This window comes from Gracilinanus agilis, chromosome 3, assembly GCF_016433145.1.
Source record: "Gracilinanus agilis isolate LMUSP501 chromosome 3, AgileGrace, whole genome shotgun sequence".
NCBI classification, from domain to species: Eukaryota; Metazoa; Chordata; class Mammalia; order Didelphimorphia; family Didelphidae; genus Gracilinanus; species Gracilinanus agilis.
Genome location: NC_058132.1, coordinates 60,888,737 through 60,960,270, shown reverse-complemented (window position 1 = coordinate 60,960,270; position 71,534 = coordinate 60,888,737). Strand labels below are relative to the sequence as shown.

The 71,534-nt window shown below is 41.3% G+C and overlaps 2 protein-coding genes across 3 annotated transcripts; both read left to right on the top strand.

The window, feature by feature from the left end:
• Positions 1 to 14,643: 14,643 nt before the first annotated feature.
• On the top strand, positions 14,644 to 42,773 carry FUCA1 (alpha-L-fucosidase 1). Its single transcript, XM_044671334.1, has 9 exons — positions 14,644 to 14,876; positions 15,577 to 15,862; positions 29,715 to 29,849; positions 33,122 to 33,259; positions 33,973 to 34,078; positions 36,154 to 36,354; positions 37,199 to 37,389; positions 40,017 to 40,116; positions 41,558 to 42,773. The coding sequence occupies exons 1-9, from the start codon at positions 14,798 to 14,800 to the stop codon at positions 41,696 to 41,698; spliced, it is 1,377 nt and encodes a 458-aa protein (XP_044527269.1). The 5' UTR covers positions 14,644 to 14,797; the 3' UTR covers positions 41,699 to 42,773.
• Positions 42,774 to 51,834: 9,061 nt separating this feature from the next.
• Positions 51,835 to 68,464, top strand: HMGCL (3-hydroxy-3-methylglutaryl-CoA lyase). Of its 2 annotated transcripts, XM_044667854.1 has the most exons (9): positions 51,835 to 51,908; positions 54,316 to 54,399; positions 55,482 to 55,589; positions 56,790 to 56,885; positions 57,852 to 58,000; positions 59,029 to 59,092; positions 60,499 to 60,687; positions 64,215 to 64,340; positions 67,675 to 68,464. In XM_044667854.1, the coding sequence occupies exons 1-9, from the start codon at positions 51,846 to 51,848 to the stop codon at positions 67,777 to 67,779; spliced, it is 984 nt and encodes a 327-aa protein (XP_044523789.1). In that variant the 5' UTR covers positions 51,835 to 51,845; the 3' UTR covers positions 67,780 to 68,464. The 2 variants fall into 2 exon arrangements, with proteins under 2 accessions (XP_044523789.1, XP_044523791.1); XM_044667856.1 differs by lacking the exons at positions 57,852 to 58,000; positions 59,029 to 59,092.
• The last annotated feature ends 3,070 nt before the right edge of the window (positions 68,465 to 71,534 follow it).

The following is a 71,534-nucleotide window of genomic DNA, read 5'->3' as shown; positions in this document are numbered from 1 at the left end:
ACAAACAGCTCATGTTCATTCTTATCTCTTGCTCTCCTGCCTTCTCTAGATAGCCCCATGTCCTCCCATCATTCTGTAGGTGACTGTCCTTTCTTTCCTAGCTTGGGAGGAAGAAGAGGGAGAGATGCTTCTAATGATTTTTTTTAACATAACAAATATTGCTTTGCAGACTTTCAGCTGTCATGGGAAGGATGGTATTATGAGAATTACTGAAATATATAACCTCTCTAAATGGATTTATGTTAAAATCTACAACACTTTTTTTTTAAGCCTTACCTTCCTTCTTAGAATCAATACTGTATATTGGTTCTTTTTTTTTTTTAACCCTTAACTTCTGTGTATTGGCTCATAGGTGGAAGAGTGGTAAGGGTGGGCAATGGAGGTCAAGTGACTTGCCCAGGGTCACACAGCTGGGAAGTGTCTGAGGCTGGATTTGAACCTAGGACCTCCCTCTCTGGGCCTGGCTCTCAATCCACTGAGCCACCCAGTTGCCCTACAACATTCTTATATAACCTCTGTTTATGCATGTGAAACAACTAGAAAAGTTAGAAACAAAAATTATTTCCAGAAATAACATTTACTGGGAATTCTTTTTTTTCTCTTTATCAAGAATTAAAACAGATATAAATTAAATTCTTTAAGAAAGAAAATTGAACACAGATAAGTACTTAAAATGGTTCAAATTGGGACAGCTAAGTAGCACAGTGAATAGAGTGACAGGCCTGGAGTCCAGAGGACCTGGGTTCAAATTTGACCCCAGGGTAACTCAGTGAATTGAGTGTCAGGTCTAGAGATGGGAGGTCCAGGGTTCAAATCTGGCCTTAGACACTTCCTAGCTGTGTGGCCCTGGCCAAGTAATTTAAACCCCACTGCCTAACCTTTACTGTTCTTCTACCTTAGAATTAATACACAGTATTCATCCTAAAACAGAAGGTAAGAGTATAAAAAAAAAATGTGGCCTCAGACACTTCCTAGCTCTGTGATCCTGGGCAAGTCACTTAACCCCCATTGCCTAGCCCTTACCACTCTTCTGCCTTTCAGTTAGAGAACTGAGTGAGCTGAGATGGAAATGATGGGGGTCAGGCTGATGAACTGGAGTCTTGTCCAAGGAATTGATTGATGGCTTCAAACTGACTCCATTGTGAGGAAATAAGCTTTATTATAAGAGAATACAGTAACAGTGTAGCTAGTATAATAAGTAAGTAAGGTAAGGTAAGAGAGAAAAGGTCACAAGTGTAAGACTCAGAGTCAGAGTGAGAGTAAAAGGTGGATAAAGGTTTTCATGGAAGACTTTTAATCTTAATTAGTTACAAGAAATGTAGTATGTAAAATCTTGCAGCCATGTTTTGCATGTTTGCAAGCTAACAGTTGCCCAGTTTAGAATACAGAACTTGGCATGAAACAGAGGCTGGTGCCAGGCTTGACAATTGATGTGTGGGTATATAAGAAGGACCCCAGAAGTGAATTCTCCTTTTACCTTTTGGAGGGAAGGAGAGATATGGAACTTGGGTTTAGTTTTCCTTTAGGCAGGTAGGCTCAAACTATTATAGGTGGCCAAACACTAACAACTCATTTGGCAAAACCAATTATCCTTTAGGGAAAGAATATATATATCAACCAATAAGACAACAACATCTGGCCCAGGACTCATCAGCCCTGGGTCAGCAGCCAAGCATTATCAGAGTTAAGTCTGCTCACAAGGCATTTTTATCCTCTGCTCCACAAAAGACCTTTCAGCATTTCAAGACCAGTTAGCAGACTTAAGATCTTAGATTACCTTACCCTCTTTCCAATCCCACCTTACCACATGCAATTATCACCAAATAAATCCCTTAAACCTTTAAACCTAAGAACTTGAAGTCATTGCCTTACCTCCAATATAAGTCAAGTAAGAGCAACTGTCTGAATATTCCGAAGGCTACAGCTACCAACTCCATTAAGCTATTGGGTCCAGGAAGTACCATTTCTCCTTCCTGTTTGACCCCAACATTTCACCAATAGAATTACTCCTTTCTTAGGGCAGGGCCATAGAACCCTGAGCTTAAAGGGGCTTGGCTTTACTGGTGAGGGAGAGTTTCACCTATCACTCTGCCAGCTTGGATGCAAGATCCTTATTAGATCCACATCCTATACCCAAACCTAAAGCCTCAGGGGCTAGTCTAATTCCATTCTCCAGTCCTCTCATGCTCTGCAGCTAGCCCCTTATATTACAGTTTGATGAGTACAGTCATAGGCAAGAACCTACATTGATAATTACGAGCTATAAGATGGCTATAGTTAGGATGACCTTCATAATCAGTAGCTTCACTCTACTTCTTTGGACAGTGACACAGGGAGCCTTTGATTTTTGGCTTCATAAGGTCCCTCAATTTATATTGAAAATGCTGCAACTTTATGATTATTATCGTTGGTTTGCAGTGACTTTAGTGGAATTTATATATTTTCTACCCACTGTGGCTGCTATTGTTTGCTTCTTTCCAAGGTTTAAAGGCTTTTAGGAAAGTCTGTGGGCATCTCTGGGTGATGTTGAGAATGAATTGTATAAGTGCTGCTGCTGCTGCTACTACAAATGATACACTGACACAAGAAATTTTAGAACAGGTCAGGTTGTTGGTCCAGGTAATTAAGCAGATCCTCGAAGGCAAAGAATTAGATGAGCATACCATCCTCCAGTTGGAGATCATTGAATCTAGGCACATAGGTACAGGTGCAAGTGCAGTCTCTAGGTCAACTGAGGACAAGGCCACAGAGACTGAGACCACCATTTCTGTTCTTCCCATAATTGACAGGACAACTTTACAGCCAAAAGGTGGGATTTTTACATGTAAAATCCTACAAGGCCTTTACCCCGAATGATCTGGAGGTCCTCCAGCACTGCTTTCCCAAGTTCTACCTCAGTCCATTCAAGTCAATCAAGGAAATGAAAAGAGCCTTCACTCTTTTCAATCCCAGCTTTGCTGATGTCGAATTTTTGATAGGGGAATTCTTTTCACCCTCCAAAAAGGAAAAACTCCTTAATGAAACAAGGACCAACCCAAACCTAACAGCTTGGCCGACCATGCATCAGGATCTTGAATTAACATCCCACGCAAATATAAGATACCTGTTGCAATGCAGGACCGATTTGCTTGAGGCAATGTGTTTGCACACAAAACACTCAAATTCCTGGTCAAAATTTAAGAAACTGAGGCAGGGGGAAGACAAACACCCCAGCAATTTTCTAGATAAATTAATCGAATTATCAGAAACAGTCCTAGGTCTTAGAGACATCCAGGCACCTGAAACAGTAGATCATATTCGTAGGCAGTTTGTAAAAGGTGCACTCCTACCAATCCAGACCTATTTCAGGCAGAGCTGTCCCCATTGGGAAACTTTGTCCCTTGAAGACATTAGACAGCATGCTGCAGCAGTAATTCCACTGGTTTACACATGTCTTATTACTCAAAACCCATTTCCATATTAACCCATATAAACAAGTGATAAGTAATATGTTTTTCCTCTGAGTTTCTACTCCCACTGTTTTTTGTCTCAATGTGGATAGTGTTCTTTCTCATAAGTCCTTCAGAATTGTCCTGGATCATTGTGTTGCTGTTAGTAACAGAGTCTATCACATTTAATTGTCCCACATTGTTTCAGTTTCTGTATACAATGTTCTCCTGGTTCTGTTCATTTCACTCTGCATTTGTTCATCGAGGTTCTTCAAGTTCTTATAGAAATCAAGCACATCATCATTCCTTATAGCACAATAGTATTCCATCACCATCATATACCACAATTTGTTTAGCCATTCCCCAATTGATGGGCACACATCCCCTATTTTCCAATTTTTTAAGGTGGCTCCATTCTAATCAACAAGTTATAGTTTCCTTGTTCTTTTGATTATTTATAGTTTCTTGGCAGGGTTTGTGGGACATTTTAGCCCACATCAAAACAAAAAGCAAACACTCAGAATTATAGATGCCATAATGACAACTTAAATTTCAATGACTTGATTTGAGTCACAAATAATTTGCTTTGTTGTCACAAATGCAAAGTCATGAAATATGTCTTATTGTTGAGAGGGAATGAAATGATCATTTAGACAGCAAAACTCTGACTCTCATGTAGTTGGATGAATGGAGTAGTTTTATAGTTTAAAAACTCTGTTTTAAGCTCTTCAGTTTTTTATATTCACAACATATATATAAGACTATATAAAATACCCAGGTCCAGTGGCATATCCAGCTGCTAAGTCAGGCTTCCATTGTTCCTCCTTGGCAAAAAATGGCAACTAGGTGGCTCAGAGGATAGAACCAGGCTTAGAGCCTGGAGGTCTTGGGTTTAGATCTGATCTCAGGCACTTCCTAGCTTGTGACCCTGGGTAAATCATTTAACCCTCATTGTCTAGCCCTTACCTCTCTTCTTCCTTGGAACCAGTCATTACACAGTATTGTTTCTAAGATGAAAGAGAAGGGCTTTATTATACATATATGTGTGTGTGTGTGTGTGTGTGTGTGTGTGTGTGTGTGTATGTATTATAAAGCCCTTCTCTTTATATATATATGAAAACTGGAGTAAAAAGGAGAGCCCAGAAATCCAGAAGAGGAGAGTCTAACATATTGAATAGGAAATGACATTACGCCATGGCTGATAATATGAATGATTAAATTGGTCAAAGTTCCAAAGGTGATCCCTGGGTAGTGGCATTGACCCCATGAGTGGAAGCTACCTTTTCAGTCTGTCTGAGAAAATGACTTAACCCCCATTTGCCTAGCCCTTACCTCTCTTCTGCCTTGGAACCAATACATAATATTGATTCTAAGATGGAAGGTAAGTATTAAAAAAAAAAATCAGGCTTCCTGATTTCTGCCTAAACCAGTATGATCTCCATTACAATGGCTTAATAATTTCCATGTGCCCTTCTGTCTGTACCCAATGGAATAAATGGACTCAGACTGTCCAGGTTTTTCAATCTCAATAGGATAATAGGGAAGGATTAAAAGACTTCTAACCTAGCTGGGTTTTTTTTTTCCTTCCTCTTCCCAGGACCCATGAGGTCTCATAGCCACACAATTGCTGCTAAGCCATATTTTCCTATCCAAAGGTTCATGTTTGTATTACCATCTGAGTTTATTAGTCATGCATTTCCAAATCTGTCAGGATGTTTCACTCCACCTCAGGCTAGGGATAACTGACAAACTGACCCTCTCTTCTATGATTTATTCTTCAAGGGAGTAAGCCTCCCAAAGCTGATGGAAACTGGGACATTTATCTGCAAAACCTTGAATAGAAGAATCAATTCCAAAGTAACGAAGGCCATCTGTAACCTGTAACTTTCCTTCTTCCTCCCTGCCTTCCTCAAAGGGTTTGGGCTGGCTAGATTCCAGCAGCAGTCAAGGACCTACAGAACAACCAGAGCTCTCCTCCCACATTAGAGGGCACACAAATAATAGCTGAGAAATGAAAGTGCCAGAACAGGAACTGGAGTCTCTTGCTACAGGTTATTTCTATTCACTAAAAGGGAGAACCAAGAAAAATGAATTGAAAAGTAACCTTTCCAGGATATCAACTTTTTTTTTAAAAAATCAAATTAATCAATGGTCTATTTTATGGTTTGTTTTAAAAAAAAAAAAAAAAAAAGAGCAGCTGAGTAACTCAGTGAATCGAGAGTCAATCCATTAGAGATGGGAGGTGCAAATCTGACCTCAGACACTTCCTAGCTGTGTGACCCTAGGCAAGTCACTTATGAAATAAGTGAATTGTTTTACTTATAAAGATGATAAAATGGTAAAGTGCTGTTCTCTTTCTGTGTCATGCTGAGGGGCCAGAAATGGTAGGCCTCAGATCTGAATCTCTGATAAATGAAATCTGACTTGGTTTCTTTATAACAAAAGGGATTTCAAAACAGGGAAAGGAAGGGGGGTCAAGGGGAAGTTCTCTAAAGCTAAATTTCTTAATCTCATCCCTCCAAAACCTAATATATTCTCACAAATCTTTTTTTCTGTTCTTGAGGCTGACACCCTACTCTGTCTGCCTAATCCCCAAAAAGTCCCTAATCTAGCTTTCCTCACTATTGACCTTCCAAAATAGTCCTACTAAGGAAATATAATTCAGGTTGATTAGATTAGGTGATGATAGAATGGTAAATCACCCAAAAGGTCTTCAGCCCAGAGGCTGAAGTTTTCTCTTGAAACAGAGAGGTTTATCTTCTCAGACTGGCTTCTCAGTTAAATTTAGAAACTGTAATCAGGAACACAAGAGGCAGGAACAGATGAATCCAGTGGATAAAATCTCTAGGTAGACCAAACAGATGATAGGAGGAACTCAGAATCAGGGTCCAACTGCTTTTCCCTCAGAAAGTCGGTTAGTTTCCCGACAGGAAACAAACTCTCTCAGCTTTAGATAGACAGGAACCAAAGAGAGCCCCCTCCAGTAATCTGGTCCTCCTTATAAAAATCCCTGATATTCCTTAGAATGTTGTCCTTGGGTTCTGTTCATGAGCTATATGAGCCAATCTGGACTGCAAAAAGCAATCCTCTGCTTTGCACACATTTCCCTTCTTCTCTGTATTTCCACACTTAAGCCCCATTGCCTCCCTAAAGACAGATTAGTTATCACAGTTTCTCAAATTGCATCTCCAGCTTCCACCTGATTAATAGCCTCCAGACCTGATTGTCGACTGGTTTATAGATAATAGATTGATAGGGTCTCCAATCCCCAATCCTTGTCCTGTTTATCCTTTCCCTGATTATAGATAGAGTTCAACAAGTACCTTCCTGAGTGGTCCTTATATCACCACCCTTGGGGAGGGAGTTGAATGCAGATACCAAACGTCATCCAAGGCAAATCAACAGCCCAATAATAATCTATCCAACCCCAGGTTGGACCTGGAAAGGTTACCCATCTATTTAACTTCTTGAGGGTCCTTCTTGGGCAACTGTTAGAGAGAAAGGGATATATCAACATCATTGTACATCTATACATTCTCCATTGGTCCCTTTTTGTTTATAACTATACATATATATATGTATATATATATAATCTTTCATGTTCCTATTTATCAGTCCATTCTTTGAAGGTGGACATTCACAAGGTATTCCTCAAATATTAATTCTGTAACTATATATAATGTTCTCTTGGTTGTGAAGCCCACTGAGGAAAGCAGCCATGCTTGCCTGAAATTGCTGGCAAGGTCCCAATCTCTCGCACAAAAGCACTGCTGCTCTCAGTCAAAGGTTATCATTAAACTCAGCATCTCTCCTCGCTCTGAAGAGCAAAGAAGTCCTTGTAACATCACGACTAAAACTGCCAATCCTGTTTTTCCCTAAAGACAGATTAGTTATCACAGTTTCTCAAATTGCTTACGTCTGTAATAACAATCCTAGTAGGTCATGTGTGAAGTCGTTTTCATTAACATCACCTTATGGGAAAGTAATACCTCCCAAGAATGTTGTAATGCTTAATGTTTTACTCACTATAAAAGTTTTTCTCTTTGTCATAATAAATAAAGATCATGGTCCCAAGTCATGGTGCCATGATTCTTCTGCTGGGTCCTTCTCAGACATGCTGGCCATCAGATCCAATCACTCATGCCTCCCACATATGAGTCACCACACTTGATTCTACTCATTTCACTCTTAATTATTCCATATGTTTCTAAGTATTTTAAAAATTAACATGCTCATTGTTTCTTACTGTATGGTAGTATTCCATCACAATCATATGCCACAACTAGTTTAACCATTCCCCAATTGATAAATATCCCTTCAATTTCCAGTCCTTTGCCACTACAAAGAGAGCTACTATAAATATTTTGAAACAGAGAGGTTCTTTTCCTTTTTCCCTGATCTCCTTGGGAAATAAAACCAGCAATAGTATGGTTGGATCAATTCACAGCTCCACCAACAATATATTAGTGTCCCCATTTTTCCATATCCCCTCTGTCATTCTGCCCTTTTACCATTTTAGTCAATGTGATAGCTGTGAGATTATATCTCAGAATTGTTTTGATTTTTATTTCTCTAGTCAGCAGTGATTTAGAGATTTTTTTTTTATATACGTATCTCTGGCTTTGATTTCTTCATCCAAAAACTAGCCTCTGTTCATATCTTTTGACCATGTACTACTTGGGAATGATTGTTGTTCTTATAAATCTGACAAAGTTCTCTATGCATTTTAGATATATCTAATTTTTCTAAAATTCTACTCAGCTTCTTAATTTCTTATTTTGTGGTTTGATTTATCTACATCTGAGAGGAATACTTTGAAGTCTCCCATTAGTATTGTTTTACTGCCTATTCTGTCCTATAGCTCATTTAATTTTTTCTTTAAGAATTTGGATGCTATGTTTGGTACATATGACATATGTTATATGTTCAGTATTATAGGGGTTAAAATTAGGAACTTGACAAAGATAGGAGAGCAGTTTAACAAATTTTTGTTTTAATTGAGAAAAAACAGTAAAGATGGAAAGATAGGAAAGAGAGAGATCTTTAACTATCTACCCTAGTACTACCTAAAAACTACTTAAATCTTCTCATATCAATCTATAAACTACCTAAAAACTATTGTTTGAGAGTCTCACTAATAACTCTTCAGCCTAGCTATATATATATACATTCTAACTAACTCAATAAACAATGGAAAGCTACCAACCCACATAGTCTCCTTCAATTAGATTCCACAGCAGCCAACTGTCACCAGAAACTGCCAGCAGGACCCTGTCCTCAGAAAACCTTAGAGAGAAAAGGCCCCTTCTCACACTTTGTGCTTTCCTTTTTCTCTCCCTGTCCAGCTGTCATTCTTACCTCACTTCCTCTCTGAGAGCAGTTTCTATTTCCTTTAACTGTGGACTGGTCTCCATGGTAACAGAACCTCTTATCTTTGGGCCTGGCTCTCTGTCCACTGAACCAGCCAGCTCTTCCCCCAGTTAAATTAGAGCAAGGGATTAAGAATTCCCTTTTACATATCCCTCCTGTGATCCTTTGGGAGAAGCTAGTCTCCCAATGGATCATGCAAACACATATCTTATACTCATATCCTCTATTCAAAATTGCCTACAATATTATCCTTTCTAATAGGAAGCTGTAATAATATTAGGAACAGAGAGAAATAAAAGAGAAAGAAAGAAAGCAAAACCAATCTGGATTTTACAAATTATAAATAATACTATTACAGTGACAAATATATAGAATTACAAATAACACAATTCCAACAATACTCCACAGAAATAAGATCTTGAAGATATCAATCCAAATCCAACAAATATCACATAAAAAGTTTACAATTATTATAAAATATTATGTATAAAAATATACAATATGTATTAAAAATATACAATCCCCCCTTAGGCAGGTGTTGACCAACACTTATAATAACACTTATCATTTAGTTAGTTTAACTTTTCTCTATAGTCCTATAAAAGTATAATAAAAATAGCCATTTCTAAACAGAATACATGCCAGTACATAAAATACAAGTTCTATAATGTAATATAAATTATACCCTTACCCATTGACTATTACTCATTCTATTTAAAAATCAAAACAATTATTGATACTGGTATTACATGCTTCAAGTACAATAAAATCAAATATATCCTATTGAAAAAATATAAATTCAGGAGTTCCATGTTGGTGAAAATAGTGTCCAGTTGTCTTCAATGCATGTGACAGGATACCATCAATCAGTTTCAATGGAAAGTACTTATTTCACATGTGAACAGTGTAACCAAGAGGTCTTTTCTCCGATTTTTTTAATTTTGTTTTTTAATTTTGAATATTTTCCCATAGTTACATATTTCATATTCTTTCCCTCTCTCCCAAACCCCCCTAATACCCTTTAGCCAACACGCAATTTTACTGGGTTTTACATGTATCATTGATCAAGACCTAATTCCATATTATTGATAGTTGGACTAGAGTTATTGTTTAGTGTCTCCATCCCCAATAATATCCCCATCAGCCCATGTGTTCATGTAGTTGTTTTTCTTCTGTATTTCTCCTCCCACAGTTCTTCCTCTGAATGTGACTAATTTTCTTTCTCATAAGTCCCTTAGCCTTGCTCTGGATCCTTGCATTGCTGCTAGTAGCTTTTCTCTGATTTTTATAGCTGTTGGGGTGATTAACAGTACTTGAAATGGTGGTGCTCCTAAAGCTATCAGATCTAGCTAGGCCAAATAATAAGCAATTGGACATTGAACAGGTCCTAAAGTTTGAGTTAACACACCTGAAGCTATCCCTCTCCATTCGTGCAAGTGTAAAGTGAATGGTTTGTTGTAATCTGGGATGCCTAGAGCATGGGCAGACAGGATAGCCTGTTTTAATTTAGAAAGAGTTAATAGGTGTTCTGCATCTAATCTAAGTGGTTCAGTGACTAAGTCTTTTGTCAATGCTATAAGGGATTTAGTGATTTCCCCATAGCAAGGGATCCACTGCCTACAAAATCCTGTTGTTCCTAAAATTGCCCTCAACTGTTTCTTAGTGGAGGGAGTGCTCACTTTCCGAATATCTTCAACATGCTTAGAGGAAATGAAGCGGGCACCATCATTTAAAATAAACCCTAAATAAAGTACATGAAACATATAACTATGGGAAAACATTCAAAATAAAATTTAAAAATAAATAAAATTTAGAAATAAATAAATAAAATAAAATAAACCCTAAATACTCCACCTTGGGGAGATACTCCTGAACCTTTGCCTTTAAAATCTTGTGTCCTCTCTTTTATAGTTCCAAAAGGAGATGTTTACTATCTTCTTGGCATGCTGTGGCATTTTATGAGGCCAAGAGCAAATCATCTATAAAATGTGTAGCTGTTTGACACTGGGCAAGTCACTTAACCACAATTGCCTAGCCGTTATCACTTTTCTGCCTTGGAACTGATATTTAGTATTGATTCTAAGATAGAAAGTAAGGGTTAAAAAAATAGTATAAGACTTGTCTTTCAAGATTGTTTCTTGTAAATAACACATTGCCAAATTCTGATTTCTAATCCATTCTGCTCTCCTCTTCCATTTTATGGAATTAAGTTAATCTCAATCACATTCATAGTTATGACTATGTATTTCTCTCCATCCTATTCTCTTTTATACTTTATCTTTTTTACAGTTCCCCACTTTCAGCATTTATTTTGCTTCTAATTACTGCCTTTCTCTCAATCTCTTCCCTGTTGGGTTAGATGAATTTCTCAGTCCAATTTTGTATATGTATTCTTCCCTCCTTGAACCAGTTCAGATGTGAGTGAGGTTCAAGTGTTGTCTGTTCTCTCCCCTTTGTTTCCTAAGCATAAATTCTTACTTATGTACCCCATTTATATGAGATGATTTCCTCCATTCTTCCTCTCCCTTTCCTCTCTCCCAGTACATTCCTATTCCCCCTCTTCCATTCTTCTTTTGAGATTGTCCAAACAAAAGAGAACCACACTTAGGCCATCTATCCAACAGACTTCCTCTAAAAGCCCTAGTGATGATAAATTTCTTAAAGTTCATATGTATCATTGCCACAGACAAGAATGTAAACATTTTAATCTTGGTTAATCCTTTATTTCTCCCTCATATTTACCTTTTTATACTTCTCTTAATTATGTTTGAATGTCAAATTTTCTGTTGAGCTCTGGTTTCATCAGGAATGACTAAAAGTCCTTTCATTAAATATCTATTTTTCCCCAATAAAATGATGCTCATTTTGCTGAATAGGTTATTCTTGGCTATAATAATAAACTTTGCCATCCAAAGTATCATATTCCAAGCCCTCTGCACATTTATACTGGTGACTATTAAACCTTGTGTGATCCTAATTGTGGTTCTTCATTATTTGAATTATTTCTCTCTGTTTCCATATTTTTTCCTCAACCTGGGAGCTCTGGATTTGAGCTACAATATTCCTTGGAGTTTCCATTTTGAGGTTTCTTTTAAGAGGTGACAAGTGTGGAAAGTGTTATGTATGAATTTGGGAAAGGTGTTAGGTTAAAGGGATTTGGAAGGGAAGTTGTCAGGAACTTGCTAGGTAGGTAATATGGGTTGCAGGTAGGATGTAATAGTAAGATGCAGGATATAATATGAGGCTGAAGTCAGGGAGAATAACACTGAAGGTAACAAAGATTTTCAGGGAGAGGAGGAATTAATTTAATCAGGCAGAGAGCAGCAGGGCTTATAGACTAAGACTTAGACTAAAGACAAACTGAAGGAAATAGACTGATTGAAATTAACTACAGGCTTTAGTTAATTTCACAGGAAGGGACTTGTTTTGCAGTTACACCTTCCTTCAAGATGGATACCCCGGCTTCCCTTTAAGCCCAGAGTATGTTGATTCTATTCCTCTTCTTCCCTTTTCTTACTAATTAACTGACAAAGTAACTAACAGGCCTGGTTTAAACACAAAAGGGGTTTATTGTCTTCTCAGGTTAAATTATCAGGTAAAAGGACTAAAGGAATCCCTAACAGTTGTTTAAAGAAACCTCAGGTGGGGGAAGGGAAGCAGGAATGGAGGTTTGAGCAAGGTCCTGCCCTGACTCAACTCTAAAGGTGATATTGAAATCAAAAGGGATTAAGATGATGGCTACAACCCCTCTCTAGATAAAGTACTGGCAGACTTCACAGACTTGAACTAACTCTCTGATTCACTCACTCTCCTTATTCACTCCTATCAGACACTTAGGTAAGGGAAGGAAGGTAGGGAAATGAGGTAGGATATGGAGATTCAAAAGGGTTTATATAAATTAACAAATCTCAAAAAACACTCCAAAGCTAGGCTAGGTTTCAATCTCAAGCAGGAGAAAAGCAGCCCAGCTGACCCTGGCTCTCTCCACGAGGTCCCAGGTTCAACTGAAACTTTCTTCCAAGATTCTAAAACTCCTAACTGACATCAGAACTCAGCCAAAGCCTGTAAAACTGCTATGTCCCCCCTCTCTGTACTACAAAAGTTAATATTAATCTGATCCCCCATTTGGTACCTCAAAACAATCTTTTAATTTTAAAGCAAAAAATCTTATGTCTGAACCCTATCTCTCAGAGGCCATAGGTAGAATCCTCCCTTCCCTTGTCTATCATGGTAGTATTAGGATTAATTAAGCCATAGATCGAATAAACAGTAGGTGATGCTAAACATGCACTGCGAAGACTTTCTAATCCCAGAGATTCAACTAAAAAGTTAGTTAAAGCAATCAATAATTTTAGCAAAGTATCAGGAAAGAAAACAAACCTACATAAATCACAAGTATTTTTTATATATTACTAACAAAGTTCTGCTAGAAAAGATAGAAATATTCCATTTGAAATAACCAAAGATAAAAATAAAATACCTGGGAGTATACCTGCCAAAACAAACCTAGGAACTACATGAATAAAATTATAAAACATTTTTTACACAAATAAAGTTGGATCTAAATAATTGGAGAAATATTCATTTTTATGGATGGACAGAGCTAATATAATTAAAATGACAATGCTACCCAATCTACTTATTCAGTGACATCCCAATAAATTACCAAAAAAAAATATTTTATGAAGCCAGAAAAAAAAACAAAATTTATTTAGAAGAACAAAGGATCAAAAATATCAAAAGAATTAATTAAAAACATAAAGGAAGGCGGTCTAGCAATACCAGATTTTAAGTTGTCTTATAAAACAGTAATTATCAAATCTAGTACTGTCTAAGAAATGGAAAAGTCAATCAGTAGAACAGGACAGACATACAGTAGTAAAAGAGTATAGTAACTTTGTACTTGACAAAAGCATAGATCTAGGTTTTTAGGATAAAAAAAAAAAAACCAAATCACTATTTGGTAAAAATTGTTGGAACTAGAAAGGAATTTGCTGGAAATGAGGTATAGACCAATATCTTATACCATTCATTAAAAGAAGATCAAAATGGCTACATGATCTAGACATAAAAGAAGATATCAAGTACAAAGCTACTAAAGAAGGTTGCATATCACTAGTTATAGAAGATATAGAAGGAATGTGTCCTTATTAAATGTTCACAGTAGATTAAAGGGGACCATTCATCACAGTGGAACAAGATAAGGAATGGGAGTGGGCATCCTCCAGTTGTTAAAGTTCCTTGCAATATCAATACTAAACATATATGCACCAAATGATGAAACATACAAATTCCTAAAGGAAAAATTACAGGAGTTGCAGGAGGAAATAGACAGTAAAACTATACTAGTAGGGGGACTTCAACCTTCACCTCTCAGAACTAGATAAATCCAGTCAAAAAAAATAAACAAGAAGTTAAGGAGGCAAATAAAACTTTAGAAAAGTTCAAGATGACAAACCTCTGGAGAAAAATTGAATGGGAATATATAGGGATAAAGTATCATGCAAAAATTAAGCCTTTCTGTATTATTTAGGAGATGGAAGAAAACACTGAAACAGGGTGTGAGCTGATCTTCAAGCAATTGCTATGGCTATATAGAACATAAGTGAAATTAGTACCAAAATGGAATTCATCAATCCCTAACAGTCTACTTTTTACTATTAACAATCCACCCTCAACTGTATATTATATTCATCTTTATTCAGAAGTTTGCTCCAGTACCCCCACGCTGGTAACAATTGAGAAGTGAGATGGAAAGAATCCACCCCCAACCGAGATGGGACTGATTTTATGGGCTAAGACTGGTGCTCATGAAAAGGCTACATCTCGTTGGCCAATTAGTGGAGAGAGAAGCGGTGAGGCAGTTGATTAAGAGGTTGTATCTAGACTAGATCATGGACCAATCAAAAGGGGGCGGAGCCCGCAAGCAAGCTAGGACTGCGTCTGCGCATTAGGCCCTTGCTCTGACCCGTTAGGTAGCTACCACCGCAGTGGTAGTTATGATGTTCTCCATGGCTCAGCTCTGTCCCCTGCTGCTGCCTCTGCTCCTGCTGAGTTCGTCGGTCTCAGGCTCAGCGCGCTTCAGCCTTTCTTGGGAGAGCCTGGACGCGCGGCCGCTGTCCTGCTTCCACGAGACAAAGTGCGCTTGGGCTTGTGCTCTGGGAGTGCGGCCGCTAGTGGATGGCACAGGATCCAGGTGGAAAGCCTTTCTGCGCTACAACCGCGCATCCGGCTTCTCCTATGCAGACCTGGGCCCCAGTTTGCGGCCAGGTCCTCCGAACCTAAGCAGTGGACAAATTTCTTCAGGGCGTCGGGCGCCAGGTGAAACCAGGCACAGACGCACCCCAGAGAAAGGGACGGGTCGGCCTCCAGTTTGCACATGAGAAAACGGGCTTAGACAAGTAAAGGGTCTTCGAATTCGAACTCAGACCTCTCTCTTAACTCCGGGCTCTGCCCATTATTATCACCACCACCACTACCCCGCCTCGCTAGCTTCCTAATCCTCAGACATTTGGTCTCGATTTCTCTCGCAGGACTCCAGAGAGAAAAGTTTAGGAGGCAAGATAAGTCCCGCCCCGTATTTCTCTACGACCAATCTGCGCGTTAGGGAGGCGGGGCCCGCGAGCTAGACTATGCCTTACGAAGGGATCCTGGGGGATCCCCCGCGCAGTCGTGGAGAGATCTCTCGGAGGGGAAACTACGGTGGCCTCGATGGCGGCTCTGTGGGCTTCGCCCGCTCAGCCGCTCCTGCTTATCCTGCTGGCCGCCTCGGCCTCAGCGCGCTACACCCCGGACTGGAAAAGCCTGGACTCGCGCCCCTTACCCTCCTGGTTCGACGAGGCCAAGTTCGGCATATTCTTGCACTGGGGCGTGTACTCGGTGCCGGCCTGGGGCAGCGAGTGGTTTTGGTGGAACTGGCAGGGCGCCCACTATGCTGACTACGAAATCTTCATGCACAATTACTACCCCCCGGGCTTCTCCTACGCTGACTTCGGTCCCCAGTTCAGGGCGAGGTTCTTCGATCCAAGTCAGTGGGCCGAGCTCTTCCAGGCGGCTGGGGCCAGGTGAGACTGGGTGGGGAGCCCAACCCAGTATGACTTGGCCTGCCTTCAGTTTGTAGAGGAGGAAGGGAAGCCCGCTGAGGCAGAGAGACTTGGCCTCAGGGTAGAGAGCCCAATCAGATTCAGCCTCTTCTTTAGCAATGGTTTATATATAACGCTATACAAATATTTCAATATTTTCTTATCCCCATTTTCAGATAACTATACTGAGGCCCAGGGACATAAGTGACTTGTCCTTTATTTTGTCTCCTCAGCTCTTGGCTCGGTATCTTAGACTTAGTAAGTACTTAGTAGATGTTTGTTGATTGGCCCACAGAGGACTAGAAACTCATTCTGACTCCTAAATCCAGGACTCTATCCACTGTTTTTGGATAGAGCAAAGCATTGCTTGGGTAGCAACCAGCATTCTGTTGTTTTGGTAACAATATGCTTTCATTTAAGGTTTACTGTGATTTAAAAGAGGCAGCAATTTGTTGCAGACCCCAAAGTCAGAAAGACTCATTAAGTTCAAGTTGGCTTCAGGCACTTACTAGCTGTGACCCTGGGAAAGTCGTTTTATCCTGTTTCCTGACCTGAGCTGGAGAAGGAAATGATAAACTACTCCAGTATCTTTGCCAAGAAGACCCTAAATGGGGTCGTGAAGAGCTAGATGTGACAGAACAACAACAATCATTTAAGTAATCCTCCCTCAGAATGAGGCATTAAAAAGAGAACTTATATTTATAAAATGGACTTTTCACCATAACACCCCTTTAGAGATGCATTATTGCACTATTCAACAGATAAGGCATCTAAGGCTTAGTGAATGGAATGTAGCAAGGAATCCTTGACAGGGCTAGGAAACAGCCAAGATTCTAAAGTTGGTCTTCAGTGTTCTTTGGTGTTCCTTCCTCTGTACTTGGCTGCCTCTGATTATTTACCCAACATCTACTTAGGACATAATCTGGGGATATTTTAAAAAAACAAAAAACCCTAGATCCAAAATAAAGAGGGCTGGAGGATGACTCCCAGTATGAGGAGTCTGCCCCTTAACATCAAGTTTTCTCTTCATAGATCCAGAGCTTGAGGAGATCAGTTCCTAGATATCCTTAAAGGTTATGCAGACCTACCTCCTTATTTTACCAATGAGGAAACAAAAATAAAGCATTCTCCCACACTTCAGGAGTGAGACCTCAAAAACATACCAACCTCGTAGGATTATTTTAAGAGATCAAGTTAAGTAATGAACCTAAAGGACTTTGGAAACTGGCCTCACTAGACTATTGGTTTCATTTTCCTCCTGGATTCTCTTCCTTCCCCTTCTTCCATCAGAGTTCTTTTTTTTGGCCACTCTGGACACTTCTCTATCTCTACCTTGATTCACTTCCCCTTCTTAGCTTAGTTCTTCCTATGGTCCTTTAACAAAGAAGGATTGGAGCTTTTCACTTCTGCACAAGAGAAATGAGCCAAAGGAAACTGGGCAAATGACTTCCAGGGGCAGAAGATGATTCTGTGGACATCTTTGACATCTAGAGTCCTGAGAACAATGGGGGGTGTTGGGGGCTTACCTAGACCAAGCCCACCAGGTGATCCATAAGTAACCTGAGTAGCCTTTCCTGATTCCCCCTTAATGATGTAATAGCACCTTCCCTCTGAGATTATCTCCATTTTATCCTGCTTAATAAATGCTTTTTGACTGTCAGAGAAGTTGCTTAGCCAAGGTCACAAAACCAGCAGGTTCTTTAACCTCTGAAATCTGGTTCCCTGTTTGGTAAATGGGTATAATTATAGAACCTACTTAAAGGTTTTTGTAAAGTTCACAGTTCACATTGGACATAAACTGGAGAGTGCCCAAAAGGGCAGCCAGGACAACACAGGGCCTTGAGCCCATACCATTTGTTGTAGTTGAAGAAATTGAATTGGACAAATTTATCCTGGAGAAGGGAAGCCATTGAGGCAGACTGACAATTTGATGGCTTTGTTCAAAAATTGTGATAACACCCATCCACATCAGAATGTGGATTAGACTTGTTTAGAAGGCCAAGGATAGAAGGTCAGGGAAGTCAGTTTATGCTTAACATCAGGAAAATAATTTCCTATTGATTTATAAACAGTGCAGATTTAAAATAGACTGTCCCAAGGAATGGTGGATTCCACCTCCCTGGAATATTTTGAGCAAAGGCTGGTTATAGTAAAGATAAAAAAGAATCCACTAGGCAGGATTCTTAAAAGTTTTTATGTCATGGATCTTTTTGGCAATCGGTAATGCATATAGATCCTTTTTCAAAATGTATTTAAACATAAAGTCCATAGGATTATGAAGGAAACTAATTATATTAGAATAATATAATCTTTTGTTTTAATCCGGGGACCATTTTTTAAAATCCAGATTAAGAACCCCTCCTATAGAGGTGGGGCTAGACAGCTTACCCACTGACAAAGTGGATACCCATCTTGTCCGTTGTCGACTTGATTGAAGAATCCCTGGATCAGGAACCAATGTGTGACTGTGTAGTGTTATGTTAAATTTTGTGTTGCCACAAAATTTCTTTTTATGAGATTTTTGTGTTTGCACTTGTCTTTGATGTAATGTATGTAATGTTTAGTCTAATGTTCAGTTTTCTTCTTCACCACTGCTGATTTCTGATAGGTTTAACTATTGATCTTCATTTGTGAATGAGGTGTTTGTGTGATCTAAATCAATGATTTGAGTGTCTTGTTCTTGACAGTGATCTATTTCTTGTGTTTCATTTGTGTCTGCATCTGTGTCTTGGTGTCTTTCTGTTTGAGGCTTTATTTCTGAGTGTGATCTTTTGCTTTGAGGCTCTATCTCTGTATCAGATTCCATTTCTTGTGTTTGTTGCATTTGAGGCTGAATGTTTGGATGAGATTCTGTTTGTTGCATTTGAGGCTAAATATTTGGATAAGGTCTTGCCTTCATTAAGGATTTTAAGTGCCAATAGTGATACCAGGAATTTTTTCCCTTGATTTTTACAGATGTAGGTGTAACTAAGATTATTTCACCTATAACTTAAAAAATACCCCCACACACACATGGCTGAGACCTCAAGTCCTGGTGAAAGGGAAGGAAAACAGACCTAGTCCTTTCCCTGGAACCATGGAAAGAGACTTACAAAGTAGAGGGAGAAGCTGATAGAACTCAAACAGTATTCCAAGAGAAGCCATTTTGTACTCTAGGCATAGAAGCCAAATGGCAAGCCAAATGGTCCACACCATTTTGGTTCTAACACTGATCTTGTGAAATTTCTGATATAGACTTTATCTCCAGGTTGATAATCATGTAGGCTAAAGTCAAGTGGAACTCTTTGCTATATTAAAGATAACTTTTGCAATTCATCTAATCTCTCAATAAGGAATCATTTTCTTTTCTTTAAAAAAATTTTTTTTTTTTACTGTGCAGTCATGTTTCAGAATTCTATACCTTTCTATTAGGAGATATACTGTAGCCTGGTGATAAATCTACTTCCTGTAAAATGGATGCCTCCATGTGCACTTCCTGCTTGATGTCCCATTCTGCCCCTCCCCCTTGCCATTTGGCTTCTATGCCTAGAGTACAAAATGGCTTCTCTTGGAATACTGTTTGAGTTCTATCAGCTTCTCCCTCTACCCCAGGGCTTTGTAAGTCTCCTTCCATGGTTCCAGGGAAAGGACTAGGTCTGTTTTCCTTCCCTTTCACCAGGACTTGAGGTCTCAGCCATGTGTGTGGGGGGGTATTTTTTAAGTTATAGGTGTCTGTTATCACGCTTGTCCCTCTCAGCCTTGGATTTAAAATGTCCTCCATTTTTTCAAGTTTTTCTCTTGTTGGCAGCTTTGAAACTAAGGGACTCGCTACATTATTTCTAGGCTTGAAACTCCTAGCCTCGGGGATTTAGGCAGAAATATATCCCTCTTGGTGTTGTTAGGATGCTCTCTGAGCATCTTGAGTCTGAAACAGTGTTTCCCTCTCATCCTCCATTTTAGTATCTGGTGTCAAACTAAGTAAAGTTACTTCTTTCCCCCTGGCAAAGCACTTCTCTCTGGTTTGGCAATGTTACCAAGTCTTTCCCCTGAGCTTCTCACATTGTCCAACCTAGCTATCTATTGGCGATTTGCAACAATGTTACTATGACCAGCTAGTTTAAAGTATAATCACTTACAACTAGGCTCTTGTCAATTTCTTTCACTTCTTCCTTTGAAGTCTGTGAAAATTCAGTGCTTTCCACAAGAGAAGAATTGACCCCATAAATATCTCTATGCAATTCTCTCAATTCATTTTCCATCTCTAACTCAGCAGTGGACTTTTGTCTTTTCTCTAATGTGGTGTATTGATTTCCCTCATTAATGTCTAGCATTAATATTTGAGCCTCATTCTTTCCTTTGAGCTGTTTGCTCTCTCTATTTGCATTTTCCCCTGATTGGTGTGTATTAAAGGTTAAACTTCATGCTGAATTCCTAGGCCTTGCTCCCATTTTCAAAAAATTTTCCATTTCATCTAGAGATGGTTTATCTGAGTTTTTACAATCATGTTGGCAGCAAGCCTGTGATTTTTTGAGGTTTGCCTGCCTATTTGCTGTTGATGTATGTTTTCTTGTAATTATCAGTTCTATCCTTATTAAAATCAATTTGTTTTCTAAATCTACATTGCTTAATTAGGTGACCTAGTCTAGAACATAGAAAACACTTAGGAACTGAATTATTTGATTTCTTTTGATTGTAATAGGTATTTTTTGGTCTATATTCCCTAATTTTAGCGATTTGCAAAGCATAATTTTTGAACTCTTCTGTCTTGTTCTTTCTTTGCTTCCTTCAATTCCCTCTTTAAATCTTGAATTGTCCTGTCTTTCTCTGAGTCCAGCTCATGTCCAATCTGTTGTTCTTTTTGCTTCGATTCATAGATATATGTGGCATGTTTCCTTATTTCCTTAATTCCTGGGATAATTCTTCCAATTGTGGACAACTCTGCCTAAAGTATACTTGAATTGGCACACTAGTTCCCTTGATAAACTGCCGCTTTATATGGGGTAAAGCTTCATCTGCCTGGTCTCTGTTGAATCCCAGGAGATTTTCTGAATTTTCTATTAGTCTGTCTAGGAACAAACTTGGGTGTTTGTCCTCAGCTTGCCTTGTCCTTTCATACTTGTTCCACCCATTTGGTCTCTTCCCATGTATCTTAACTGCCTCTAACAAGTCTGTCCTGCATTTAATTAATTCTCTCATTTTTGCTGGTGAACTCAAGTCTATGTCTGCATGATCTCGTGGCCAATCCATTAAATCCCTATTAGTTCTTGTTTCCTCGATAAATCTAGCCTTTTCACTTGGTGTGAAAAATTCATTGAGTATAAATTCCACATCAGAGTATGAGGGGTTGAAAAGACTGAATGTGCATTTTAATTCTTTTGCTGCTTTGTAGGGGGACAGGAAGAACTTGGGGAACCTCCCCTTTAAGACTTCTAGATCTTGTGCCGTGAATGTTTTGTATGTTTTCATGTTCACAGCTTCCCCATCTGCTCTAAATTGAGTTTGATCGATTATTGGGAACAAAGACATGGTGGCAGGTGCCATTGCTCCACTCTCTGTGTAGCTTCATGTATTTCAAATTCATTCTGTGTACCAGCATCTACCATATTTGCTTTGGGAATCTGTTTTGTCTTTGGCTTGTATGTGCTTTCAATGATCTCTAGTTGCATGATGGTATGGTCAATCTAGAGCCTGACCTAGTTTGATCTTGTTATTTATTTCAATCATCAGTCTCATTTGTTCTTTCATCAGTGTGATCTTATCCCCATTGTTATTCTTGCCTTTGCCAAAAATTAGGTTAGTTAGTTTTTTTAATGCCATCAATCCTTGGATTACTATTACTAGAGACACTACTATTGCTGGTAAGTAGGATATAAACTCTGCCATTTTTATTGTCAAGTACTTGTAAGTGTCATAAATTGTCAAATTTTTCATAAAGTAATCCGGAATTATATAGAACCATAACCTAATCACTCCTTGGGTAAAGGAGTACACACACGAACATTGAGATGGTGGTTAAGATGAATGTTGCTCTAGCTAGACCCATTTTCTTTTGTTGTTTCAATGCTCTTTCCCTTTTTGTCTAGGTTCTTTAGTCTGGCTATGCCAAAAACTGTTATAGAATATATAGGAGATAATCTCTATACTGCTCCTAATATTACTAAGGTTAGTTATTATAGTTGTTATCAATCTGTATATAATCTGAGGAAGCTTTGGTTTGGTTCCCCTAATGGCTGGTGCAGGGACACCCAAGTCCTGCCACCCAGCTGGATGTTATAATAACTGCCCTTCTTTATAACAGTGCCCAGGCAGGATCCCTAAAGGTCAATGGATGGGTAACCCTTTCAGGTCCCACCTGGGGTTGATTGATTATTAGTATTGGGCTCTATCAGCCTTGGATAACATTCATCTGACTGTGTTGCTCCCTCCCCAGAGTGGTGATGGAATAACTACTCCAGGAAGGTACTTAATAACTTTATCTATGTTGTTTAACAAGGGAAAGGAATGATCAGGAAAGGGTTGGGGAATAGGTGACCCTACCACTAAATCTATGACAATAATCCCTCAGGACTGTAGGCTGTTCAGTAATGCTGGTTTGTTCTTCACCTCCTCTGGCTCAGCCTGGCCACAGCCAAACCAGAGTAAGCAAACTGTTTGGATGATACAAATGTTGATGATCTCTCTCAGCTTCTTACTGCTAGTTGTTTGCCAGTCCTACAGCCTTCAGGAAATTCCACCCTTATCACCCTCTTCTTCTTCTTCTCCTACCCACTTCCCGGATTCCCTGGGCCCTGGGATACCTAAATATCTAGAGATGGTTTAGGTACCTAAATATCTAGGGGATTCAGAGAGAATCAGAAGATCCACGGTCTGACCCACAGGTCAATCAATGTTCAAGATCAAATGTCCAAGGCAAGAGTTTAGGCAAGACTCAGCCAAAGCAAAGCCAAGATCCCAAAAGACAAGGGGTCCAAGAGGGTCCCTGTCAGGGGGCTGCCCAGAGTATTTATATCCTCTCTGCCCAACTGCCTTTCCTCCTGTCCTCGTGGCCTCCGTGAACATCCCGCTCTTCCAACTGTCTTCACCTGTCAATCAAGGTGAGACTCTCAGCTCCCAGAGCTTGAATATGACATGGTCTAAGATTTGTAGTCTTAGAATTTTGCCTGTGTTTATGTAAAAGGTTAAGTCATTCTATTAGTGTGCTCACAATATAATAAGGAAGATAGCGTACAAACAACTATGTATTTACAATTAAGCTATATACAGGACAAATAGGAAATAATCAGAAAGTATCAGAATTAAAGGGATCTGAAAAGGCTTCCTATAGAAGGGAGAATTGTAGCTAGAACTTGAAGAAAGCCAGAGAAGCCAGGGGAGAGATATGAGGGCTTTGATAGAGTCACACAGTTTATAAATATGAAAGGCTGAACTTGAACCCAGGTTATATTATCTGGCTGGCCTATGGTCTTCTACTTGCTCCTTCCTCCTCCTACTCTTTTCAGGAATGGGATTGGAACCCATTTCTCCTAATTTTCCATCTAGTGTTTTTCTGAACACTATACATCCTTGAAAAAATTATCTGATCTTTGTAAGATAGAAACTTACACGTGTTCTCATCATAACATGCTAGAACTTGTGTAAGTTCCTGGCATTTCTCAGACCAGTTAAAATTATTTTGGTGACATTGTAGGGAAGCTGCTTGTGACCTGCAAGCTAACTTAATGGAAGCTTATGATGTTTTTGATGGGATGTGTCTTAGCTTCCTTTGGTCCTTTGTCTAGACTACAAATAAAAAATGGAAAAAGCAACCTCAGGGCTTAATTATCCCAACCTTGTCATTTTACAGATGAACAAACTGAGGCCTATAGAGAGGCTAAAAACTTTGCCAAGCTTCCAGAGGAAGTAAGAGGCAAGCCTGGTATCTGTATCCAGGCACTAATGGATGCCAAAGATCTTTCTACTCTTTTCACCTTCCCTCCAGAGAAATAGTATGGCCTACTATAAAAAAATGGACTCAGAAAAACCTGGGTTCCAATCTTGTCCTTGTTATTTACTTAACTCTCTGTCCCTTGTCAAGTCTTGCCCTTGTGTCTCAAGTTTTGTCATCTGTATTGTAAAATAGAAATATCATGTAATAGTGATGTGGGCAGGGGAATTAGGATCTCATTCAAAGAATTGATAGCCCAGACTGACTCCATGCTGAGGGAACAAGCTATATTACAAGAGAATGTAGTAACAGAGTGGCTAGGAAAAGAAGCAAGTAAGTAAGGTAAGATAAATAGATAAGTGTGTGAGGGTTCTCAGGAAAGCTTTTTATCTTGATTAGTTACTAAAGAAGGGGTCATTTGGATGGTTGTTGCCTTATCAGTTTCCAAGGAGCTGCTATCACTTTACCCATGGTTCACTTTGGGGCAGGGTTAATGATATGTTAAACACCCCAGGGCAACTTTTGGTCAAATTTTGCTCTTTCCTTAGAGAAGACTCTAAGGAAGGGAATGTGGAAATTGAGCAATTGTTTGAACTTAGTTCCCTGTGACTGGTACGTGATACCAGGAGTTCCTCATAATTGTAAATCTAAGCAAATCTAAGCAAACCATTTGTCATATCTGAAAGGTGGCTCCATACTAATCAACTAGTTATTGTTCCCATGTTCTTTTGATTGTTTACAGCTACTTGTCAGGGTTTGTGGGACATTTCAGCCCACATCATTCCCCACTCCAAATAACACAGGGCCCAGAACCAGGATAGCGGTGAAGGTCAGTCTTTTGGGACTACTTCCTACTGAATAAGGGCTCAGGAAAGGATAAGTACTGGGTCCCATGTTACTTGGTGGGATAGGGGTCAACACAAGATTCCTGGGAATGGAAGACAATAGTAACATCATCCAGTGGTTGGAGAAGTACTTGTTGCTCAGTAGCCACCATCTGGAACCAGAATTGGGAAAACCGAGAGGCCACAAATTTAACAGAGCAATTAAACAGGCAAGGACCAAATAGAAAAAGAAGCAATAATGAAGGCAAAGGAGGTATGAGGGAATACCGACAAGTACCCAAAGGGAAGAAAGGCTCAAGGGAGTCCCAAAGGGATGATGGGTTGCCCAACAGTTGGTAAGGTTCTCTCCCAGGGCTGCAGTCTTAGAGAGCTAGAAAATGGCATATTGAGTCCATTGTCGTATTCCAGCAGTCTAAAGGACTGCAAATAAGAGGGGGAACCAAGTGTACTGCATAATTATTCTAGGAAAGAAAACAGTCTGCTAGTAGGAATTCTCTTGAGAGTATGGTTCATTTTCTTTCCGTAATGTTCCTCTACTTTTCCTGATGACTGAGAATGCCAGGCAGAGTGCTGGTGGTATTTAATTCCTAGGGCCCTCCCTACTTATCTGGTTACCTGTGAGATAAAGGCTTTTTCATGTGTTAGGGATTGGAAGATGGAGGTTAGTTCATGGACTACATGTTGGACTTTCTGTTGGGAAATCTGGACTTTTTTTTTTTTTTTTTTTTTTTTTTTTTTTTTTTTTTTTTTTACTGAGACTGTATCTTCTTTCTCCCAGAAAAAGTCAGGGCTGTAGATATGGATGTCATCTACATATTGGATGGCCACACTAATGTTGAAATGAAAATCCCTTAAATTTTTACTAAGGGTATTGCCAAATAGATGAGGGCTATCCCTGAATCCTTGGGGGAAGGGCTGTCCAAATATATTTTTGTGGGAGGGAGTCCAAGTGGTGACGCCCACTCAGAAGCAAAAATGAACTGACAGTCCTAGAAACACAAAAAGAAAGCCATCCTTGAGGTCTAAGGTTGAAAACCAAGCTGAGTCCCTGGGAATCTGGGCTAGTATCAGGTAGAGGTTAGAGACAATAGGGTAGATAGGAATTACAGCCTTTAAATCCTGTACCATCTGATATTCCCCACTTGTTGTTTTTTTTTTAACAGGGAAGATGGGCATATTGCAGGGAAAGTGAGTGGATACAGAAGCCCATGGTGAAGAAACTTGTCTACCAAAAGTTACAGTCCTGCCTTCACCTCTGGGATGTTATGATATTGCTTCCTATAGATGCACTCACTAGGATCTTTCGGGCAGACAATTGCAGGGTCTGCATGGAATACCCTTCCTGGGTCCCAAACTTGGAGCTTGACCTCTTCCTATACAGAGGTGGGAATGTGGGAGTGGAGGTCTATTTAAAGGATCCTCTAAGGGTGTGAAGGTGCCAACCCAGGAGGAACTTCCAACAAGGCTGAAATGTGTCCCTATTTTTAGCATAATGCCTCTTCCTAGCAAAGGGGACCAAGCAGGAGAGGATTACCAAAAAGCTGTGCTGAAATAAGAGATAGGGAGTGGCTGAGTTTCTAAATATCTTTTCTGGTGCCCATCAATTCCAACTAAGTGATGTGTGCAGGGTCTAGAAGGACTTGAGACCTGAGGTAGGACAGAATAAGTGGCTTCTGTATCTATAGGAAAGATGATGCACTTACCTGCCATGTCTATCTCAACCCTGAGTTTGGCCATGGTGATGGGAGAGGGAGAGAGCCAGTCCAAATGAACCCTGGGCCCCATTACATTCTCAGGATACTGGAGGATGGAGAATTGGTTTGTGGCTCAAGCTCCTGGGCAGTCTCATTTCTAGTGGTCATCCTGTCCATAACTGGGACAGGGCCCAGTAGGCTTTTGCTTTAGTGAGCAGTCTCTGGACCACTGGCCCTTCTTGCCACATTTGAAGCATGAGCCAGTCTCCTAAGGTTCCATTTTTTTTTTAAACCCTTGTACTTTGGTGTATTGTCTTATAGATGGAAGATTGGTAAAGGTGGGCAATGGGGGTCAAGTGACTTGCCCAGGGTCACACAGCTGGGAAGTGGCTGAGGCCGGATTTGAACCTAGGACCTCCCATCTCTAGGCCTGACTCACTCCACTGAACTACCCAGCTGCCCCCCCCTGAGGTTCCATTTTTGGTTGATAGAGATGGCAGCTATAATCATCTGAGCCTGATCCTTGTTATGGGCTTGAGCCTTACAGTGCTCCTCCTCAGCCTCTGTCAGATTCCTGTTGTTAAAAACTTTAAAAGGCCACATCAAGCAGTTGGGACTGGGGGGGAGGGGACACGGTCAGAGGTCCTATGTCCAACTTTTGTAGTTTTCTGTGGTATCTTGGGCCAGCTGTCCAATAAAATGTATATTAAGGACAGCCATGCCTTCTGGACTTTCAGATTCAATATTTATGTGCTTTTCATGACTTCTACGAGCCTGCTCTGAAATAAGGCTGGATTTTCTTCCCTATCCTGGGTAATTTCCTTAAATTTCTCATAATGAACTTGCTTCCTCACTCCATGCTTCATACCTTCAGTCAGGCACCTAATCATATGATCTCTTTTCTCCCTGCCTTGGTCTGATTGATAATCCCAACAGGGGTCAGCATCTGAGATTGCTGCAGCCCCCACAGGAAATCTGTCTTTAGTTTCATTAATTCATTAGTTTCAGGTGTGTCATCTCTTACCTTCTGGATTAGTTCCCAAATCCTCTGCTTTTCACCTATGATACTCGAGGAGGAAATAATGGAGTGTAAATCTGCCAAAGACAAGTCAAACTGCAGTCCCACTGACTTAAACCCCTCTATAAATTTGGTGGGATTCTCAGAAAAGCTTCCAACCTTCTACTTGATCTGGGAAAGGTCTGACATGGAGAGGGGAACGTGAACCCAAACCATCCCTTTTCCTGTTGCCACCTCCCCAAGAGGACAAAGGTTCTTGGAGTCTCTAGTAGGGGCTGCATAGTGAGTGCTACTCCATGTATGGCAAGGGCTGGGTAGCAGACATTACACTATGGGAGTGGTGGATAGAAGAAAGTAGGGAGAGGATGGGGAGAAGATTCATTGAGGGAGTGCTATCATTCTGGTAAGTGATTTGGAAATTGCCAGCAAGGTTTGATTATTTATAGCTACTTGTCAGGGTTTGTAGGACATTTTTCAGCCCACATCATGAATACTCATGCAAAGATAGATATATTTTATATATTTTATATATATATACATATATGTACTTTGCAAAGCTTAAACCCATTTATAAGTGTTAGCTGTTGTCATTCTCCCATAGGTTTAGAAGAGGGGGTTTTGGACCTATTTTTATGTGTGTCCTGGAACCTTTGGCAGTCTAGAAAAGCCTAGGAACCTCTTCCCATAATAATATTTTTTAAATATATGAACTAGGATTGCAAAGTAAACCAGTTATTGAAATACACTTGTAACAATCATTTTTAAAAAATCAAGTTCATAGGCCCTAGGTTAAGAACCTCTCATTTAGTGGAATAAGTGGAATAGACTAGGTTCTCCAAATATCTTCCACCCTATATCCTTTGGAAAGAAAATCAAGAAAGATCATTTTTCATCCTAGCTCATGATTCTGTTGCCTCCTTATATTCAGATTGGTAGTCTTCTCTTAGAGATGAAAGGGGCTATAGAGAACTTTTCTTTTTGTAGATGAAGAAAGTCTTCTCTTAGAGATGAAAGGGGCTATAGAGAACTTTTCTTTTTGTAGATGAAGAAATTGGGACCCAAATAAAGTTAAGGAACATGTACAAAGTTAAACAAATAGAGGCACTCAAGCCCGGAATGAATAGCTTTAAACTTCAGGATTCTTCCCTATTTACCATATTGCCTTCCCATATTTTCTTTTCTACTGAGAAAAACACTAACTATCACCCCCAAGCAAGACCTCTGTCTTTTCAAGGGTATATAAAATATTAAAAGTAACAACTGGCAAGTGTAGGGGAAAAGAAGAGCTGGTGAACATTCAGTTCTATCCAGGCACAAGTAAATTCACCAAAGGTAAAACGAGGTACATACTCTAAGAAAAATCAATTTATTAACAATGACATGTATAACTATTAACAAAGAGGGTTAAACTAACCACCTCAGTAAGACCAGCAACAGCAATAAAGACAGGAACCCTCCTTATTAATGTGCAGGAAAGAAGGTGATCTAGGAACATTCCAACTGGCTGTAGTAAGAAAAGTGGGTTGGCATTCAGTTGTGGCTATCTTAACTCTCTCTGAAAATGAAGGAATGCTAATTATTTTATGGGCCTCACCTGCCTCTTGTAATCTTGTCTAGGAGATCAGTATTCCCAGACTTGCTGTCCTCTGGGATGAAATTAAATCTTTAACTACATAAGGACATGAGGGATGACACCAAGTGAAACTGTTTGGGGCTTGCACAGTGAGACAAGAGAGGAAGAGGCTGAAATGTGAAAGGAAGGGAAGTTTTCTGTTTGAGGAGCCCCAGAATCTCCTCTCTCCCACAAGCAAACCCTTGCAGATCTTTTTAAGGCCACCTTTTGTTGGAGATCTTAAAGGAAGCAACAGGTCCCCTTACACCCACAATAAAGTGAAAATAGAGGCAAACATTTTGGAAGGCAAGAATTGTTGAGAGGCACATTAGAACTTGATAAAAAGAAAATTTTCTCAACTCTGAGAGTTGACAAAAAGTGGCAGCTTTGCCAACAAAAATATTGGGTTCCCTCTCCTTAGAGACCTTCAAGCACAGTCCTGTTAGATACCCTCTAAGGTGCCTTCTATCTCTAAGATTCTGTGATTCTAAAGGAACCCCAACAGCATTTTGATCAAAGTTTTCTACAATATGAAGGCCAAAGAAAAGGTCACAAATTGCTGGTGGCCTCTTCTTTTGTGCACCATTTAACTTAATTTATTAACCACCTACTTTGTGCCAAACCCTGGGAATATAAAGATAAACACAGTCCCATGTCTTCAAGGAACTTACATTTCACCAAGGCAATATGGACCCAGATGAATAAATGCAAGAGAATTTGAGCAGGAAGAAAGCATTAACAACCTGGTTTTGATTTCCACAGGTATGTGGTCCTGACCTCCAAGCATCATGAAGGCTATACAAACTGGCCCAGTCCTACATCTTGGAACTGGAATTCTATGGATGTAGGGCCCCACCGAGATCTAGTGGGTGAATTGGGACCTTTCCTTCGAGAGAAGTAAGTATGTTTTTTATTAGCCCTGGCCTGCCCTTTGCTGGCTTTCAGTCACTTGCAAATGTCCTCACCATGACCCTTGGCTTTCCCATGTAACTAAGAAGAATTTGCAGAATGGTCTCATTGTCACTGAGTATTATTATGACTAAGTTTTGCTTGTGTGAGTTTGATGAACAGGCTACAGGTGGCAGTTGACTGGTGAATTGTGTCATAGAAATTGCAGAATATAATTCCACTTGCAAGAAAGTGGGTCAAGCCTCAACTGAGAATTCCGGGGTGGGGAGCCTAGAACTCTGGGTGAGGGGGCAGTTTAAGGCAGTTAAGGGCAGTTGATTCCTGGGGGTTGAAGTAAGCAGGTCACTCTGTTTGCTGTTCCCAGGTCTTGGGGCTCTTGAGAGCTGCTAACCTTGCTTTAGCCAAAATAGACCTTCAATCAACCTCATAGTTACCTCTAATTAGTTATTTAGACCATAGAAGAAGATTATCTATTAGGTTAGAGAGCTAATTAGTTAACCAAGACACCTTTCCCCACTGGGGGTAGGGGCTGCTTGGACCTAACAGTTAAGGCTCCGCTGACCTTATTTTATCCTTGTCAAATCTCCCTTTCTTCCTTTCCCCACATATCATTAAACCCTTCATCTTTTGGGAGCTGTGCCTGGCTATTATTTAGGGATATACTCAACTCCTTAAACTGAGCTTCCCCTGCCGTGTGGCCCAAAACCTGACCCTTCGTCTGTCCCTGAAAGCCTCAAGACATGAAGCTTTTACTATTTTCTCCTTACTCAAACCTATGGGGAAATAGTTTAGTGAAAGTCAATATCTTTTTTGGGATCAGCCTTACCTAGTTTCTTGACTGAGATCTGAAGACAATAGAGCAACCACCATTTGTAACTGATTCCTAACTCTTAAATTATCTCTTGGATTTATTTTCCAGGTCAAATGTTTTTTCCAATGAGATATTTCACATTTTCTTAATTTTTTTTCATTCTTTTGATTTTGTTTTATTGTTTATTAAGGTCCCAGAGTTATTAGCATCCACTTGCTCAGTTCTAATTTTTGCAGAATTATTTTCCTCAGTGACCTTTTGTATCTCTTTCCTTTTGGCCAATTCTGACTTAGAATTGATACTAAGTATCAGTCCCAAAGCAGAAAAGAGTAGTAGGGGCTAGGCAATTGGGGTTAAGTAATTTGCCCACGGTCACACAGCTAGGAAGTGTCAGAGGTCAGATTTGAACCCAGAACCTCATATTTCCAGGCCTGACTGAGCCACTTAGCTGCCCCTCAAGTCTGCCTTTTAAGGATTTACAGTCATCCCTTGCTATATCATGGTTCATTTATCACAGCTTCACTGTATGGCGGAGTTTTTTTTTTAAATATAACTAATTCTATATCACAGAGTTACACTTATCACAGGACACTATCGGCTGATGAAATGAAAGGTGGCCAACCATAGCACTGTGTTCTGTATCCTGAGTGCTGATGGGTTTATAAAGCCTTAAAATAAATAAATAAATGTGTGTGTGTGTGTGTGTGTGTGTGTGTGTGTGTGTATAAAATAGTAAATATATATTTATAAAATAAAATATAAACTAAATAAATGTTAAAAATAAAGTAATGCCACTATTTCATGGATTTTCACCTATTGCAGGGGTCTCTAGAATATAACTCCCGTGATACGTGAGGGATCACTATATTCTCTTCAGTGAATTTTTGTGCATCTTTTCCCATTTTGGCCAGTTCTGCTTTTTAAGAAATTCTTATCTTTGGTAGATTTTTGTGCCTCTTTTTACCATATGTTTTAATTCTGTTTTTTAAGAAATTATTTTCATTTTTTTTTGTGCTTCCTTACCAAGCTGTTGACTTTTTTCATCATTTTCTTGAATCACTCTCATTTCTTTTTCCAATTGTCCCTCAACCTCTCTTACTTGATTTTAACATTCTTTTTGAGCTGTTATAGAAATTATTTTGGGACCTGAGACCAATGCACATTTTAACTTGAGGGTTTAGATGAGGGAGATTTGATTTTGTTGTCTTTCTGAGTTTGTTTTGATCTTCACTGTCATTGTGGTCAGGTTCTTTTTTATTGTTTGCTCATTTTTCCAACCTATTCTTGAATTTTCTCTTTGTTAAAGTTGGGCTTTGCTCAGAGGGCAGATGGATCACTGTTCCAAGCATCAGGTTTTTGGGCAGCTATTTTCAAGACTGGTTCTGGGGCTGTTAGTTTTCAATTTTTCCAAGGTGGTATGATCTAAGGAGAGATTTGTTTCCTACTCTTCTGGCCTGTGCTCTGGTGAGTGAGCAACCACAGGCATTCTTTTCTCTACCCTGGAACTGACCAGGATCCCCATTCTCTTGCAGTCTTAAGCTTTGGCATATTAGTGTGCCTTCTCATCCTGGGACTGTGACCCAGAAATGCAATCCAGATCCTGTTCCTCGTGCTAGTTAAGTGACTCCTGTAATATCCTTCTAACCATTTGTCCAACCCTTTGCTGTCTGTGGGCTGAGAACTATAGAAGCTGCTATCTGAAGCATTTTCTTAAAGCCTAGAAAGCACTAGTGTGAGGGAGTTAGCTAGGGAGAAAGAAAAGATCGGGATGAGAGCAGAGGTTCAATCCTTAGAAAAGAAAGATAGATGTTTACACAGGTAGAAGAAAATGTGTCACTTGGTAAAATTGCTTTTCAAATTTACTATATACTCCAAAGTGCAAGACACTTATATTTATGGGGTAAATTGCCTCTAACAGTATTCTCCAAAAGTATTTTAACTCCTCTATTTCTTTGATAATATATTTTAAACCATTTCTTTGTAATCCAAGGAAACCCTTGAATTAAATCCTTAAATAAATATTTATTGCTGTTGAATTGAACAATTCCTCTGAAACTCATTAAAATAAAATATTTCTGCACTTAAAAAAAATTGGAAATTGTTTCAGATTTTAATTCCCCTATCTTTTGGTTATACACTCTCTTATATGAGATCCTGCTTTTTTTTTTATTTAAGTAACCTTTTAAAATTTTTCTTGTGAAGCAGCTAGACAACCCAGGGGATAGAGAGCCAGGCCTGAAGGCAGGAAGTCCTGGGTTCAAATCTAACTTCAGATACTTCCTAGGCATATGACCTTGGGCAAGTCACTTAACCCTCATTGCCCACCCCTTACTATTCTTCTGCCTTGGAATTGATACTTAAGTATCGATTCTAAGGCAGAAGAGAAGGTGTTTTGTTTTGTTTTTTTAATTAATTGTGCAATAATTCTGTTTTCTGTTTCATTTTTTAGGAATATCCATTATGGACTGTACCATTCACTCCTGGAGTGGTTTCATCCCTTGTATGTACTTGACAAAAATAATAACTTCACAACCCAGAACTTTGTCACAGCTAAAACCTTACCAGAATTGGTTGATCTTGTGAACAAGTAAGAACTTCTCTGACCTTCAGTTTTCATCCCCTATAAAACTGGGTTATTATTAGCCCTATTTAATGGAACTTTATAACCTTAAAGGGCTAGAGAAATTGGTTTTTGTTGCTTGAAAACAACATCCTCTACAGGCATAATCATTCCACTAAGCTCTGAGTGCACTCTTACTAAGGAGTAAGGTCAAGATCTTCCTGTAGCTCCGAAAGACCAGTAATTTCTATGAAGTGAGGGGTGAGAGCAAGCTAGATTATGATGCCGGGGAATGGGTTCAGGGAGTAACATTCTATGATTACAAAGTCCATTTATTATTTTTTTTCAGCTATGCAATTTTATTAGTATAGGACTCTCCCAGTAAAGAAATTATTTTTCCAAGGCAGAGCAATAGCATCTTCTTAAAAAGTGTTCAAGAGCACTCAGAGATTTAGCAGCTTATCCAGGTCATTCTGACTCCACTGCTCAATGCTGCCTTTCTACAAAGTATTTTACAGCCCTCTGAGGCAAAGAGAGGTGTCTAATACCTGATTAGGGATAAGGGCAGTAAGGCTCAAACAGGGAGATTCCTTGTTTGAGGGAGGGTCCATGGTTCTTCCCAGGTGCTTGAACTGGACCTGGAGCCTAGTTCTCATGGCTGCTGGTCCATTGTTGGACTCCACTGTTGCTCTAGACTGTAAAGATTCCTCTGTCTTGTTACCCTTCCATGTGTCTTTCAGGTACAAACCTGACTTGATCTGGTCTGATGGAGAATGGGAAGCCCCAGACACTTACTGGAATTCCACTGAGTTCCTCGCCTGGCTGTACAATGATAGCCCTGTTAAGGTATGTGACTGGCCAATGACTGGTTGTGACAATAGAAAGCTGGGGGAGCCACAGCCTGAAATCAAGTGGATCCTTCCTTCTCCTCCCTGATTTGTCAGTAGAGAAAATTCTGGATGGGGAAATGAAGAAGGTTTTACAAGAATGCAGGATTCAACTTGTCACTCTGGGGATATTTCCTTAGACTTGGAAGAGTAAGAAATTCAAGTTCCTTTATATTCACATTGTCCTTGGCAGATGTTGAAAATAATTGTTCCCCAGCATGTGGTCTTAGGTGACATCTGTGGCAGCCCTTTAAGTCTGGGGCAAAGTCATTCAGGGTGCCAAGGATTAGTAACATACATTTCATTTTAGCCTCTAATGTTTTATGCAATGCTGACTGTATGTATACTGTGTTGATAGGGTATTGTCTGCCTTCATGGAACTTACAGTCTAGCAGGGGACATCAGTCACAGGCACACAACTATGCTACAAGTTAGTATATATGATCCATGCATAAGATGGCTCCTACCAGTTCCAGGAGAAAGTAGGAAGCATAATGCTCTGAATGACCAGATCCAGAAGGATCTTGATGAGGCTAGAATCCTATGCTGACTCTAAAAAGACAAAATTAGTAGGGATCACTATCAAATCTTCACTTGTGTAAGAGGCAAAAGGGGTTTTTGATTGAATATATAACTATTTAAAGATGTGGTCGCCAAGGAACTGAATAAATACCAATTCTTAAAATGATTTTACTAATTTATTTACAAAATATAGGAGAGAGTGGAAGTAGAGAGATGAGAAGAGGGTAGAGTAACAGATTTGTATTCAAGTCTGGGCTTTACTCTGGCAGGGCTCCAGAGGCCCAGCCAGAGCCTAAAAGTCAGTTAACAAGGGGTTTAGCCACAAGGGCTTCTCCCAATCAAGGGAACCTTTTGAAGACTAGTACCTCCTGGGAGGGTAAAGGAGTCAGGCTTCTTCACTTACCACGTGTAGTTCTAAGGGAAAGATTTAAGAACAGTCTCATCAAGGGCTCAGGGTCCCAGGTCCAGCACTCCTCCAGGTCCAAGCCACGAACAAGAAGAGATCCTTCAGATCCAAAACACAAACCAGAAGAGAGGAACTGAACTCACTTAACTCTCTTTTAAAGGGGCTTCTTTTGGGTCATTTCCTATGCCTTCCTCTTAGTTTACATGTCCAATCACAACAGACACTTTTCTTAGGACTGCCCAGGAGGCAATCAGTAAATTTTGATTTGTCACTCACTGTAGCACAGGTGGGTCATAGACCTCCCAACTTGTGAATTAAGTGGAAGTGTTTACATTTTTGATGATTAGATTTGATAATGGGCAAGGTAGATTTCTTGGAACTTTACAGTCTAGCAGGGGACATCAGTCACATGCACACAACTATGCTACAAGTTAGTATATGTGATTCATGCATAAGATGGCTCCCACCAGTTCCAGGAGAAAGTAGGAAGCAGAACTAATGCTCTGGATGACCAGATCCAGAAGGATCTTGATGAGGCTAGAATCCTGCACTGACTCTAAAAAGACGAAATTAGTAGGGATCACTATCAAATCTTCACTTGGGTACAAAATGTCAGCTTTACCAATGTAAGATGAGAAGGAGGGATGAATAGATAGAAGTTGTTCTGAAAAGACTTTGGGGATTTCAGAGGACTTATAGGCTTCACTTGAGTCAGCAGTGTAATAGGAACAGCAACAAACAAAAGCTAATAGGATCTTGGGCTATATTAAGAGGGGCAGAGATTCCATGAACAGGAGGTAAGTCATGTCCTCTTCAGACCTCACCTGGAGGATGGTATTCAGTTTTAGGCAACACCAATTAAAAAAGGATAAACTAGAGTGCATCAAGAGAAAGATAACAGGAATGATGATGGACTGTGCATCCTTGTCATATGAAGACCAATGGAATGAATGGGTCTGGTTTAGCTTTATTTGGCAGAATGAGTTCTTGAATTGCAAAGTCAGTTAAGGAAAATAAGGAGGTTTGTTTTTATAGCCAGATTCAGTATTCCACAGGCATCCATGTGGCTCCATGGTAACTCAGCTCTACTTTTCTTCACCATCTAGGATCAAATTGTGGTTAATGATCGATGGGGTGAAGACACTGGGTGTAAACATGGGGGTTACCTTAACTGTAAAGACAAATACAAGCCAAAGACTGTTCCAGAACGCAAATGGGAGATGTGCACAAGCCTTGATAAAAAATCCTGGGGATATCGAGAAGTCATGAACAACGATGATATTTTGACTTATTTTGAAATCATTTCGGTAAGAGCTGCTTTGGTCTCCTGAACCAGGGAGGGGAAAAGGTGGATATAGTGGGAAAACATTGGGAGTCAGAAGACTGGGGTTCTGGTCTTAGCTACATGATTGCTTCTTTAAGCATGCTTTTTCATCCATATAATAAGGAGATTGGACTAGCTTATCTCTAAGGTATCTTAACACCTCTGACATGGTATATTGGAAGTCTTCTACTAGCTTCTAAAATTGTAAGTTCTAAGGACTCTTTCTGTTTTGAAATTCTTTGTTCCAAGAAATTTCCTACCTCTGAAATTCTGAGTTCCTGCTCTGATATCCTGGGTCTTCTTCTCATCTCTGATGCCATCTTTTCCATGAACCTTTTCATGACTTGTGTGCCCCTCCCTTCCAAACTATTCTGCATATATCTGTTTTCATTCATTTTGGATTTGTGATGTACATAAATGAATACATTTTTGTACTCTTTATCTTCCTCATTGTAATAGACTCTCCTTTTGAGTAAGGATTGTGTCATTTTTTACTTATTTGTATTGCCAGTAACAATCACAGTACAATACTTCACATATGATAGAAATTTATCCAAAAAATATTTGATAAGCTTGCCTGAGATCCCTCCCAACTTGAACTTCTGTGTTCTAAGGATCCTTCTATATCTAGGATTGTAGTTTCTGAGGACCTTTGTAGATCTGAGATACTAGATTCTGGCCTCTGATTTCTAAGGGCCTAAGAAACAGAGAATGTACCCCCAGGTGTTTAGTACTGGTTGTTTTTAACATTTATGAATTTTTTACCAATGTATCCAGCATCACTTGTTAACAGGTAAGGTACATCATTGTTTCTTTCTTCATTCCAGGATTTAGTCGATGTTGTAAGCCTTGGAGGCAACTACCTGCTCAATATTGGACCAACAAAAGATGGATTGATTATCCCCATTTTTCAAGAAAGGCTTCTTTCTGTGGGAAGATGGCTGAGCATCAATGGGGAAGGGATCTATGCTTCTAAGCCATGGAGGGTACAAATGGAAAACACCACCACCAGGATATGGTAAGTTGCCCTCTTCTGCATTTGAGGTCTATTGGTTCCATCCCAGATGAAGATCCCTCTTTTATCTAGACATGGCCTACCTACATCTCATATTCAGAAGAGCCTCCCCATGATCCTTTCCCTGATGAGCTTAGCAGTCTTCAGAAGCTTCCTGATTTTCCTCAGGACCTTCTGTCCATAGATTCAGAAAAGATTCAGAAAATCTTGGCAACTTGCTCTGCTCAGGGCCTCTTAGCCTTCTCTGTGCTACAGACACCTTTGTCCAGTGAAGCTCATGGATTCTTTCCAAGAACAGTGTATAAAATATACAAAAATGTACAATAAAATAATAAGGATTACACAGGAAACCAGTTCTATTATAATGTATTTTATTCCTATCCAAGTTCACATGCCCCTTGTAATTGTTCCACAGTGGTCCCTGGATCCCTGGTTCACAGCCCCTGCTCTAACGTATGCCTTGAATAGAATTTGTTCTGAGTGAATGACAGCCCCAGCTAGGGGGTCTATTCATAGAGATGACAGGGACAAAAATAGCTCAAAGGCAGGATGTTATGGGGGAGAGTACACCTGACTTTCCCCCAGTCAAGAGAGCTGGGATTTTGAAGCCCAGCTTTGTCCCTACCTCTATAAAAACTCTTAAGAAAGCAAAAAAGGGCTGTCCAGGCTCCCTGGAGAAATGAACAGTTTCATGACCTTCAGAGCTCCCAGTCACATGAGGCCATTGGAGTGCATCATCGGGTCTTGGCTCAGTGGGAATCCTTGATGGGTTCTATAGAGCTTTCTCAGTCCTCTCCATAAGTAGCCATGGGCCACAGGTCCCTCCTAAATTGGCACATGAAACCACTAGACTGGATCAGATGCACTGTGACATTTTCTGCCCTTGGTCCAGGACTCTCTTTGCTTTTAGCTGCAGTTTTCCAGTAGACAGGTGTTCAAGTGAGAGACATTGGAGAATGAGGTGGGAGTAGTGGGAAAGATGACAATGACTTTTTTTTAAACCCGTACCTTCCTGTCAAGATCTCTTTATCATCTCTGATAATCTGATGACAGTTTAGTTGATAAGGAAATAAGGATGGGACATGGGAGTTGTCTTTTAACTCATACTTCCAGCTCTAGCTCCAGGAGCATGGAGTTTATTATATATGTTTCAAGACTCGTTTCACACAAAAGAACTCCCCCCCCCCCGAAACTTTGCAGATGAGCAGAAGTTACAAATTATGTCATATCAAAACACAAAAAGTCTCATTGGCTTCAGAACAGACCAAGGCCAAGGCTGAATTTTGACTGGGTTCTTATCAGAAAGCCAAGTTGGGGAGTATTTTTCTCAGGGTTGAATTGCCCCTGCTAAGGTTTTGGCCTTGGCTATACCAGGCAGCAGCATTCCTGGTCAAAGGGGAACAGTGTTAACCCTTTAAATTCAGGTTTGCTAGGAACTTAAAGCTTTTCAATAAGGCCACAATACTTTTCAACAAGAAATCACAAGGATCACAAAAGGGGTCAAAAGAGGAGTCTCAAATTTTTATCTGTTCTCTTATTGGCTTCCCACACCTTCCATCTTAGAATCAATGACAAAAAGAGCACTAAGGCCCAGATGATTAGGGTTAAATGTCTTGCCAAGGGTCTCACAGCTAGGAAGTGTCTGAGACCTATATCTAGGTCAGACTGTCTCTCCCCAAGCCAGCTTGCTGCCCTAAGATGGCAGTGATCTCTGACCCTTACACTATGCTTTGATGCCTTGTTCTTCTGCAGGATGGGGAGTAAAAAATAGAACTGGCCCCATTTTTCAAATGAAGATACTGGAACTCAGAGTAAGGTCACCCAGAAAGGGGCAGACCTGGGGCTCAAACCCAGGGCTTCTGACTCCAAATGTTTTTTTCACTCTTTTGTTTCACACTTATTTATTGTTCTCTATTAATGTACAGATGCCTGATCCAAATGGATCTTGTTCCAGGCTTTTTTTTTTAATCATCATTTTTTTTCATACTAGCTTATCCTTTCCATGAGTAATTAATATTTTTCCAGTTGTGTGAAAAGTGTTTTGTAATTGTGTTCATATAATTCTTGGGTTTGTCTTGGCAGTGTACCACGCTTTCTGCAGACTTTTTTTCCCTTCAAATGCTCAGATTGTTTGGTAAAATCACCCCTGCTTGGCAGTATTGAACAGGAAACAGAGCCATGACTCTGGAGTTGAAAGACCACCTCTGGGTTGAGATCCTACCTGTAATCTATAGCCCAGATGACCTGGGACTAGTCCCTTCTACTCCCTAGGCCTCTCTTTTCTCATCTCCAAGCCTCCGATGTCCCTTTGTGTCTCTTATAATATTCTGTCCATTATGTGACAGCAAATACTTGCTGAGTGTCTACCTTATATTCTCTTGATGAAGTGTCATTTAAATTGATTGAAAAGGAAGGGCCCTCTTTGGAGGGGAAAGCAGAAGAATGCTACCAGCTCCTGAATCCAAAAGGATTTCTTAGCTTCTAGGTACAGGACAGGAACTCTCTGAATCCAAATAATAGTCTCATCCCTGGGAATATGGGAATGGACTGATAGGTCAGGCACATTGTAGATTTTGAATTTAAAGGTAAAAGCTTCCTATGGATAAGTCTGTAGTGGCTGTCTTCTGCAGGTTCACCACAAAGCAGTCTGCCGTGTACGTCTTCTTTGCTGACTGGCCACAGGCTGGAGTTCTCCAGCTGACCTCTCCTGTCTCAACAAATATGACAATGGTAAGTAGCTTTTGATGCTGCCCAATGATGTGGAAAGAGCTTTCCCACTTGGAATCATTAACTAAGTCCAAAAGACCTCTGGAGCAAAGCTGTCAGACTCTTGGGGGCTGCCTGCAGTTAACAAAAATACAGTACAACAAAGATAATGCTAATTTGTAGTTTTCTAAGTCACTATGCAGCCCCTAGGGATCAGCTTCTCTTTGTCTGACACCACTGCTCTAGAGAGCCATTCCTGAGCTTGCCTCCTTTTTTGCCCATTTTGACTCTTGGTTCCTGGGATGAAAGGGTCATTTCCACCATTTTCCTGGTCAGTATTTTACTGGAGTGACTTATTCTGTTCTAATTCAGTCAGTGTTGTTCACATTGCTGCTGTCCAAGAACTTTTCTCCTAATAAAAGAAAAGACCTTGACCCACAGCTTTGCAGAAAGCATTTGTTTTGGAACTGAATTGATTGATTTTGCAGGTGTTTTTTTCTTCATTGAAAATATATGATATAAGGGATAGCTCTCTGGGAGGGAAAGAAATAGGGGTGAAAATGTAGTCAATATTTTCTTTAATATAAAATTTTATTTTAAAAAATTAAAAAAAGATTTCCTGCCCTCAATCTTACATTCTATAAAGAGAGACTCCATCTATATAACAAATATATATATATGAAATCAATGCTGACCTAAAAAAAAGAAATAACTTTCTGCCCTTCCAGGGCAGGTACAGTCATGTGAACTATTAAATGCATCATTACCTGGGCAGCTAGATGACTCATTAGAGAGAGAGCCAGGCCTGGAGGAGGACAAGTCACTTAACACCAACTACCTAGCCCTTACTGCTCTTCTCTCTTGAAACTGATAGTATGGGGTTTGGGGTGTTGTTTTTTTTGTTTGTTTGTTTTAAGCCTTATAGCTGAGAGGAGTCTTCTTCACTGGACTGAGATCACCTGGCTAGTAAATATTGGAACCCAAGCCAAGTCTTCAGACTACAAATCACTGTGGAGTCTCTTGAGTGGTGTTATAGATGGAGAGTCAGAGACATAGGCAGAAAGACCTGTGTTTGAATCCTGCCTTGGATACTTACTAGTTGTATGACACTGGGCAAGTCAGCAAGCCTTGTGCTACCTCAATATCCTCATCTGTAAAATGGGATAATAATACTTTTTCCATGATTGTTCTGAGGCTGAAATAAGGTAACACGTATAAAGCACTACATAAAATTCCAGCTGTTATCTCTTTAAGCCACACATTCTTATGTACAAGAGGTTTTAATTCTGGGATCAGTCTTAAACTTACTGTGTAAACTTGGACTCATGATACCTGTCTGATGAGGAGAATGGACCAGATCATATCTAACATCCTTCCCCACCCTGTTTCATAGCTTTGGAGCTGGTTACATAGAATGGTCTTATCTTGTCTTTCCTGTCTTTTCTCTCTCATTCTTTCTTTCTAGGTGACGATGTTGGGAATCCCAGGGTTCCTGAAGTGGTCGGAAGACTCAGTGGATCGTAGCTTCCTCATTTACCTTCCCAAACTCTCTCCAGATATAGCAGACATGAAAATCTGGACCCTCAAACTAGAGGGAGTGAAGTGAGGCATCCTGGCCCACACCACACTAATGACTGTGACTCTTTACTATTTTGATTTTTGCTTCTAAGTTGAGAACATTGCAATAAATTGATTCCACTCTTACTTAGCCCAGGGAGGCATTTTCTGGCCCATCTTGTTGAAAGGAATTGTCCCATTTACTTCAGTGGGGGCCTCCTAACAAATCTTCACAGATCTCAGACCTTACAAAGGTAGTTAATCTTGGAAACTATTTAGGACAGACATCTTTTTTTTCCCCTCACTCCCCACTCTAACCCCCAACCCCAGTGATAGGTGTGGTGGCTCAATCCTGTAAAGAAGGATCAGGTAGAAGGAGAAAGGAAGTAGAAGAAGTTGGTTGAGACAGTGTCAAGTTTGTTGGTTTGGTGATAGCTGCTGGTTAAAGAAGCTTCCTCAGAGGCGAGCAGGAGCCTGAAGCGGAAGTGGGGGATCCCAGAAGAATGTAACACTGAGCTAGCAGGAGGCAAGGATGCAGCTAGAAGACAATGTTGAGCTCTCCAGGGGTTTGTGAACTCATCAACTTCTCTCCAGGGGGACAGGGTGAGGGTGGCATCCCTGGTGTTCCTGGCTTTACACTTCTTAGACTTACACCAACCACAACTGAGGTCAAGAACTCCAAGTGTAACTCCAAACAGTGTTTGGGAATGGAGTGGGTTGGCAACTCCATCTTGGAGGCATGCAGTTGGGTCCAGCAGAGTGGCACTATGAGTGCCAGGGCTGCCCCTCTCCAGAGCCAGTCCTAGAACACTAGAGTAGGCCAGGCTTTAGTTCCAGCTTCATGATTCTGACAGTTCCCTGTGGAACAAACTTAGATGGATTCCTGCTACATTGCAATAGGGGAGGGAAGGGGAAAGGACTCTTGGTGCCATCCAAATGGTAGAAGATTTGCTTTTGTTTTCTATTCTAATCTGAAAAGCCATGAATGGCATTTTGCTTGCTTTGAAATTCCTTCAAAATGTGCAATTAAGGAACAAATGATCCAATTTCATGTTCCTGCTTGTGCCTTTTTATATGTGAATGTTTCAACAACTGTTAAAAAATAAACTTTTTCCATTTAAAAAGGATGTTCTGCTGTTCATTCCACCCTGCTTGTCTTTTCAGAAATCCTTTGATACAAGGAGAACTTCAGGGTGTTCCCCAAATTGAATTATAAAGTCAGAATCTTGCTTTTGGACAATGAAAAAGCAACCCATTGGGAGGCAAAAGTACTGGGGCCTACTGCTGCCTCTACCACTAATTCATATGGGAACCTTGCACGTCAATGTACTGCCCTAAGCCATATTTGCTACTTTCATAAAATGCGGAAAATAGACTAAGTCCTTCAGTTTTTTGTTTTATTTTGGTCTCTTTTTAATGAGGAAAACCCATAAATAATCATATAATAGAAAGAGTCCTGGGCAAAAAGGGGACTCGGGTTCTTGTCTATAAAAAGGTGGTGATGATTATTTACATTCCTGTAGTGCTTTGAGGTGTACAAAACAATCTCTCCCTAACAACACTAAAGAAATGAGTGCAAGGATTAATGTCACCATTTTCCAAGGAAAGGAACAAGCTCAGAGATTTGCAGTCGAAAAAGATCTTAACAGCCTTCCTAACCAGGAATCCTCCATTTTACAGTTCAAAGGGGCATCTCGACTAAAAATGCTGGCTGATGTAATTACTGAGGTAGCGCCTTTAAAGAAAAGCAGGACTGAGGACAGCTAGGTAGTTCAATAGAGAGAGCCAGGCCCAGAGACTGGGAGATCCTGGGTTCCAAACTGACTTCAGATACTTTCTAGCTGCATGACCCTGGGCAGGTCACAACTCCAATTACTCAATTTACAGCTCCTCTGTCTTAGAACCAAAAGGTAGTATTGATTCTAAGAAGATAAAGAATTTTTTAAAAAAATATTTAAAAGAAAGGCAGGACTGATGCTACAGGATGAGCCTCTGAGCCCTTACTAAGAATTCATGCCCAGGACAATGCTGCAGGTGCAGGTCTAGTACATGAAATACTCCCTCACATAGGAGGGATAGAGAAGGTCCAGATGGCCAGGATGCTAACCTGGGAGGTGGGGATGAGGGCCTTGGGGGAGGACCAGACCCAGGGAGTCTGCTTGAGACTAAAAGTTAGGGTACCACAAGAGAAGCCACTGTGCTCATCCCAGCAGCCATCTAGGAGTTTTATTTAAGCTTATTTCTGCCCACCAGATCTTAAGCTCTATTATTTCTCTGTTGCCGCAGCACTGCAAAATATTGTTGCTCCTCAAATTCTGGGCAGTCTGAACTCGGCACCCTGTGACAAGCCTTTATTCTGTGCTCCACCAAGCCAGGCACTGTGCTACAGGCTGGGAAACAAAAAGCAATCCTCAGCCTCAAGCAGCTTATATCCTTACACGTTCTCCTATTATTCTTATATTAGTTGCCTCACTCAGTTGTGACTGACTGGACACAGACAAATGCTCAAATTTTTTAGCAGGAAAGAAAGTGGGAGCTTCAAACTATAGACTGACAAGCTCCACTTCAAATCCTAGCAAAATTCTAGGCTTTTCACAGTAAAGGAGGAAAGCAACAAGCCCCAAACGTGAGCATGGCTTCATGATCATGTTAAGCTAAATTTCTTTCTTTCTTTCTTTCTTTCTTTCTTTCTTTCTTTCTTTCTTTCTTTCTTTCTTTCTTTCTTTCTTTCTTTCTTTCTTCCTTCCTTCCTTCCTTCCTTCCTTCCTTCCTTCCTTCCTTCCTTCCTTCCTTCTTTCTTTCTTTTTTAATTTTTTTTTTGTGGTTCCTAGACTGGCATATTGGGGGAATGTATTAATCATGGCTGTACACATCTGGGTTTGTAGTGAGACTGAGGCTGAGGCAGGGAGTGGATTGCATTGCCTAGACTGGCCTTGGGACAAGCATGGGGATTTTGATGGGGCTAAGGCTCCTGCTCCCAGGCATGTGTCTTACCCAAACAGATTTATTCTCACAATGTAACCACCCCACCAAATATAAGCTTGAGTACCATCACCAAAAGGAGTAATTATAAAGTCACCCAACAGGTCTGCCACTACTGAGAACTGGAAATTCCCTGCAGGGACAGGGACAGTTGGGTTGCTCAGTGGATAGAACACTAGACCTAGAATTGGGAAAATCCGAGGTCCAGACCTGCCTCACACTTCCAATCTGTGTTACCCTGAGCAAGTTACTTAACCTCAATTGCCTAGTCCTGTCTTAAAACAGAAGGCAAGGGTAAGAAAGGAAGGAAGGGAAAGAAAGAATGAAATTCCCTGCAGTAAACTGCCAACCTCTTCTGGTTCAATATTGGGAAAAGTATCAGCATATTTGACCAAATCAAAAACAAAAGCAACAAAAATAAAGATATCTCAATAGACACGGAAAAAGCATTTGATAATATACAACACTCATTCCTATTGTTGAACTATAGAAAGCATAGGAATAAATAGAGCTTTTCTTAGAGTAAGTAATATTTATCTAAAACTAACTGCAAGTATTTTCTGTATGGGGGATGTTAGAAGCCTTCCCAATAAGATCAAGGGTAAAACAAGGATGTTCATTAGCACCATTTTTGTTCAACATTTTACTAGAAATGCTAGCTATAGCAATAAGAGAAAAAAGAAACTGAAGGAACTAGAACGGGCAATGAGGAAACAAAATTATTACTCTTTGTGGATGATATGATACTATACCTAGAGAATCCCAAAGAATCAACTAAAAAATTAGTTGAAATAATTAACAGGTTCAGCAAAGTTGAAGGATATATAATAAAATAAATCCAATAATCATTAGCATTTATTTTTTTTTTAACCAGGACCATACTCTAGGGAATATGATAGAAAGAGTGAGAGAGAAAGCACCTATTATTTTTTGGTCTCTTTTTTTTTTTTAAACCTTTACCTTCTATCTTAGTATCAATACTCTGTATTAGTTCCAAGGCAAAAGAGGTGTTAGAGCTGGGTAACTGGGATTAAATGACTTGCCCAGGGTCACACAACTAAAAAATGTCTAAGGTCAGATTTGAACCCAGGACCTGCTATCTTCAGGCCTGGTTATCTACTGAGCCACCTAGCTGTCCCCATAAGATGAACTTTCAAAGAAATAAAGAAAAAATGTCTGAGAACTGTTTTGTTATTTTATCAGCTCTGCTGACCATGTTCTGAAGTACTCTAATTTAAGAAACTAGAAATTTCCAGGTTTGCTTATAATACAGAGGAAGTTTCAGCTGAAATCATCTGGCTATGACTTATGAAAATTACGCGATCATTAACTAAGGTATTAGGGATGATTGTCATAATATAAAATTCTATCAAATATTCGCATGAGTATATTTTTAAAAGGAAACATTGATAATTACTGTGTGGGAAAAGGTACAAAAAAAAAGACCTTCTAAAATCTTAGGACCATCTAGGCATAAACCCTATGTTGTGAAATTCCTAAACCATGAATTGGCTTACTGAGTAAATGGGATTCCCTCCTCCATTAAAAAATTCCTTGTACAAATTGGGTAGATAGATGGCACAGAGGTTAGAGTATCAGGCCTGGAGTCAGGGAGGACCTGGTTTCAAATCCAGCCTCAGATACTTCCTCCCTGTTTGACCTTGTTTGCCTAGCCCTCACCTATCTGTATTAGGGTTGTTACTAAGACAGAAAGGAAGGGTGGCTTTTTTTAATGAGTTTGAAATTTCCCAACTTCCTTCTAATGTTGAGTACATTTCATCTGTGGTTATTTGCCTATCCCTTGGAAAGATGATGAAGTTATATCTGGAAAACTACAAACTGAAATTACGTCTTGAACCAAATTAACCTTAACCTACTCCACTCTTAGCGATATTATTTTATTTTAAGAGTTTATATATTTTAAGCGACAACCTTCTTTCTATTGGTCTAAAATAACTGCCAGTTTCTGCTAAAAGATTCTATTTGAGTATACTATTTTATGTTCATTATCTCTGTGAAGTTCAGGATTATAATTATTCTATCGATTGCTTTTACACCAGGATGAGTTTAGACTTTAAGAGAAGGAAGAAAATAATATTGAAGAGATTTTAAAGACCTGGAACTTTTTTGTTGATAAACATAGTTAGTAAAGAAATAGGTGAGGGGGCAGCTGGGTAGCTCAGTGGATTGAGAGCTAGGCCTAGAGACGGGAGGTCCTGGGTTCAAATCTGGCCTCAGACACTTCCCAGCTGTGTGACCCTGGGCAAGTCACTTGACCCCCATTGCCCACCCTTACCACTCTTCCACCTATATGCCAATACACAGAAGTTAAGGGTTAAAAAAACAAAACAAAACAAAAACAAAAACAAAAACAAAAAACAAGAAATAGGTGAGTATTCATAACTGAATCCACCCAAAGCTCTGATGATTGACGCTTGTTTTTTAGGGTTAAATCTTACAGAAATATAGTTGTTGTTGTTATTCTGAGTTTGATTCCAAATATGATCATTGAGAAATGTTCTTTAATCTTTAATGCCAGCAGCTGTGGGAAGCCAATAAGAGAATAGATAAAAATATGAGATTCCTCTTTTGACCCCTTTTGTGATCCTTGTGATTTCTTGTTGAAAAGTATTGTGGCCTTATTGAAAAGCTTTATGTTCCTAGCTAACCAGCAGTTAAAAGGTTAACATTCTTCCCGTTTGGCCAGAAATGCAGCCAAGGCGGAAACCTTAGCCGGGGCATTTGCCCCTGAGAAAAATATTCTCAAACTTGGCTTGGTGATAACAAATATAGCTGAAAGTCCAACCTAGTTCTTATCTTCACCTTGAAGCTTCTAAGCCTATTGTATTGTCTATGTTAGAAATACAGCTCTGTGTAGTTGTGGGGAAACTATCCTTGTGCCTTTGGGAGAAAGGGAGTTTGAATTTCTTATATAATAAACCTCTGACTCAATGGCACTTCAGAAGCAGCTATGAGTTAACAGTCAAGGTCTTCTCCCACGTCCTGGTCCTATTATTTCCTTATCAACTAAGCTGTCTTTATCAGGTTATCTGGAGATGATAAATAGAGCAGTACTATAAATGGAGCTTTTGTCCCAGGGAAAAGTAGGAAGAGCAGCTACCATTCCCACCCAACTAAAATTCTAAGCCTGGCTGTGACATTCTGCCAATTTAATTGACTGCCTCTATAAATCCTTGCTTGGAACTGACTTCAAGTTAAGGAAACATTTTATCCCCCTTCACTATAGCTATGTTCCACTTTTCCTTTTACGACAAGTTTCTATAATCATGGCAAGTGATCAGGAAAAGGTATGAACACAATACTAAATTTTTATCTCATAGACTAAGATTGGAACACATCTAAGTTACTATATAATAAGGTGTAAATATATACGATTTTAGCTATTAAACCTGAAATTATAGTCCTTTCTATATCCTAAACAACTAAACAGTAGAATACCTGAGTTTGTCATGTGCCCATTGGTGGTTCTGTATTCCTATATGTGACAAGATCCTTCAAATTTCCCAGAATGGTATAGGAAGAATTAGATGATGACTTCAGAATTTGTGAAACCAGGATATTATTCTACTATTTAGTGAGGCAAATTAAGAAACATTTTCTGTTTTGTGTTAAAGAAAAGAACTTAAGTGAAGGCATTTTCTTAGAAGAGAGTAGCTTGTGGTCTATCTTGTTTTACCCCAAAAGGAAATCCAATATTATTTAGGTTTATTGTTTAATATGGGAGTAACACCTGTGTGTAGAGTGTTTCCAGTTGGGGCAAATAAGTTTTATTAAAGATACCTCATTGAATACAACTTAAAATCATTTTTGTTGTTCAATCATTTCAATTGTGTTTTTAATGACCCCATTTGGAGTTTTCTTGGCACAGATACTGGAGTAGTTTGCCATTTCCTTTTCCAGCTCATTTTATAGATGAGGAAACTGAGGCTAACAGGGTTAAGTGACTTTCCCAGGGTCACACAAGCTACTGAAGTAAGTAGCTAAAATGAAACTTTTTTGAGGCAACAAGAAGATCAGATAATTATATATCAGATATAAATGTTTCGAATGGGATACAAAGACCTTAAGCACCTTCTAATAAGTTCTGAAAAACAGGCTTGGAATTTTATATATGCCTAAACATATTAATGTAACAACTTACTAACTTAAATCATAAGACATTGAAAGATAATAAAACTGAGTTAAAACTGAGTTTGTACCCTTTCTGGGAATTGGAATCAAAATGAAAAATGAACTAGATGAATGTCAGAAGTTAAATGATGATGACATTAATGCTCATTTAAAAAATATTCCTTAACCACAGCTTGAAAAACTACTTCGGTAAATATCAAATTTTCTAGAAGGACTCACTCTCCAAATCAGATCAGCATAGACTCTTTTAAATTCTCCCTTTAGCCAGCTGTTGGCAGTTTCTAAATCAATTACTTGGTTTAGATAAAAATAAGAGCAGCAAGGAATATGGGAAAATGCAAATTTTATAGTGTAGGAGATCCTAATTTAATGTTATCAGAACCATAAAGTTCAAGCTAAGTTTTCACCACATGACCTAATGATTGGCAAAACAAAATTAAGTGATTGTTTTTTTTTGTTGGGGTTTTTTTCTCTAAGTGATTGTTTTGCAAGAAGTTTTGGCAGGAAGGAGAATCTATCTCTACATGTAACCTGAACTGAAGATCTTCTAAAAGAAAACAATGCTTAGAGAGATGTCTATATATTATGTGAGTATACCAAAGGGGTGTGCCTCTGATGGTTCCTGTCAATATGTCTACCCTTCACAATATTCTCATATTGTTAAAATATTTAAGCCTCATAGTTAAAACTCCTTAATGAAGTGATTAGTAACTGCAGATCTTTTTGTATCCTAGTGAGTCACTCCTGGCATGTTATAATTATGCCAGTTAATGATTCATGTAGGAGGCACCAATGTCTTTCAGTGAATCAAAGTGGGGAATGGGAGACTCAATTTGAATGCTATTATCCTTTGTGTCTTAATATTACTTTGTAATATTCCCTTTTTTGTTCAAATCTCCTCCATTGCTTAGCCTGGCTCAAAAGAAATCTCTCTGGTTCTACCAAAGAATGGCTGGAGCCAGCTCTTTCCCTAGAGACATGTCCCTTTGTCCTTGCAACCCTCCTCATTAAGATTTTGGGGTGGCCTGTGATAAATGCAGATATCAGAAGGGGCTGCCTTCACCCAACAGACCTCATGGTTGAAGCAGGTCTTCATGATATCTCTGGAATCTCTGGATCTCTGATTTGATCTGACTTTAATAACTTTAATCCTATTGCTCTTCCCAGTTGCCTCTTAATCACCTCTAGAGCCTTTGATCTCACCAAAGGCTACTCAGTTCTCCCAGTTGCTGTCCCTTCTGATTGCTCTTCACTGTTAAAGTTTATTTAAACCTGCTCCTTCTTGCTTTAGAGTGGTGTCTCCATCACTCTTCCAAGGTGTGTGATGAGCCCAGACTACCGTTCCTACACCTTGTTTAAAGACTTTTGTTGCTCTTTTTGGCAGTCCTCATTATTTCCAGGTTGGCACCTGGTTTAAAAAAAGGGAGACCAAGGGGCAGCTGGGTATTGAGAGTCAGGCCCAGAGAGGGAGGTCCTAGGTTCAAATCCAGCCTCAGACACTTCCCAGCTGTGTGACCCTGGGCAAGTCACTTGACCCCCATTGCCCACCCTTACCACTCTTCCACCTAGGAGCCACAGAAGTTAAGGGTTTAAAAATGTAAAAAAAAAAAAAAAAAAAAAAAAAGGAAGACCAAGTCAATAAAGGCCTCATTCAGATGGTTTATATTTTCCTGCCCAAGTATGCTAGAGGCAAGCTGGATTTCATAAATTAGCTAATATCTCATTCCTTAAATGCCAGAATGGGGTGGATGAACCACCTTAAAAAGCCACTTCCCAGGGCAGCTGGGTAACTCAGTGGAGTGAGAGTCAGGCCTAGAGACAGGAGGTCCTAGGTTCAAACCCAGCCTCAGCCACTTCCCAGCTGTGTGACCCTGGGCAAGTCACTTGACCCCCATTGCCCACCCTTACCACTTGCTTCCACCTATGAGACAATACACCGAAGTACAAGGGTTAAAAAAAAAAAAAAGCCACTTCCCCTGGCTGTATTCTGATCTGTCCACCTGAAGATTAGTCCTCTCCTTCCTAACTATGAAGCAAAGAGGAGGAGCTGTGAATTTTTGCCCCATCTCCCCCATTAAAATGTCAGAGCTGCCATAGGTAGGTTTGGGCACCAGAGGGCCAAGTGATATAATGTCAGGCCACTCAGAGAGAAGACTCACCTAGTTGTGAAAGATGTCAGCGCTGGCTCTGATCTTTGGCACAAATGGTGGCGCCACTGACCTTGACTTTATTAATAGATCACATGCTCCTATTATTAATCAATGCTATTACTCTCAAAGAAATGGCCTCAATTTATTTAGTGGTTAAATTTCTCCTGCCACACAGAGAGGCACCAAAGCACAAATAAAAAGGCCCAAGACTAATAAGACTTTTGTAGGATGTCCCTAGTCAAGACAAAGAATGAAAGGATTCCTCACCGAATTATTGGGATAGCCAGCACTCAGGGAGCTGCTCCCTTCCCCCTCTTCCCAGTGTCCGAGGACATTTTCTGCATGCCCCATCTCTCTGTCCAGCCCCCCAAAGCAAGCACTTTCCCCCCTCAACTCTCTCTGGTAATTAGGGGCTCATCGCCAGCTTGAATTTGCCCTCTGGGCACTCCAACTTGGAAAAGGTTCATCAAAGAGGGGACAAGCTCTCTTTCTGTTACAATTTTGGATCTTGGCACGGTGGAGAGACATTTCATGAAGGACATTGACCAATGGTGGCACCTCCAAGGGAGGCGGAATGAAAGCCCCTAAAGGCAGGGATTGGGTGTGGTTTTTCCTCTTTTAAATTTAATTTAAATTTAAATTAAATAAAATTTTAATTCTCCAGAGCCTGGGGAGGCGCCCGGCCTAGATCACTAACAAAAGCTTATAGGCTGCGGCAGAGGAAGGAGCCTGGTGAACAAACACGGATCTGGGCGTATTTTGGCTTGTTTTCAGAGGATGGTGAAAGAAGGAGGCGGGCAGCTACAAAAGGAACCACCAGAACCTGATGCTTACAGAAGCAGGCTCCGCCCCCCACGCTCGCCACGTGACCCTGCGCGCAGCGTACGGCGCCTGCGCGGCTCGGCGGACACTATGGGGATAGCTTGGAGAATGCTTCCACCATGGAGGCTGGCTGGGACTTCGTCCCTGCGGGCTGTAAGTGTCACCCTCTCCTCACCACCCGGCATCCCGGGTGCTGCCTCCGCTCTTCCTTTTCTCTTCTCTGCCGCATTCTGTTCTCCGTGTAGCCCGCGATCCTGACCTTGACTTTGACCGAATTTGAGGTGGGGGGAAGGGAAAAATCTGGGTTAGGAACCCTTAGGAGTCGCCCACGGCTCACTGTGCAGCCAAGACAGGCAGGTGCCGGACCTCCTTTTCTATCCGTGTAAAATGAAGCTGATCCCCGGAGCGTCTAGGTGGCTCAGTGGATTGAGAGCCAGGCCCGGGATCCAAATCTGGCCTCAGACACTTCCTAGCCGGGTGACCCTGGGCAAGTCACATAACCGCATCGCCTAGCCCTTGCTGCTCTTCTGCCTAGGAACCATTCACAGTATTGATTCTAAGGCGGAAGGTAAGGTATTTTTTAAAAATGAAGCTGATTCCTAAGAGCTTCTCAAGCTGTCCCGCAAACACCAATGAAGGGCCTACTGTATGTGCCAGGCACTGTGTTAACACGCCCACGATACAGAGAAAAGCTATGGCAGCTCGTGCCCCCAAGGAGGTCTTGGGGAGGATCCCTTGTAAACTGTACCGCCCTCCTCCCACCCCCAGTCTGACCCTCCTTCCTCCAATAGCTCTACTACTGACTTCCCTGACCTCCTTTAAGGCTGCCCTGAAATCCCACCTTCTACAAGAAGCTTTCCTCCACCTCTCTTAATTCCAGTGCCATTTTTCTGTTAGAGTGATGCTAGGTCAGAATGACCTGAGTTCAAATGTAACCTCAGACATTCATTAGCTTCATGACTCTGGGCAAGTCACTGAATCCTGTTGGCTTCATTTTCCTCATTTGTAAAAAATTTGGAAAAAAAAATAAGAAAAAAAAAAAAAAGAAGGAAACCAACAAACCACTCCAGTATCTTTGCTGAGAAAAAAGGGAGTCATAAAGAGTTTGAAACAAGAAAACAATTAAAAAGCAACAGTCTCTGCATTAATTATTCATCTTGTACACAGCTTGCTTTGTATATGTTGGTTCGTTGTTGCTCCCAGAGAGGGAAAATAACCTGCTCCTTGTCATACAACTAGTAAATGTCAAAGGTGGGATTTGAACTCGGGTTTCCAGAGCCCACTCTGTGGCACTTCTCTTCAGTAGTGGGATGTGACAATTCATTTCAGCCACTACTTATGAAGTGTGCCAAACTCTGGGGGTTGTATAACGTCTAGGTAAGACAGGATCCTGTCTACATGGAACTCACTGTCTAGTAATAATAGTAACAATACCTCAAATTTATATAGCACTTTACAACCCTGAGAGTTAGGTGCTGTTATACCATTTTACAGATTTGAGGTAACTGAGGCCCACCGAAGTTAAGTAATTTGCCTGGGGTCATGCAACTGGTATTTGAGTTGGGATTCAAACTCTGGTCTTGCTGCACAAACCAGGGCTCTACCTACTACACAAACTGAAGTCTGTAATAAACAAAAGTATTATAAAGTTTTTTTTACATATCAAAGCTTTATCTGCCTGGATAGAGCTGTTGTGAGTCAGAAAGTATTGACATTGTTCTCTGAAGACCTTGAAAATGAGAATTTTTCTATTTGCCTCTAAGAATGAACCCCAGAAATAAAGTAGTTTCTGTGGTGTCTGGGTCACTTAAAAAAAAATGGGGCTTCAGGGAGCTAGGTGGTTCATGGATAGAGAACCAGGTCTAGAGCTGGGAGGACTTGGATTGTGTGACCCTGGGTAAGTCACTTAACCCTGATTTACTAACCCTTACGCTTCTGCCTTGGAACTGATATTGATTCTAAGACAGAAGGTAAAGGTTTAAGACCAAAAAAGGTAGGTTTACTTCCTTATAAAGAATAGGCTTCAGGTGCAGATTGAGACATCTATTTTTTGGACAAGGCCAGTGTAGGAATTTGTTTTGCTTGCTTATACATGTTTATTACAAGACTTTTCTCCCCCAGAGATGGGAAAGGGAGAGGGAGAAAAACATTTTTATTGTTGTAGTTATTTTAATTGAAATTAATTTAAAAATTTTTTAAAGGTAAGGTTTCTTTTGTTCATAATCTGAAACTGGGTCAAATGATTGAAATGGTGGAGAGTATTCATCTTCATGAGTTCAAATCTCACCTCTTTCACTTTCTAGCTGTGTGACTCTGAGCAAATCACCTAATCCTGTTGGCCTCAGTTTCCTCGCTTGTACAATGAGCTAGAGAAGGAAATGGCAAACCACCCTGGTATCTTTGCCAAGAAAACCCCAAATGGAGTCATGAAAGAGTCAGACACAACCTAAAAACCACTGAACAACAAACTGCCTTCATTGTTGGTGTCACTAAGTGATGCTCAGTTATTTCCTATCCCTTCCCCTAGAAATGTGTCTTTCTCTTTCTTCTTGTGTTCCAGATCAGCTCCTCCAGCCTAGATACATTCCCAAAGCAAGTTAAAATCGTAGAGGTCGGCCCCCGAGATGGTCTGCAAAATGAAAAGGTAAATCTATTAGCCCAGCACTGAGAATATCTATGTTGACTTATTTAGAAATGGGATTTAATTCCTTCACCAAGCACTGATAGAGTTGAAAAAAAGGCCTCTTCAGGGTCAATCAGCAAGGAGACAATAGTAGATAGACTACTGCTGGCCTGGGGGCACAGGGACCCTGGATCCATATCCCTCTTTAGATACTTACTAGATGGATGAACCTTGACAAGTAAAACCTCTCTTTATTTCTCTGGGCCTCGGTTTCCTCAGCTGCAATATGAGGGAGTTGGAGTCCATAACCTGGAGCATTCACAGTCTGTGGTTCTGTCATCTCTAAATGTGTCTGTTCTTCTTACTTAGAGCTCATGGGCAGCCATGCATGAGTGGAGGAGTGACATGATGGAGGCAGTGATGGAAGATTGACTTGGCAGTTCCAGTCTAGAACAAGAGATGAGAGAAATCAGGCACTAGGAACAGTTAGGAGGCACTTAAATTATCAGAGATCAAGCTGATGAGGGCTTGGAGTAGAATCCCCAGTCAGCATCTCAAAGAGAAGGAAGAATTGACAGGACTTGAGAATCAACTGGATATGGGCGATGAGGGAGAAGCTTTGAGGCAAACAGGTGAAGGAGACAAAGGGCTGATGGCAGTGACTGGGGTTGCCATGGTGGGATGCACTTTGGGGATGAGGGGATTGCTCATCTGTATCTATGTTCCCTTCAACTATAGTCCTTGACATTTGGCCAGTCCCAGAATAATTATTAACTTGGGATGAATTATGAAAAGGCCCCCATTGCAGAAAGTTATCTGCTGAGCTTAAGAAGAACCCTGCCCTGTGGACCAGGGTCTTGCCTGGGAATCTGAATGACAGTTCAGAGGTTGGGTTTGCTCTATTAAAGGTTGAGTCCCAGGGCCAGGGGCTTGGAGCTGGCTCTTGGCAAGCATTTGTGAGCTGCATAAGAAGGAAATGGCAAACCACCCCAGCATCTTTGCCAAGAAAACCCCAAATGGAGTCATGAAAGAATCAGACACAACTGAAAAGCCATTGAACTGTATTCTTTATTAAGCCTTCTCTGTTTCTCTTCCTTCTGCAGCATATTCTACCCACTCAAATGAAAATCAAGCTGATAGACATGTTGTCTGCGGCAGGACTCCCTGTCATCGAAGCCACCAGCTTTGTGTCCCCCAAGTGGGTGCCCCAGGTGGGAGGCAGATTTCATGTTGGGGATTTTGGGGCTAGAAAGCTTCACTTGTGCTGGGAACTGACATCTTTGGGAAGATGATATTAACAGGCTCCTTTAGGCATACCTTGCCTTTGCCCACCATGGTTCCTTGATCCAGTCCAGCAAAGCATTTATTAAGCACCTGCTATGTGTCAATACTGTACTAGGCATTCGAGATAGGATGACAAAAGGAAACAGTTCCTGCCTCCAAGGACTTAACTAAATTCTACTTTGGAAGGGGAAAGGAGGTACCTATTCATTTAAGTGAATACTTAATCATTTGAAAAGGGAGAAGGAACTAACAAGTAGAGGTTCACTCCCTCTAGGGATGGGAGGCCCAGAGTTTGAGGAGTGTAGAATGAAGGTCACATCACACTGTAGAATGAAGGTCACATCACACCAGACCTTCCTCAGTGCACTCTGAGCAGTGTGATCTAGTCAGAAGACCTGCATTCTATTTTTGACTATTCTTAAGTGTATATGAGCTTGGATACCTCAACGGGCCTTGGTTTCCTCTTGGAGGTCTCTTCCCACTTAAAACTTCCCACATAAAAGCTTATGACCATAGAGAATTTATATCTTCTCTTGGCCTTGGTTTTCCCATCTGTAAAATGGGATTTCTGATCCTATGCTTTCCAATTCCTGTCTTTCAGGGTGGTTGTAGAAAAAGACACTTTGTATACCTTAGATCAGTGATTCCCAAAGTGGGTGCCACCGCCCCCTGGTGGGTGCTGCAGCGATCCAGGGAGGCAGTGATGGCCACAGGTGCATTCCTATTAATTGCTATTAAAATTTTTTTAAAAATTAATTTCCAGGGAGCTAAGTAATATTTTTTCTGGAAGGGGGCTGTAGGCCAAAAAAGTTTGGGAACCACTGCCTTAGATCAACCCAAATATCAGGGTTCTTACTTGTCACTACCCTTGTTGCTATTTTGTATAAGCAGCAGTCTGAGATGCAGTGCCTTTTATTACACTGTTGGGGGCTCAGCACTTAAGCCTATAGCCTGTCTTGTGCCTCAGTTTCCTCATCTAAATAAGGGGATAGTTCTAGATGGCTTCTGAGGCCCCTTTCAGTTCTAGCCTTCTGAATCTAGGATGTTGGATGATTTTCTGTTTCTGAGATTCCTGAAGGCCCCTTGTTGGTTCTAACCCTTGAACACTCGCTCTCCTGGCTTCCCAGATGGCAGATCATGCTGAAGTCCTGCAGGGCATCGAGAAGTTTCCTGGCATCAGCTACCCAGTCCTGACCCCTAATCTCCGAGGCTTCCAAGCAGCGGTAAAAGGAGCATGTTCCATCAGTCAGAGCCTGAGCTTCAGGCCTTGCTTCACAGTGACCCCTGCTGGTCACTGAGCCTCAGGCCCCTCTCACCTCTGGGAGAGTCTCACCTGGGAAGGAATTATTTTATTTGTTGGATCCCAAACAGAGAGTTCTGGGCTTGGGAATCCGGGATCTGGGTTCAAATCCTGATTCTGCCTTTGTGACCGTGGATAAGTCATGTGAGGCCCTTTGGGCTTCAGTTTCATCACCTGTAAAATAAGGAAATTAGTTCCAAGGCCCTTCCGACTAAATCTTTGAGCCTATCAACCCTTTAGGTAAGACAACCAAGCACTGAGTCATTGCTTCCATTCCCATGGAGTCAAGTCCTTCCAATATGTATTAATACCTGTATGATATGTCTGGGAGCTGAGCAAACAGAGAGGGAATGAGAATTAGCCCCTCTCCTCGAGGAGCAGTGTACATTCTGAGATACTCATTGGAGAGTTCAGAACATGGTGCCTGGCACCCAGTCAGTGCTCTAGAACTGTGAAGAGTTGTTATTATTACTACTACTAAGGGGCAGAACAGGTAGACAGAGAAATGTATATGTAGTCATTTCAGGTTGTTGCCAAAGTCTATTAATTCCCAGACAAAAAAGGCAGTAAAGGCTTGGGCCTTTGTCTAAATGAACAGTTTATCCATAGAGCAGCCTTCAGGCACCAGTTGAGAAAAAGACATCAGACCATTCTATGGTCATCCATCCCCTAGCAATCACAGACATGGAGCTGGAAAGCACCTCAGGTCCAGCTAGTAGAACCCTTACTTTAGAGAGGAAAAAAGTGGGGCCCTCAGGAGAAGTGAGTGCCCAAGGGGTCAGAGGTCCAAAGGGGCAGACTTGGCATTTCAATCCTGGTCATGGGGCACCAAAGCTGGCATTCTTTCTTCAAGGGTGATGCCTGACCAAGTGGGCTTGCTTGTTGATAGGTGGCTGCAGGGGCCAAGGAAGTTGCCATCTTTGGGGCTGCCTCAGAGCTCTTCAGCAAGAAGAATATTAACTGCTCCATCGAGGAGAGCTACCATCGATTTGAGGAAGTTCTCACTGAAGCTAGATGTGCCAACATTCCTGTTCGAGGGTGAGTCTGCCACTCAGGACATGGAGGCCTCAGGGACCTTCCCCTGGCATGTCCAGCCCTGCTTCTTTGGGAGCCCCATCCCTTCTTTTGTTGGAGGAGACCTGACCAGTCATCGGTAGAAAATCAGAGAAGATCAGTCTTAGTGCCAGCATGTTTCATTTGGCTTTTGCCACTGTGTATGACTGATGGATTTGAATTTAGAGAATCTGGGTTTGAATTCTCCTCTGCTTATTCCTTATGTGACTTCAAGATGGCACTTAAGCTCACTGGGCCTGTTTCCTGCTCTTTAATGTGAGGAGATTTAAATGGCCTCCAGGCCTTCCAATTCTAAAGCTTGTGACCTTGGATTATTCATAGCCACTATGAGTCTCAGTTTCCCCATCTGTAGAGTTCATGATCCCATGATTTTCAGAGATGCTATGAGAAAATGAATCAGAAAAATGGACAGATCTTGGTTCTTTAGAATTTTATGTAAGGCCAAGACAGTATTGCTATTATTAGTGAGAGCCTTCACTGACATCCTTCTCTGATGCTTCATCATGACTTTGAGGAAACCCTGAATCTCCAATGCCCACTGAACACCAGCTCTCCAAGTAGTGCAGGTGTCCCAGGCAGGCCTAGTGATGACCATTGACAAGAAGGCAGCATCATGAGGGGTAGAGAAAGGTTCACACTGGCTGATGAACCTTTGGTCATAGCAGCTCATCTTCTGTGGCATAGGAAGACTTATAATCTGCAGATGAAAAGGAGCACCTTTGCAGATAAAACCATAGGCTCTTGAAGCATTGTTTAGGTTTTAAAAACATCTCTATCTGAGGATCACATTCTTCAGCTTAACCTTATAACCTCGGCCTCGTTGGGAAGGTGAGAGCCTGGAGCCCAGCAGCTATCCTGGCCCAGGCTCTGTACATGGACCACTCGCAGTGGCAGGGAAGGCCAGGGGAGCATCACCCATCCCTGGGCTCTCTCTGGACATAGACTCTTTCACCACTTGGGGCTCCCCTGACAAGGGCATGTTTTCCTGGCAGGTATGTGTCCTGCGTGCTTGGATGCCCGTATGAAGGGAAAGTCTCCCCAGCCAAAGTAGCTGAGGTATGTCTCTGTTGGAACGGGAGTTGTGTGAAGGTTTGGCTATATTGTGGGTGGGAAGAGATGGGAAGAAGGCCTTTCCCTCTTTGAAGAGGCACAAGGCACTGAGATGTCAGGAACCTTCTCCACAGCAATCCCTGACAAGACATCATCCAGCCTCTGCTGAAGGACTTCCTGAGACTGACTCTCATAGCATCCAAAGGCAGCCCTTTCCAATGTAGGATACTGTAAGGAATGAGGGAGTTTTTTCCTTTCTGTTGAGTGACATTCTGCTTGTGTGAAATCTTCCAAGTGTTCCTCCGAGTCCTGCCTTGTGGGGCCAAGTAGAACCAGTCTCATCAACCCTTCTTTCCTTCCAGTACTTAGAGACAGTGTCTGGACCCCCTTCTCCCAGTTATAACTTCTTATCAGTCTGGCCTCCCTTCCAGGGGTCCATTTGAGAATTAGCTCTTGTTCACCCAATAACCAGTGGACGTGTAGCTATGGGCAAGGCTCACCTGAAATCTCATTGGAAAGATTATCTTTGTGCCTAGATATGGATTCTATGAGTTACTTGCTCTTTTTCCCAGGGGAAAGCTTCCTGGTGGAATATCTACATACTTCTTGTTAGCAAACATTTATCCATCATCTTCCATGGACAGAACTATAGGGAAAGATGGAGAGAAATGGAAACGCGTTGGGAGGGAGGCCCCCAAAGGAACTTCAAATGTACATGAAATGATATGAACCTAGCAGGTGCAAACACACCTAATAAGGAGGGTCAGGCAGTCAGTAAACCTTCATTAAGCACCTGCTAAGTGCCAGGCACTGTGCTAAGTGCTAGAAAGGATCAAGGATTCCAAGATCATGTCCTATGAGGAACCAAGAAGTGGAAATGTTTAACTTGCAAAAGAAACATTTCAGCTGTGACTACTAAATCTTACCTTGTAGAAGAAAGAGGTTGGGCTTATTCTCTGGCCCCAGAACACAGAGCTTAGGAAGGGAAGGTGGAGTGTGAAAAAGCTACAGTGGATCTGATTTCAGTTCAGTGGTATAGAAAATGTGATGCAAGGCTTGGAAGAATCCATTGGGCTGCCTGGAGGGATAATGAGTTCTTGGTCTCTGGAGGTGTTTAAGCAAAGACTTAAGTGACTGCTTTTCAGGGATCCTATAAGAAGCAGTTCCTGTTTGGGTATAGTTTGGCCTCTGAGAAGCCTCCCAGCTCTGTGACTTTGGGTGTTAGTGTGCCCAGATCCAAGGGGACACCTGTCATTTTCCTCTGTTCTTGGGGGGAGAGGGTTGGGATGCCTCTTTATGCCCCAACATGTTGAGGCCATATTACAATAGAGGGCTGAGAGTTCCTCTTCCCACACCTGTATCTCCCAGCCCATGGAGGTCATTCCCTGCCCAGTGTCCTCTTCACTTCCCAGGTGGCTAAGAAGCTATACTCAATGGGCTGCTTTGAGATCTCTCTGGGTGATACCATCGGCGTGGGTACCCCACTTGGCATGAAGAACATGCTGTCTGCTGTCATGAAGGAGATGCCAGTGAGTGCCCTGGCTGTCCATTGCCATGACACCTATGGACAAGCCCTGGCCAACATCTTAATGGCTCTTCAGGTAAGACAGGAAATGAATCTGGGAGAGAGGAAATGTGCACCATAGAGGGAAAAGAGCAGTAGAATTGGATTTAGAAGATGTGGTTGAAATCTTGATCTGCTGCCTTGGAAAGTCACCTTAAACTCCCTAAACTTCAGTTTCCCCCTGTATAAAACGAGCAGGTTGAACTAGATGTTCTCAAAGTATCCTTTCAGGTCTGAGTCCTATGAGCTCTTCTCCCAGAGGATTCAGAGGACATTACTCTGGTATCCATTGGGGCTCTGTTCTGCTACAGTCTCTATGGAAAAGAAACACCATCAATTCCATTCATTGCTCTCTTCTGGACTAAAGTTCTTTCAGCACCTACCCATTGTCCAAAATGTAACCACTCACTTTTCCTTCTGCCCTAAGGCCCAAGCCAGGACAACAAAGTGTTAAGTACCTGGACACCAACCAGGCTCAGCTCTTAGTTTGGAATAGAAGGGGAGAATAATAACAATAGCTAACATAATAACAAACATCTATATAGTGTATCTTCTGTGCTAGGCCCTGTGCCAAGTGCTTTACAATTATTATCTTCACTTAATTCTCACAACACTGGGAGATAGATGCTGTCTTTATCCCCATTTTATAAATGAGGAGACTGAAGCAATTTTAAGTGACTTCTCCAGGGTTACACAGCCAAATCTAAACTCAGGTCTTCCTGACTAGGCCTGGTACTCTATCCACTATACCACTTTGCTACTAAGAGAAATACACAAATAAATCACTCGGTAAGTCTTTATTAAGTGCCTACTCTCTGTCAGACAATTCTGTGCTAGGTACTGAATACAGAGCCCAAAATGAAGCAGTTCTTGCTAGCAGGGATCTGATATTGTCTTGAGGGAACCCACAAATACATATGTAAATGCACACAAAATAAATACAAAGTAGTTAGGGAGGGAGAGTGTTGGCCATTGGGGAGGTCAGAAAAGGCTGCATGTAGAAGTAGAAGAGGAACTAGCAGCAATGCAATGATCCAGGACAATTCTGAGGGACTTATGAGAAAGAAGCTATCCACATCCAGAGAAAGAACTGTGGGAGCAGAAATGCAGAAGAAAAACAACTGCTCAACCACATGGGTCGATGGGGACATGATTGGGGATGTAGATTCTAAATGATCAGCCTAGTGCAAATATTAATAATATGGAAATAGATCTTGATCAACGATACGTGTAAAACCCAGTGAAATTGCTCATTGGCTACAGGAGGGAGGTGGGAGATGGGGAGGGAAAGATCATGAATCGTGTAACCATGGAAAAATATTCTAAAATAATTAAGTAAATAAACTTAAATTCTTTTAAAAAAAAAAAAAGTAGACAAGGAGGGAACTCAGGGGATAGAGAGCCAGGCCTGGAATAAGGAGGACCTGGGTTCAAATATGACCTCAGACACTTTTGTGTGACCCTGGGCAAGTCACTTAACCCTGATTGCCTAACCCTTACTGCTCTTCTGCCTTAAAGTTGTTATCAAGACAGAATGTAAGAATTTTTTCAGTGGAAGAGGGGGAGATTCAGTTAGGCTAAGATAGCACAAGGCATGACATCCAGAGCCAAGATGTGGAGATTGGAGATGAAGTGCTGGGCTGCACTGTATAATAATGATAGGAAAGTTGTCTGAGGCAGTCATGGAGGGTTTTCAGAGTGACACAGAAATGTATATTTAGTCCTGTAGGCGATATTGTGCCACCGAAGTGTATTGATTAGGTGGATTACACTGGCAGACCTGTACTTATGGAAAATCCTCTTGGCCTGCCATCCTCGTGCCCACTGTAATCCATACTACTCTGATGGCTGAGCTTCGGAGAGCTTTTGAACTTGTGAGTTCTAAGCTATAGTCAGACTAGTTCCAACTTGGTATCCATACTAGTGGGCCTTCCTCCTCAGGCCAGAAAAATAGAGCAGACCCAAGGGGCCCTGGTGATCACTGGGCCCATGGTGGCAGCTGTACTTTCAGCCTGGGTGAAGGAGAGACGCACCCATACACAAACTAGCAGCTAAGTAGATGATTGCAGTAAGGAAGCGGCTTGGAGGCTAAGTAATCTCCAGTGAGGAGGCCAGTTCAGTGGTCCAAGTAAGGGGTGCTGATGGACTGGACTGATAGCCCTGATAGATAGAAGAGTAAGAAGTGCCAGCAAAGGTCTAAACAAAATGACTGGATGAATTGGAGGAGGCAGAGATCAAGCACTTCTGCCCAGGATTGGGTGGGGATCAGCAGAGACTTCATAGGGCAGGTAGCATCTGTGTCTGGCCTCAAGAAAAGGGAGAGATGTTTGCAGTGGGCATTAGCAGTCCATTCCAGGCTGGGGATGGGGTCAGAAGGGGAGGGGGCATATGAGACTAGACAAGTGGGCAGGCAGAAAGCCTTGGGTTCATCCCTGTCTTCTCTAGGCTGGATATTCCCATATCCTCCTTTCTTTCCTGACTTGGGTGGTGGCAAGCATCAGGCAGAGGTAGAGTGATGCTTGTGAAAAAGGTGGTACTGCAGGCCAGCTCCTCTGGGCAGTGGTCTGTTGCCATAGATTTTCTGATCAGATTTAATTCCTTTATCACCAGGAAAGGCAAGTTATAGCTGGGGCTTTTTAGTCAACTGACTTAGCCCTCTCCTCGATGTCTTCCCTGAACACAGGAGAGGAAGTTTTAAATTTCCTCTCAGTTATCTACTCCCCCTGACCAGGACTGGCTGATCTAGGCATAATTATAAGATCAGATTCCTAGGATCTCCTGACTTTGTCACTCACTCACTAGGGGCCCTGAATAAGGCATGCTACCTGTGTAGCCCTGTTTTCTAGCTCCATAAAAGAATAATGTTGTAGAGCACTGGATTTGGAATCAGCAGCCCAGGGTTTTACTTTCTATTACTTGGTTCTCATCTATAAAATGTGTCATCAGGCCTCCAGAGTGCCTTATAGTCCTAACATTCTGAAACTCTTCAATTTGGCTCTGGTAAATCCCACTTAAACATTTTCTCCCACCATAGAATTCTCCTACCTCCATCCCCCTAAGATCTCTTCCCCTCAAGTTTTATTCTTCTTCTCCTCTATTAAAATCTTTCCCTGGGGCAGCTGGGTAGCTCAGTGGATGAGAGTCAGGCCTAGAGATGGGAGGTCCTAGGTTCAAATCCAGCCTCAGACACTTCCCAGCTGTGTGACCCTGGGCAAGTCACTTGACCCCCATTGCCCACCCTTACCACTCTTCCACCTATGAGCCAATACCCAGAAGTTAAGGGTTTTTAAAAAAATAAATAAATAAAATAAAAAACAGTCTTTCCCTGGAAAGAAGCAGATTAATTAATCCACTTCACAGTGAGATATCTGGACAACCTCATGTGTTTATCTTTTCCCACGGGTCTTTGCTTGGTGACAAGGAGACCCTTAAGCCTAAGAAATGGCTCCCAAATGGTTGGCTTGCAAGCATCTAATCAAACCAAGGGAGAATTTGCAGAGGTCAGGGAATTCTGTCCTAGAATCCTGGGAAGCAAAGGTGGCCTCCTTGTACTTATGTTTCCAGATGGGCGTGTCTGTGGTAGATTCATCTGTGGCTGGTCTTGGGGGCTGCCCCTATTCTCCTGGTGCATCGGGAAATGTGGCTACAGAGGACCTCCTGTACATGCTGAATGGCCTGGGGATCGACACAGTAAGTATTTTCTGTCTAGTGGTCACAGTGCCAAAGCCACCAGACAAAGCTTTGGTCTCCCTGGGGATGCCTAGTACTTTCCTGCACAAAATAAGCCGGAAAAGAAACTTTAAAAGCCTAGATCTCATGCTTATATGGATGCTTTGGAGACCATAGACTACTGATGTAAGAGAGACAGTCAAGAACCATAAAATATTAGGAATAGAAGAGACTCTAGTAGAATGGGAAAGCCAGAGTAGAACTGAGAATGTCAGAGGCAAAGAGTCTTAACCTACTGAAGAGGAAATAACTTTCTACTGTGGTTAATAAGAGGCCATCGAGTCTCTGCTTGAAGACCCAGTGATGAGAGCCCACCACTCCCTAAGGGTCCCCAGTCCACTTGGCAACAGTTTTCATTGCTTGGTTTTGTTGCTCTTGTTTTGTTTCATTTCTGTTTTCTGTTCTGAAATCTCTCCCTCCCACACACACCAAGAAGGCAAGAAATATACATGTGAAGTCACTCTTTTATTCCACGTTAGCCATGGGAGGCGGGAAGGGGGACAAGAAAAATTAAGAAAAAATACTCTTCACTCAGAACGACTTCGTCTATCAGTTCTCTCTCTGGAGGTGGAGAGCATGGAGTCCTTTGGAACTGTAGTATACAATTGTATTGAACAAAGTGGCTAAGTCTTTTCCCAGTTGTGGTATCTGTGCTGTTACTGTAAAAATTGCTGTTAATCCTCTGATTCTTCTCACTTCCCTTTCCATCAGTTCCTACAAGTCTTCCCAGCTTTTCCTAAAACCATCCTTTGCATCTTAGAGCACAGTAGTATTCTATTGCATGTGTATATCGTGACTTGTTCACTCAGTCTCTCATTGATGGACATTCCTTCGGTTTCCAGTTTTTGCTGCCACAAAAAGAACTGATATAAATATTTTTGTACATACAGGTCCTTTTCCTTTTTCCTTCTGAGAGGGCCCTTATCTCCTTGGAGTATAGACCAAGTACTAGTATTACTAGGTCAAAAGATAAACACAGTTTTAGAGACTTTGGGACGTCATTCCAAATATTTGTCCTAAGTAGTTTAAGTAGGTCCTAACTCCACCAACCGTGTATTACTGTACCTCTTTCCACACCCCCTCCAGCATGTATCCCTTCCCTTTTCTCTCATTTTAACCAATCTCATAGGTACCTCAGTATTGTTTTAATTTGCATTTCTACAGTTATTGTGATTTGGAACATTTTTTATTTGATTGATAGCTTTGATTTCTTCTAAAAACTGCCTTTGCATATCCTTTGACCATTTATCATTTAGGGAATGGTTTTTATTTTTATCATTTTGGCTCAGTTCCCTATATATATTAGAGAAATGAGACCTTTATCAGAGAAATGTGATGTAAAAAAAAAATTTTTTTTCTCCCAGTTTGCTTCTTTCCTTTTAATTTTGGCTGCATTGTTTTTTTGTGCAAAACCTTTTTAATTTCACGTAATCATAATTATCCATTTTACTTCCCATGATCCTCTCTACCTCTTGTTTGGTCAGGCACTCTTCTCTTATCCATAATCTAATGTGTAATTTTTTCCATGCTCTCCTAATTATAGTATCACCCTTTATTTCTAAATCATGTACCCATTTTGGTATTCTGTGTGAAATGTTGGTCTGGGTCTAGTTTCTTCCAGACTGATTTCCCAGCAATTTTTATCAGATAATAAATTCTTGCCCTAAAATCTTGATCTTTGAGTTTATCAAATTCTAAACTTCGGTGCTCATTCATATCTGTGTGTTGTGTCCCTAATCTATTCTACTGGTCAACTTCTCTATTTTTCAGCCAGTACCAGATTCTTTTGATAAGACAGCTTATGTTCGTGGTTTTGCCCCATGCATTGAGTGAAAATTGACCTCACAGGTTCCTCACATTTTCTTAACATTTGGGCCAAATAAAATAAGACTAATCCTTTTCTCATATGACTTCCCTTCAAATACTTGGAAAAAAGGGAGGGACCCCCAGAACATAAAATGCCAGAGCTGGGAGGGACCTTACACCCCAGGATGTCAGAGCTGGGAAGGTCCTTAGAACTGTAAGAATTAAAAATTAATTATTATTCTTGATTTGTTACTTATTGTCACGTGTGGGTAACTCATCTCCCCTCCCCACTAAGGGAGCTGAGAGTGACATCATTAGCACGCCTGGGTTGAGTAGATTTTTGACTATTAATGGGCTCGAGCTAATTCTATTTACACAGAACATAGAATGCCAGGGCCTTGGAATGCAATTTCACAACTGAGAGGGACCTCAGACAATACCTAGTATAATTTCCCCACTTTACAAAAGGGAAAATTGACGACCTGGATTTGCTAAAGATTACTAACTCAGCAACAGCAAAGCAGCTGCTGACAACCAGAAGCCAGGCCTCCTGACTTCTTCCTAGGCCTGTGATAGCAAACCTATGGCACATGTGCCACAGATGGCACACAGAAATCTCTGTGGGCACTGGGGCCCCTCACTCCCTGCAGAGTTGCTCCCCTCCCCCCACCATCACCACACCTCCCCTGAGCAGAGCACTTAAGCCACACCCCTTCCTTTCTCCTGTCCCCATCCAGAACCAGGGTCTGCAGGGGGGGATCTCCTCTACCAACACTGGGGCTGTTCCCCCCCACACTTCCCAAAAGATCTCCATTTTTTTCCTTCCCTGACAGCCACCAGCCTGGGGAGGTGACCCTGCTCCCCCAAAGGCTAACTGCGCTCCCTCTGGCTCCCCCCACCCCCACTGAGTTGCAGCCCAATAGGCAGGTGGGGCTCAATGCAGGGGCGGATTCCCTGGCTGTAACACAGTAGGGAATGCTGGATCTCTGAACCTCCTACCCCAGCCTTGCCCCATTTTCTCAGCCCATCAAAGCCTGGCAACAGCACCCTTGCAGAGGCAAGTCCCCATGGCTGCAGGAGGCAGCTTCCCCAGGCAGGGGGCCAGAGCAGGGCACAGGACGGGGTCCCTAAAAGGTTCCAAAAGGTTCGCCATCACTGTCCTAGGCTGATAGATCTCCATTACATTGGCTTCATCCCATAATGCATTTCCATCTGAATCTCATGGAACAAATGAGCTCAGTCTGATGAGGTTCTCAATCTCACAGGATAATAGGGGAGGACTAAAAGGCTTCAAAGGTGGTTAATTTTTTTCCTTCTTTTCTCTGCTCCCATGAGGTCTCACAGGCAGATAACTCTTGTAAGGCCTTATTTTCCCACCTAAAAATAGACCATCTTCCCTATATTTGTACTATCATGCTTCCTCTCCCTCCACCCCAGGCTAGTGGTTACTGACCAACTGACCCTCCATTCTATGACTTATTTCTTCAAGGGCGTGAACCTTCAGAAGTTGACAGATGCCGGAAAATTTATCTGCAAGGCATTAAATAGAAAAAACAGTTCCAAAGTGGCCACGGCCATCTCTCATAAGCTGTGACTTCCTCCCTTCCACCCTGTCTTCCGCAACGGGCTGGGCTCGCCAGACCCCCAGCAGCAGCCAAGGACCTGCAGAACAAATGGTGCTGTCCCTTTCCCATATTAGGGGACACACTAACAATAGCCCAGAAATGATAGTGCCAGGGCAGAAGAGTGCCAAAGAAGGGGAATCGGGAACTGACACCTTAGGAAATCAACTTCAACTCAGGACACATGACTGGAAAAGCTTTCCTTAAGTAAGCTGGATGAATTAGGTCAGAGAAAGAAGCCCCAAATCCTCCCCATGAAGAGCCTTTTGAGTCTGGAAGATTTTCTGGTATATTTTCCATCATTTTTTTACATTAAAAAGAAGAGCATCCCAGAGGGTGCCCAGAGAAGACCTTGAAGCCCCTTCCTCATCATAACCTACTTTTATGAATTTCTTCTCCCCCTCTTAAGAATTCAGCCTCTCCATCCAAGACTTTGATCACTGATGCCCCCAATCCCCATCTCATCTAGGGATGGAAAGGGATTTGGTTGTGCTGAATATTAAATCCTTCTTAGGATTTCCTAAAGGACTGTTGCCTGGTGTCATCCTGCCAACTGTAGGACTGTGGCACTAGAAATCCTCTGATGCCATTCTCTACCCTAGAAATTATTTTTAAATGTGTATCTAAAGCCAATGTAATTAAAAGATGGAATAATGATCAGTCTCTGGAACTTCACATTGGTGCCATGGGAGCTGAGGGGGGTTAGAAATTGCTTTGGCTCTCAGCTTAGATGTAAGATTTGCAGGATGGGAGGAATTTGAGATCTTGAACACTGAAGAGAGCCTGAGCTAAGGTCTGTCAGAGCTAGAAGCTGACCCACCCACTGCCAGCCTATGAAATGGACTCAACCTTTCAGACCAGAGGTGTTTTAGAAAGTGGTCATAAAACAATTTCTACAGATGGCAAAACTGAGGCCCAGGGAGGTAATTTGCCTAAGGTCATAGAGGGAGCATCAGTAGATTAATAATAAATTTAGGGCTAGAAGAAACCTTAGAAGCCATTAAACTCAATCACTTCATTTTACAGATAAAAGAAGTTGAGACAAAAGGTTAAGTGACTTGTCCTGGGTCACACAGCTAGTGTTTGAGGAGGAAGGATTCGATCCCAGGTTCTCCTGACTTCAAGTCCAGTGCTCCATCCATCCCACAAAGCTGCTGATCATCTGTTAAACTCCTACTTTGTGCTCCTATGTGGTGCTAAGCACTAGAGACACAGAAGCAAAAGTGGTAACCCTTGACCTGAGGCTTGAAGGAAACTACAGATTCTGAAGTAGAGGGAATGAAGCAGGCACTATAGCCCTGGGGACAGCAAGGGCAAAGATGAGGCCGGTGTGGAAGAAGAATAGAAAAGTTGGAAGGGGCCATGTGGGAAAGCTTTATGTTAGACCCTGAAGGTAATAGGGAGCCAATGGAGTTTATGGAGGGAAGAAGTAGGTAACATGGCCTACTTGTACCTTAGGAAAATCCTCTTGATGAGTATGGAGAATAGGTTGAAATGGAGAAGAGAGAGACCAAAAGGGAGACTTTTGCTGAAGTCCCACCGAGGGGTGATAAGAGCCTGCACTAGGGTGTTGACTGGCTGAGTGTAGAGCAGGAGACATATTCAGAGATCGGGAAGGAGGAAGGACAGAATTTGACTTCTAATTGGACAGATGGGGTGAATGAGAGTTGGGAGTTGAGGATGACACCAAGCTTGTCAGCCTGGGTGCCTGGAAGCATGAGGGTGCTCATGACATTAAGAGGAACATTAAGGAAAAGGAGGGGTTTTCAGCACACTAAGGTTGAGAGATCTGCCGGATCTCAGGTGATACAAGACTAGAGGTGATGGATAGAGGAGTCATCTGCACGGCGGTGAGAACTGACCTCCTAGGAGCTGGTGAAATCAAGTGAGGATGGAGAGAGAAATGGGAAGAAGGCCAGGACAGCTGTGGGGGACAGCTAGGGAGAATGTACATGGCCTAGATTAAGATCCAACAAAGAAGGGGAGGAGCAGGAGATGGAGACAGGCAGGCGGGAGGAGAACCAGAGGAAAGAAGAGCCCAAAAACCTAAGGAGGGGTCAGCGAGGTGGTGCAGTGCATAGAGCACCAGGCCTGAGGACAGGAAGTCCTGGGTTCAGATGTGCTGGGCTAGTCGCCAAATCCCACTCTTCTGCCTTAGAACCCAGACTTGGTATTCGGAGACCGAAGGTAAGGGTTTAAAAACAAAAGCCAACAAAACTTAGTGAGGAAAGTCTCTAAGAGGAGAGGGTGCCCGCAGCGAGCATGAAATGCTGCAGAACAACGTGAGTAAAGGGCGTTAGGCCTGGCGATGAAGAGGTCGGAGCGGACCCTCTGACTGACTCCAGAAGCAGCCCCTTTCTGGCCCACCACAGCACCCATCCACCCCTTTATGGGCCTGGCACAGAGACAGCGGCACTGCCCAGGAAGCCTGAGGGCCAAAACCCAGCTCAGATACTTCCTGGCTGTGAGCAGAACCTCAATTTCCTCCTCATTGGTGGCCTCCCTCACAGGCTTGTCATGAGACTGAAATCAGATAATGTGTGTAAAAAGTATTTACCAACCTTAAAACACTCTCTAAATGCCAGCTGTGGTTTTCTTCAATCTGCTGAGTTTGTTTTTTTAAACCCTTACCTTTTGTCTTGGAATCATTACTAAGTATTGGTTCCAAGGCAGAATAGTAGTCAGGGCTAGGCAATGGGGATTAAGTGCCTTATCCAAGGTCTCACAGCCAGGAAGTTTGAGGTTACTTTTGAACCCAAGACCTCCCCTCTCCATTCCTGACTATCCACTGGGCCACCTAGCTACCCCTTCCATTGAGATTTTTTTTTAACCCTAACTTTGTTTTAGAATTGATACTAAATACTGGTCTAAAGGCAAAAGAACTGTAAGGGTTAGGCAGTTGGGGGTAAGTGTCTTGCCCAGGGTCACCCAACTAGTAGATAGCCCTACATTGTGTTTTGAGTTGTGTCAGGTCAAGCAGTCATCTCATTGATGCTTGGTGTAGCCAGTACTGGATTTGGAATCAAAAGACCGGAACTCATCATTCCTTACAGTACAATATTATTCCATCACCATCATATACCACAATTCTGTTCAGCTATTGCCCAGTAGATGGATATCCCTTTAATTTCCAATTCTTTTCTACTCCAAAAAGAGCTGCTATAAGTATTTTTAAGTAAGTCCTTTCCCCTTTTTAAAAAAATCTCTTTAGAATACAGACCTAGTAATGATATTGCTGGATCAAAGCGTATGCACAGTTTTATACCTCTTTGGGCATAGTTCTGTGTAATTTGAACCTGTTACCCTAAAAACTACAATCCCCAGCAAAACTATGATTCCCAGCACCCTCCTCGCTTCCTGTCATTATGTGCTGACATAGACAGGACATAAATTGGGTGTAGTTCCGTCTCTCGCTCTCTTTCCTTGCTGTTTCAGCTTTGATGGAACAGAGATTTTTGAGCAGGTAGAAAACTTAGTCATGTGGTTCTGTTCTGTGAGATAATAAACTTAAAAAAATAATACTTTAAGTATTGGACATTTAATTTTAAATCCTACAGTTCCCAATTGCCCTGCAGAATGGTTGGATCAGTTCACAACTCTACCAACAATGTATTAATGTCTCAGTTTTGCCACATTCCCCTCCAATATTTATCATTTTTCTTTACTGTCTCCTCAGTCAATCGGACAGGTATGAGGTGGTACCTCAGCATTTTTTTAATTTGCACTT

Excerpts from the sequence above, each read along its gene's own strand:
- FUCA1 (XM_044671334.1), top strand. The coding sequence starts at position 14,798 with ATGATGTTCTCCATGGCTCAGCTCTGTCCCCTGCTGCTGCCTCTGCTC. Across the intron at positions 29,850-33,121 it reads GGACCTTTCCTTCGAGAGAA|GAATATCCATTATGGACTGT; the intron begins GTAAGTATGTTT and ends TTCATTTTTTAG. Across the intron at positions 36,355-37,198 it reads CTTATTTTGAAATCATTTCG|GATTTAGTCGATGTTGTAAG; the intron begins GTAAGAGCTGCT and ends TCTTCATTCCAG.
- HMGCL (XM_044667854.1), top strand. The coding sequence starts at position 51,846 with ATGGGGATAGCTTGGAGAATGCTTCCACCATGGAGGCTGGCTGGGACT. Across the intron at positions 58,001-59,028 it reads GCCAACATTCCTGTTCGAGG|GTATGTGTCCTGCGTGCTTG; the intron begins GTGAGTCTGCCA and ends TTTTCCTGGCAG. Across the intron at positions 59,093-60,498 it reads CCCCAGCCAAAGTAGCTGAG|GTGGCTAAGAAGCTATACTC; the intron begins GTATGTCTCTGT and ends TTCACTTCCCAG.